The sequence below is a fragment of the Phoenix dactylifera genome, unplaced genomic scaffold, assembly GCF_009389715.1.
Source record: "Phoenix dactylifera cultivar Barhee BC4 unplaced genomic scaffold, palm_55x_up_171113_PBpolish2nd_filt_p 001531F, whole genome shotgun sequence".
NCBI classification, from domain to species: Eukaryota; Viridiplantae; Streptophyta; class Magnoliopsida; order Arecales; family Arecaceae; genus Phoenix; species Phoenix dactylifera.
The window spans coordinates 20,241-91,425 of NW_024068840.1; the positions used below are offsets into that span (position 1 = coordinate 20,241).

At 39.3% G+C, this 71,185-nt stretch overlaps 4 protein-coding genes across 6 annotated transcripts; 3 read left to right on the forward strand and 1 right to left on the reverse strand.

Annotated features, from left to right (window-relative positions):
- The first annotated feature begins 17,674 nt into the window (after positions 1-17,674).
- On the forward strand, positions 17,675-26,978 carry LOC103711178 (ABC transporter G family member 36-like). The gene is made up of 24 exons (XM_008797228.3): positions 17,675-18,187; positions 18,274-18,394; positions 18,499-18,587; positions 19,455-19,539; positions 19,664-19,823; positions 19,929-20,005; positions 20,130-20,183; positions 20,284-20,374; positions 20,475-20,776; positions 20,858-21,139; positions 21,262-21,578; positions 21,670-21,830; positions 21,960-22,063; positions 22,155-22,311; positions 22,429-22,557; positions 22,637-22,788; positions 22,944-23,276; positions 23,363-23,653; positions 23,750-23,833; positions 23,919-24,052; positions 24,137-24,364; positions 24,454-24,625; positions 24,949-25,203; positions 25,286-26,978. The coding sequence occupies exons 1-24, from the start codon at positions 17,871-17,873 to the stop codon at positions 25,541-25,543; spliced, it is 4,353 nt and encodes a 1,450-aa protein (XP_008795450.2). The 5' UTR covers positions 17,675-17,870; the 3' UTR covers positions 25,544-26,978.
- Positions 26,979-28,892: 1,914 nt separating this feature from the next.
- LOC103711228 (LOB domain-containing protein 27-like) lies at positions 28,893-33,203 on the forward strand. Of its 2 annotated transcripts, XM_026806284.2 has the most exons (3): positions 28,893-29,108; positions 29,909-31,082; positions 32,125-33,203. In XM_026806284.2, the coding sequence occupies exons 2-3, from the start codon at positions 30,151-30,153 to the stop codon at positions 32,156-32,158; spliced, it is 966 nt and encodes a 321-aa protein (XP_026662085.2). In that variant the 5' UTR covers positions 28,893-29,108; positions 29,909-30,150; the 3' UTR covers positions 32,159-33,203. The 2 variants fall into 2 exon arrangements, with proteins under 2 accessions (XP_026662085.2, XP_008795517.2); XM_008797295.4 differs by lacking the exon at positions 28,893-29,108 and having other exon boundaries at positions 29,284-31,082.
- A 2,056-nt stretch (positions 33,204-35,259) lies between these two features.
- Positions 35,260-37,243, reverse strand: LOC103699560 (LOB domain-containing protein 11-like). Its single transcript, XM_008781581.3, has 2 exons — positions 36,337-37,243; positions 35,260-35,393 (listed from the first exon to the last, which is right to left on the reverse strand). The coding sequence occupies exons 1-2, from the start codon at positions 37,227-37,229 to the stop codon at positions 35,279-35,281; spliced, it is 1,008 nt and encodes a 335-aa protein (XP_008779803.3). The 5' UTR covers positions 37,230-37,243; the 3' UTR covers positions 35,260-35,278.
- Positions 37,244-40,103: 2,860 nt separating this feature from the next.
- Positions 40,104-52,843, forward strand: LOC103711179 (WD-40 repeat-containing protein MSI4-like). 2 transcript variants are annotated; one of them, XR_604733.4, is made up of 16 exons: positions 40,104-40,362; positions 40,786-40,849; positions 43,529-43,615; positions 44,035-44,097; positions 44,599-44,664; positions 44,781-44,855; positions 45,040-45,115; positions 45,676-45,895; positions 46,059-46,140; positions 48,567-48,640; positions 48,907-49,018; positions 49,131-49,205; positions 50,151-50,230; positions 51,689-51,925; positions 52,135-52,234; positions 52,547-52,843. XR_604733.4 is itself a non-coding variant. In XM_008797230.4 (15 exons), exons 1-15 carry the CDS (start codon positions 40,235-40,237, stop codon positions 52,646-52,648), a joined length of 1,404 nt encoding a protein of 467 aa, XP_008795452.1. In that variant the 5' UTR covers positions 40,109-40,234; the 3' UTR covers positions 52,649-52,843. The 2 variants fall into 2 exon arrangements, 1 of the variants encoding a protein (XP_008795452.1); XM_008797230.4 differs by lacking the exon at positions 51,689-51,925 and having other exon boundaries at positions 40,109-40,362.
- The last annotated feature ends 18,342 nt before the right edge of the window (positions 52,844-71,185 follow it).

The following is a 71,185-nucleotide window of genomic DNA, read 5'->3' on the forward strand; positions in this document are numbered from 1 at the left end:
ATCCGTAGATAACATGCGCATTGATTGTTGAGTGAGCCGGAGATCAGCGGAGGCCATGCGTATTAATTGTTGACAGCAGTAGCAGGGCGTGGTCCTTGGTCGAGCTGCAGAAGGATGTGACCGCTGCAGGTGGATAGCGAGGTCGGACCTCCAAGGTCAAGGAAGCTGAGGTCGGTGCCCAGGTCGGGCATCTCGGAGTCGAGCGCCTGGCCGGGCGCCAGGTCGAGAGCCCTGAGGTCGGGCTTCCAGTTGGGCAACTTGATGTCAGACGCCTCCAGGTCGGGCGCCAGGTCGGACGCCTCCAGGTCGGACGCCCTCAGGTCGGGCGCCTGCAGGTCGGACGCCCTCAGGTCGGGCGCCTTCGTCACGTGTCGGCGATGCGTTCATGCATTTTTGGGGCAATCTGCTTTTCCCCCAACACATAGTAATAGTCGTAAGTGTGGAGTGACTGATTAAAACCCCATTTGATTTTGATGAGCTCAAAGCAATTGAGTATATCTTGTGATTACTAATGAATTCAATTGAGTATTTCAGTGAAAATCCTGTCCAAGTGTTTCTAGACTTGGTTCATAGTATTTTGGATAAGTTAAGAAGTCTGCATGAACCAATGTCTGAGACTCGAGTCGACTCCCGAGTATCACGAGTCGACTCCAAGCGTATCAAGGTCACTGGCACGAGCTCGAGTCGACTCCTGATCAGTACGAGTCGACTCCGACTGAAAACAGACAGAAGGACAGAAGAGCAGTTTTTCAGGTCTGAGATTCGAGTCGACTCCAGTGGAACGCGAGTCGACTCCCAGCGGTACACACAGAAAAAGTCAGAGAGCGTTTTATGGACTCTGAGATTCGAGTCGACTCCAGTGGAACGCGAGTCGACTCCCAGCGGTACACAAAGAAAAAGTCAGAGAGCGTTTTATGGACTCTGAGATTCGAGTCGACTCCCGCAGTACGCGAGTCGACTCCGAGACTGTGCGACCATCGACAGACAGAAGACCATGTTACTACCTCTGAGATTCGAGTCGACTCCCAGACAGCTCGAGTCGACTCCAAGACAAGCTTCACGTCAAAAGGCAGAAGACCAACTTTCGGAAACTGAGAGCCGAGTCGACTCCAAGGAAGTTCGAGTCGACTCCAAGACTGGATGAGCCAAAAGACAGAGAATCGGGAGTTCGGGCTCTGAGATTCGAGTCGACTCCCAGGACAGTCGAGTCGACTCGAGTGGACAAAATTCAAATTTGGATCCACGGACTACAGAGGATGAGCCGACTCCAAAATTGCCAGGTCAGCGCCAGAAGTTGGCGAGTCGACTCCGGGTCAAGACGAGTCGACTCCCAGTCAAGACGGCAACTTTAATTCAAACTGGGAACAGTTGCCGAGTCGACTCCGGAAAAGCTCGAGTCGACTCCTGCTACAGCCGAGTCGACTCCTGATCGCGCGAGTCGACTCCAACCCACCAACGGTCACATTGTCAGGCTGCGCAGAGTGTGCAGAACGGCCAGAAAAAGCAGAGTAACGGCTAGTTTCCGTGGGGGTTGGCTTAAATAGCCACAGAAGACTGTAGCAAGAAAAAGAGAACACACATTCCACTCCTAGCATTCAAGTCTTCAAGCTCTCTAAGTGCTCTTCAACGAGAAAAAGGGAAGATCTGCATTTACTGCTCCACCAACATCTTCCCAGCATTCAAAGCTTCCTCCTCCTGCTTTCAAGTCGATCACTCTTTCAAGAGGAGACCGGAGTTTCAGAAGCCACACCTCTTCACCATCTTAAAAGCGTTTGAGGGCTTCTAACTCCTTTACGATTATATTGTTTTAAATCTGCTTTTTGAGAAGCTATCTTTTGTTTTCTTCTATCTCGTGTATTTACTTGATTCAATCGGAAGATTGAATCAAGGGGATTAAGGTTGGTTGGTGAGCCGGTTTAAAACCAACGAGTGTAAGGGTTTGATTGTGAGCCCGGGAAAACAATCGGGGTTGGTTCTAGTCGGTGAGCCTGGGAAAATCGACCGAGTTCGTTGTGAGCTCGTAAAACAACAAGTTCGGTTGTGAGCTTGCAAAACAACCGGCTGTAATCCAAGGGGGTTATAGTGAAATTCCCAAGTGAGACTTGGGGAGTGGACGTAGGAGCAAGGGTTAGCTCCGAACCACTATAAAACTTTGTGTTTGTAGTGCATTGTCTCTCATCTTCTTCCCCACACATTACTCACAGCACTTAGCTTTAATTAAATAACTGGATATAGTATTTAGTTAATCATCCACAAAGTTTTAATTAGCTAAGTTAATTTAAAAACCCAATTCACCCCCCCCTCTTGGGTTGTCTATCTGGGCAACAAGTGGTATCAGAGCCAAAAACTCTTCCACTCAAGAGTTAAAAGATCAAAATGACAACCCCATTTGGATCTTCTCACATTGAGGGTCAGTCCACCCAAAGACCTCCTTTCTTCAATGGATCCGACTACTCATACTGGAAGGCTAGGATGAGAATATTCATCCAAGCCCAAGACTATGAGATGTGGACCATTGTAGTAAATGGCCCATACATCCCATCCACATATGTAGAGGGTGTTAAGGTACCCAAACTAGAAACGGATTGGGATGAACATGACATGAGGAAGGCACAACTAAACTCTAAAGCAATGAATGTGTTTTATTGTGCCTTAGACCGTAATGAATTCAATAGAGTTTCAACTTGTAATTCTGCAAAAGAAATTTGGGACAGACTTGAAGTGACCCATGAGGGCACGAATCAAGTCAAGGAATCCAAAATAAACATCTTGGTTCATAAATATGAACTATTTAAAATGGATTCAAATGAAACAATCACAAGCATGTTCACTAGGTTTACTGATATTGTCAATGGCCTAAAAAGCCTTGGCAAGAACTATACTAACAGTGAACTTGTCAGGAAAATCCTTCGGTGTCTACCAAGGTTGTGGGAAGCCAAGGTGACGGCGATCCAAGAAGCTAAAGACTTGAACAAGCTTCAACTTGAAGAGCTCCTTGGATCCCTGATGACGCATGAGCTTACCATGAAACAACACAACGAGGAAGAGTCCTCCCATAAGAAAAAGGTAATAGCTTTAAAATCTACTTCTTCTAACAAGGACCTGTCTTGCAGCAGCAGCAGTGAAGAGGAAGAAGATGAGGAAGATGGTGGTGAGGCACTTCTTGTGCGCAAGTTCAAGAAGTTTATCAACCACAAGAAGACGTATCATCAAAGGAGAGGTCCCTCAAATTCCTACCGCAGAGACAAAGGTAAGGAAAGGGAAAATGAGGGGATTGGGTGTTACGAGTGCAAGAAGCCGGGACACATAAGAGCAGAGTGCCCCTTACTGAAGAAGGGGAGTAAGTACAAGAAGAAGAAGGCACTTGTCACCACCCTATCGGACTCCGACGCATCATCTTCATCATCGGATGAAGAACAAGAAGAGAAGGCCAATTTCTGTTTCATGGCCAACGAAAATGAGGTAATCTCCGATACGCATTTTGATTTTACATTTGATGAACTTTATGATGCGTTCAATGAATTAATGATTGAGTATAAGAATATAAATGTTAAAAACAGAGAACTAAAAGTAACTAACCAAAGTTATATTCATAAGCATGATTCATTAATTAAGGATAAAGATAATCTCACCAAAGAAAATCTAGAACTTAAGACAAGCAACCAACTCCTAATTAAGAAGACTAACACCTTAACGAAAGATATTGAGAAACTAACAAAGGAATTTTTAGATCTCAAAAACCATAAACAAGTCTTAAACAAGGATCTAACTAAAGAGCTAAATGATCTAAAAACCGAAAATCAGACATTAACTAAAGAACTAAACAAGTACAAACCCTTAGTTGAAAAATTCACATATAGTTCTGAAAAGTTAAACATGATACTTAATAATCAACGAGCCGTATTTAATAAAGCCGGTTTAGGATATAAACCAAGGAATAAGCAAAAACTTCTTAGTAACTTCTTTGTTAAAGCTGGGGAAACAAAAACTAAGAAAATAACCTGCTTTTGTTGTGGTACAGTAGGCCATAAAGCAAATGTATGTAATTTTAGGAAAAGTAAAACTAAAAGAAAAATTAAAAGGGTATGGGTTCCAAAAGGAACCAACTTGACTAACCATGAAGGACCCAAGAAAACTTGGGTACCTAAGATGACATGATTTGCTTGTGTAGGAGTGTCTTGCAGCCAAGGTCAACAAAAATTGCTGGTATTTGGATAGTGGCTGCTCAAGGCACATGACGGGTGATAAAGACCAATTTTTCACCCTTGAAGCTAAGAAGGGAGGTGCTGTGACGTTTGGAGACAACAACCAAGGTCACATCATTGGTATTGGTAAAGTTCAAATCACCCCTTCTACTTTTATAGATAATGTTAGATATGTTGATGGTCTTAAGCATAACTTGTTAAGCATTAGTCAATTATGTGACAAAGGATATGATGTTATGTTTAAACCATCACTGTGCATTATAACAAATACTAATGATAATAGTTTAGTTTTTAAAGGGATGAGACGTGGAAATGTATATGTGGTAGATCTAGAAGACCTTACAAAACATAACCAATGTTTAGTTGTTAATGAAACTAAAGAAAATGATGCTAGTTGGTTATGGCACCGTAAGTTAGGTCATGCAAGCATGGACACAATAACTAAACTAGTTAAAAGAGACTCCGTGATAGGTTTGCCAAAATTAAAATTTGAAAAGAACAAAATATGTGAAGCATGTCAATTTGGCAAACAATCTAGAAACTCTTTTAAATCCATAAAATGTGTCTCTACTTCTAGGCCTCTAGAATTACTACACATGGACCTATTTGGTCCAACTAGAACAACAAGCCTAGGTGGAAATAAATATGGTCTAGTTATAGTAGATGATTACTCTAGGTACACATGGGTCATGTTTCTAGCGCATAAGGATCAAGCATTTTCTATGTTTAAGAAGTTCCATAAGGAAGTAACAAATGCTAGAGAGTCCTCAGTTATAGCTATTAGAAGTGACCATGGTACCGAATTCGAAAATCAATTATTTGATGAATTTTGTAGTAAAAAGGGGATAACCCATAATTTCTCAGCACCTAGGACACCACAACAAAATGGAGTTGTGGAAAGGAAAAATAGAACCCTAGAGGAAATGGCTAGAACGATGTTATGTGAAAGTAACCTCCCTAAGTACTTTTGGGGAGAAGCCATTAATACTTCTTGCCATGTATTAAATAGAGTTCTATTAAGACCCATCATAAAGAAAACACCATATGAACTGTGGAAAAACAGAAAACCAAAGGTTAACTATTTTCATGTTTTCGGATGTAGGTGTTTTGTACATAATAATGGGAAAGATAATCTAGGAAAATTTGATCCAAAATCTGATGAAGGAATATTCCTAGGTTATTCTACAACTAGTAAAGCCTATAGAATCTTTAATAAAAGAACCCTAGTTATAGAAGAATCTATACATGTTGTTTTTGATGACTCTAGTGACATCTCATCTAGTAAGAAGGTTAATTTTGATGATGATATTGAAATACTTGAAGAAAAGATAGATGAGATGGGATTACAAGATGATAATCAAAAGTTGATTGAAGGAGAATCATCAAACCAAGAGCCTATAGTGGATCATGGGCTAACTAAAGCTTGGAGGTATGCTCATGGGCATCCTAAGGAACTAATTCTAGATGATCCATCCCAACCCGTTAGGACTAGAGCATCCCTTAGAAATTTGAATAACCATCTAGCTTTTGTTTCACACTTTGAGCCCAAACATATAGAAGAAGCCGAAAATGATGTAAATTGGATAAATGCAATGCAAGAAGAACTAAACCAATTTACTAGAAATAAAGTGTGGGATCTAGTAGAGAGACCTTCTGAATATCCAATTATAGGTACAAAATGGATATATAAAAATAAGCTAGATGAAAATGGAATTGTTATAAGGAATAAGGCTAGACTAGTAGCAAAGGGTTATAATCAAGAAGAAGGTATAGACTTTGATGAAACCTTTGCTCCCGTAGCTAGACTTGAGGCTATTAGACTATTATTAGCATATGCATGCTCTAAGGACTTCAAGCTATATCAAATGGATGTAAAAAGTGCTTTTCTAAATGGGTTTATTAATGAGGAGGTATATGTGGAACAACCTCCTGGTTTTGAAAATCATCAATACCCCAATCATGTGTATAAACTGAACAAAGCACTTTATGGACTAAAACAAGCACCTAGAGCATGGTATGAGAGACTTAGTAAATTTCTATTAGAACATAAATTCTCTAGGGGAAATGTAGATACAACATTATTTCTGAAAAAGAAAAATAAGGATATGTTATTAGTACAGATTTATGTTGATGATATCATTTTCGGTGCTACTAACAATCACCTCTGCGAGGAATTTGCTGATTTGATGCAGAGTGAGTTTGAGATGAGCATGATGGGAGAGCTGAACTACTTCCTCGGGCTTCAAATCAAACAATCTGAAGGAGGCATCTTCATCAATCAAGCCAAATATATCAAGGAGATGCTCAAGAAGTTTGATATGGAGGGAAACAAGTCAATCAGCACCCCCATGAGCTCATCATGTAAGTTAGACCATGATGAATCAGGTAAATCTGTAGATCAAAAACTTTATAGAGGTATGATAGGTTCTTTACTGTATCTTACTGCAAGTAGGCCTGATATTATGTTTAGTGTGTGCATGTGTGCTAGATATCAGGCTAATCCTAAAGAATCACACCTAGCTGCAGTTAAGAGAATCTTTAAATACTTAATAGGAACTAAGAACATAGGGCTGTGGTACTCTAAAGAATCTAGCCTAAACTTAATAGGGTACACAGATTCAGACTTCGCTGGATGTAAGCTTGATAGAAAAAGTACCAGCGGGTCTTGTCAATTTCTAGGAGAAAACCTAATCTCATGGTTTAGCAAGAAACAAAACTCGGTTGCATTATCCACTGCAGAAGCTGAATATGTTGCAGCCGGGAGTTGTTGTGCTCAAATCTTGTGGATTAAACAACAATTAGAAGATTATGGCATTAAACAAGATAAAATCCCCATTAATTGTGATAATACAAGTGCCATAAACCTAACTAAAAATCCAATTCAACACTCAAGAACTAAACACATTGAGATAAGACATCACTTCATAAGAGATCATGTATTGAATGGTGATGTGACTCTCCAATTTGTTTGTACTGATGATCAATTAGCAGATATTTTCACAAAACCCCTAAGTGAAGAGAGGTTCAGTGTACTTAGGAGGGGATTAGGAGTGATTGACCCATCCTAGTGGGAGTTTCCACTAGATTAATTGATTTTGATGGTTAAAATGAGGTTAAAATAGAGTTTCTATTCAATGATCATCAAATCAGATCCCAACTAGGTGATTTTCCCTCATTTGGCACGGTTATAGCATGATTTTTAAGTGCGTGCCAAGGTTAGAGACGACTCGAGTAAGTTTCAGAGCCGGCTCCTAAGGGGGAGTCGACTCGCGCATTTGGGGGAGTCGACTCGCAAAGTTGGCAGCTGAGGGGGAGTCGACTCGAGGTCGAGTCGACTCGCGACTCAGGGGAGTCGACTCGCAGTCGGGATCCGACTTTTTAACCCTAGGTTTGTCGTTTCGCAAACACTTTTTCTCAAGCCGCCACTGTTCACAAAGCCCTAGAGCCGACTCCTAGGTCATCCTCGATCGTCTCCAAGCCCTTTTCCCGTCGATTCTTCGCCGGACATTGAGTTTCCGTCCGATCCTAGGTCTTTTCAGGTCAGTCCCGAGCTTCCTCTATCGATCCTTCTTCGTTCTCTAGGTTTTCATCTCGTTTAGGTCAAGATGCCTCGCAAGGGAGTTGTTAGAAAGAGGTCCCGTCCCGTGGCCGGTCCCGAGCGGCGCTCCAAGGCGCGGCACGATCCCGCGAGGCAACCTCCTCCGGATCGTTCCCCGCCTAGGGTGGTTCATGTTAGGCCGTTGGCTGGGAAGGCCGTCACCTCCGGGAGGTATGTCACTTTCGACTATCTCTCCCGGGAAGGATTCACCATAGGCGATAGGCTTAGAGCCCAGGGTCTAGAGTACTTCCTCACCTTGGACCTTCCCACCTATCCTGGCCTAGTTCAAGAGTTCTACAGTACCGTCCATCAGGGAGATGGAGGTATTGAGGGCACGGTATTAGGTGTCCCATTGCGTATCACAGAGGACCTCATTGCCCATATCCTCCACCTTCCATTAGTAGGGGTGGCTCCTGCACATCCTGAGGATAGATTTGAGGCCCTTACGATCGTCTTAGGGCATCCACCTCAGTCTCCCCTAGATGAGGTATCTGCTAGCTCACTTCCTATTGAAGTGAGAATCCTTTTGAGCATTTTGTCCAGGTCCATCTTCCCTAAGACAGGGAGATTTGATTTTGTGAATGAGAGGGACCTAGCTATTATGTCTTACATTCTTCAGGACACCCCGGTCAACTTCCCCAAGCTCATTTATAGGTATATGTGTGAGCCCCTGGATAGACCTAGGCTCTCCCTCCCATACGGAATGATATTCACTCTTCTCTTTAGGCAGTACGAAATTTCCATTCCTGAGAAGGAACCCTCTCGTGCCTTGAGATGGACTGATCGCTTGGGTACGGGGACCATGCACAGGATGGGATTTCGGAAGAGAGAAGGGATCTGGATTAGGAAGTCCACTCTCACCGCTCAGACCACCAGACCATCACCCAGTCCAGAGCCAGATTCTGACTACCCAGAGTCCCCAGACCATCCAGACCTTCCATCCACTCCTCCTGCTCCTACCACCTCTGCCGGACCTTCCTCCTCAGCTCCACCATCTATGGAGGTCCGTATTGATCCAGAGCAGCTCCGGGAGCTGCGGCAGGATATCGTCCAAGATTTGAGGGACGAGCTGCTCCGGGAGCTCCGAGGTTCCGTGCCAGCTCCCACTCCTGCACCCACTCCATCCTCAGCATTGGTCCCATCTTTGACAGCCGTGACAGACATGACGGCTGAGGTGCGGCAGGAGATCTACAACATTAGGACCCTGGTGCAGGCCCAGTTCCACAGCATGAGCGAGGTCACGAGCACCACGAGGAGGATGCGGGATGACATCCGCCGTGACATGCACACCACCACCGAGGGGGCCGAGCGCTTGTCGAATGTGCTCATCGACAAGCTGGATGCACTTCAGACCTCGGTGACTGGGCTTCAGACGTCGGTGACTGAGCTCTCCACTACACATAGCAGAGCCACCACGTCTATTATCACGCAGCTGGGCCATGTTACAGAGGCAGTCGCCCTCCTCATGGAGCAGAGCCGATTGAGAGGAGGAGTCACATCCTCGAGAGGAGGAGCTACATCCTCCAGAGGAGGAGATGTATCCTCGAGAGGGGGAGCTACATCCTCCAGAGGAGGAGATGTATCCTCGAGAGGGGGAGCTACATCCTCCAGAGGAGGAGATGTATCCTCGAGAGGGGGAGCCACATCCTCGAGGAGGTCATAGATGATTTTGAGTTGTGTTTTGTCTTCTTTTGTATTGTTCTTGCTTTACCTATTGTATGCTCAAATGTATTCACCTTCATATCAATACAATGAGTAGACATCTTATCTTCATTTCTGTGCCATTTGATGATTGACTGTGCCATTTGTGTCATTGATTGTGTGTGATTACCTCCTTTTTGGTATGATGACAAAAAGGGGGAGAAATGTGTAAGTATCAAATATGTAAAAGGGGAGAAATATTAAAAAATATGTAAAAGAAATCAATGGAAATAAATAAAACGATAAACTCTTAAAAACACACATAAATTTGTTCTAAGTGGATTCGGTACCTCGAGGCTCATTATCTCTCTTTTGGGGCTCCTAATGGAGTAATCTCCAGAATCTATTCAAGGGATATTCGGAGATTAGCTGAATCCTACTCAAGAACAAATTGACAGATTTTCCCTCTAAAGATAAAATTCAGTTCAAAAAAACTTCAAAGCATGAAGAGGAAATTCAGAAAATCAAAATATAGTTGAATGCATATGTTGAGGGGGAGAATCTGAATTTTAATCAAGCTAAAACATTAATGACATATAAGCCAAACAATTGATTGCATAATATGAAGGCTTATATAATTCCAAATGAAAGGGGGAGCTTTAACTCCGAAATTTAATGTTTCACTCCCTTCAAACTTGGATAAATTAAATTATCAGACATTTGAATTCATTTATGGATTTTACTTCATTGTTTTATGAGCAATTCATTTTACATATACTCAAAGTTTTGTCATCATCAAAAAGGAGGAGATTGTGGAGTGATTGATTAAAACCCCATTTGATTTTGATGAGCTCAAAGCAATTGAGTATATCTTGTGATTACTAATGAATTCAATTGAGTGTTTCAGTGAAAATCCTGTCCAAGTGTTTCTAGACTTGGTTCATAGTATTTTGGATAAGTTAAGAAGTCTGCATGAACCAATATCTGAGACTCGAGTCGACTCCCGAGTATCACGAGTCGACTCCAAGCGTATCAAGGTCACTGGCACGAGCTCGAGTCGACTCCTGATCAGTACGAGTCGACTCCGACTGAAAACAGACAGAAGGACAGAAGAGCAGTTTTTCAGGTCTGAGATTCGAGTCGACTCCAGTGGAACGCGAGTCGACTCCCAGCGGTACACACAGAAAAAGTCAGAGAGCGTTTTATGGACTCTAAGATTCGAGTTGACTCCAGTGGAACGCGAGTCGACTCCCAGCGGTACACAAAGAAAAAGTCAGAGAGCGTTTTATGGACTCTGAGATTCGAGTCGACTCCCGCAGTACGCGAGTCGACTCCGAGACTGTGCGACCATCGACAGACAGAAGACCATGTTACTACCTCTGAGATTCGAGTCGACTCCCAGACAGCTCGAGTCGACTCCAAGACAAGCTTCACGTCAAAAGGCAGAAGACCAACTTTCGGAAACTGAGAGCCGAGTCGACTCCAAGGAAGTTCGAGTCGACTCCAAGACTGGATGAGCCAAAAGACAGAGAATCGGGAGTTCGGGCTCTGAGATTCGAGTCGACTCCCAGGACAGTCGAGTCGACTCGAGTGGACAAAATTCAAATTTGGATCCACGGACTACAGAGGATGAGCCGACTCCAAAATTGCCAGGTCAGCGCCAGAAGTTGGCGAGTCGACTTCGGGTCAAGACGAGTCGACTCCCAGTCAAGACGGCAACTTTAATTCAAACTGGGAACAGTTGCCGAGTCGACTCCGAAAAAGCTCGAGTCGACTCCTGCTACAGCCGAGTCGACTCCTGATCGCGCGAGTCGACTCCAACCCACCAACGGTCACATTGTCAGGCTGCGCAGAGTGTGCAGAACGGCCAGAAAAAGCAGAGTAACGGCTAGTTTCCGTGGGGGTTGGCTTAAATAGCCACAGAAGACTGTAGCAAGAAAAAGAGAACACACATTCCACTCCTAGCATTCAAGTCTTCAAGCTCTCTAAGTGCTCTTCAACGAGAAAAAGGGAAGATCTGCATTTACTGCTCCACCAACATCTTCCCAGCATTCAAAGCTTCCTCCTCCTGCTTTCAAGTCGATCACTCTTTCAAGAGGAGACCGGAGTTCCAGAAGCCACACCTCTTCACCATCTTAAAAGCGTTTGAGGGCTTCTAACTCCTTTACGATTATATTGTTTTAAATTTGCTTTTTGAGAAGCTATCTTTTGTTTTCTTCTATCTCGTGTATTTACTTGATTCAATCGGGGGATTGAATCAAGGGGATTAAGGTTGGTTGGTGAGCCGGTTTAAAACCAACGAGTGTAAGGGTTTGATTGTGAGCCCGGGAAAACAATCGGGGTTGGTTCTAGTCGGTGAGCCTGGGAAAACCGACCGAGTTCGTTGTGAGCTCGTAAAACAACAAGTTCGGTTGTGAGCTTGCAAAACAACCGGCTGTAATCCAAGGGGGTTATAGTGAAATTCCCAAGTGAGACTTGGGGAGTGGACGTAGGAGCAAGGGTTAGCTCCGAACCACTATAAAACTTTGTGTTTGTAGTGCATTGTCTCTCATCTTCTTCCCCACACATTACTCACAGCACTTAGCTTTAATTAAATAACTGGATATAGTATTTAGTTAATCATCCACAAAGTTTTAATTAGCTAAGTTAATTTAAAAACCCAATTCACCCCCCCCTCTTGGGTTGTCTATCTGGGCAACAGTAAGATTTGTACGCCGAAAGTTTCGGTATAAAAATTATTGTGGCAATGAATTCAGACGTCGCGGATTGGGTTATGAGCTAAAAAATGTCCTTCTCTATAAGGTCCAGATGGCCTGTTCCATTGTCCAACATAATGCCCAAACCCCGCAATTCTGGAATATCATGTTATTATTCAAAAACGCAAACCCAAAAGCTTCCACTCTCATCGATAAGTGCACCCAACATGGCTTCTCCTGCATGGAGTTCGGCAAAAATCATATGGGACAAGACACTATGGGCTTGTTTGGTTCGCGGGAAGCATTTTCTCTCCTAAGAATATGATTCCTGGAAAGCAGATTTCTAAGAAGAGAATGCCTAGGAAAGTACTTTTGGCATGTTTGGTTGATCATCGGAAAGTGACAGATTTCGAAAGTGCTTATGTTTGGTTGACTATCCACTTTTCTGAAAAAGTTATGTGTAATTCTTATTATACCCTTAATAAATATTAGGTCTTTAATGCCTCTTTAATGCTGAAGGGTTTTTTTGGAAAAAAATAAAAATGGAGTGATTTCCGACTCATGGGAAAGTAACTTTCCCATGTTTTTTCCTATGTTTCTCATGGGAAAAACTTTTCCATAAAATGTGGGAATCATATTCTCATGGGAATACAACTTTTCCATCTCTCTTTTTTGAAAACTCCAACCAAACAAGAGGCATCTCATTACTTTTCCGTTGACCATACTTTTCCTCCTATTTTTTCCGCGAACCAAACAAGCCTTATAGAATATTTTATGGGATAAAACTCTTATTTTACCATGTTTTCTTCGGTGCCCACCTTAAAAAAAAAAAATCTAAAAATCAAATAAGAATAAAACTCCTGCTATCAACAGAGTCAGTCAATCTCGTAACTTTTCAAAAAAATAAATGAGAGATGATTAATTGCGAGTGTGCATCGTTTAACTATGTAATGTATATTGATAAAAAACATGCTCTGAAAACTGTATATCGATTTATCTGAAACTGTGTATTGGATCACTGCTAGGTACGTATAAGATAATTTTTCAGTATGTATCAGAAAATCAACAAGTGTGCGTCACCGGTCATATAATATGTATTGGTGAATATGATATTGTAGAAACTATATATTAATTTGCTTGAAAGTGTATATTGAGTAGCTAGATGACTAATTTGTTATGTATATATCATCAAACCGCGTATTATGCACTAGTGAATACCATGATCTAGAATGGTGTATCGATCTACCTAAATATGTGTATTAACTTGCTAAATAACTAATTTGCTTGATGTATTTTACTTAATCGTATGATATCTACTGCATTTTTTTATTATTTTTTTATTCATGGAACTGATGACTTTATTAGTAGAAGTAACCCGACTTTTGGATTTTTTTTTTAAGATGTGCACTAAAAAATATGGCAAAATAAAAAGTCAGCCCTATCTTTTTTGTTTTCTCTTAGCACCCATTCTACATGATTTTTTTTCCGTTGAATCACCCAATAGTCAAACCCTGTGTCTAGCTTCTTTTTTTGTTTTTCTGATAGGGTACCTGTGTCCTTCCACGTTCCAAGTCTCAACAACTTATTCGGACCTCAAAAACCCCCTTTTCTGAGGGAGACTTCCTTCCCTGCATTACCCCCAGCGATCGCATTAGAAAAACTACGATGCAAAAAAACAAAGAGCATAATAGCTTGTGCATGGGGTGCCGAAAAAATAACAGAAGGGCATTATGGTCAAAGAGAGGAGGTTGATGCATGAGAAATGGTGGTTAAGAAAATTCTAAAAACCTACTTGGCAAAAGATAAAATAGTTCGGTGATCAAGAACTCGAATCCCTGACCCAACTCTCAAAGAGTTCTTCGCGGTTGAATATTCAAACTTCTGAGAGCCACCCATCTCTCCTCCGAGTTTGCCTTAATCTATATAAACCATTCCCCCTCTCGTCCGTTAAAAGCTCGTATTTTTTATTCTTTCTTTAGGTCCGACTAATCCCCGTAGACCAAGATTGCCAAACAAGGACAGTCTCCATCTCGCATCATCCTAATCGTTTTTGAAAAGTGCACACTGTTAAATAATTTCAGTAGAACTTTCTCTGAAAACAAAGAAAAACTAAGCAGGTGCATCACAAGCCTTCGTAGTTCCATACGAGCTTTTTTAAAATAACTTCTTGTTGGACAAGTAATTACAAACCTCATCCGTGATGCAAGACCACTAGAGCCAACTGGAACATCTGTATATTTTAATAGTTGACGATCAAAATTTGAAACAATAGAATAAACCAGTAAGGTGCATAGAATCGTCCATATCTTTGCTACTCTTTTCGTTAAAAAGTGCACAAAGAAGCTGTTGTTTGTTGTTGACTACAAGGATTAGGCTGCATGATATATAGCATTCTAACGACCACAACCATGGGAAATAAGGCTGCAAATGGGTCGGGTCGACCCGTGATCCGATCTGACCCAACCCGCGTAGATCTGACCCGATTCGAATTTTAGGACCCACGGATCCGGTTCGGGTCCAAAAATTGGATCCGAATTATTTTCTGGGTCGGATCTGGATTTACCGAACGGACCCGACCCGACCCGAATGGACCTGAAAAGAGAGAAAAAGAGAGAGGGAGAGAGAGAAAAAAAAGAGGAAAAGCTCGGATTCTCTCTCGATCTATTACACTGTTGAAACCTCTGGTGTCTCGGTAGCTGGGTTTTTTTTTTCCTTCTATTTTTTGGTTTTTGTTTCTTTTAACTTTTGAAGGGAGAAAGTGAGGGAACGCTGAACTGAATATGGGTCATGTGCCAGTTTCTGCAATGGAATTGGATTTTGGAAGAAGGTCTAGGATTTTCTTTGCCCTCCTGAGAGGGGAGCTGGGAGACACCAAGTTCCGTCCAATCAGTCATATAAACAAAAAATAGTGTGATATGAAATTTGGCTTGTAGACGGACTTACTTAGTTCGTCACGGATCATCTGTTCCAACTGGAGGTCAATTGCAAGTCTTTCAAGTCATGGGTCACCCAGCACCTCATAGTTATGATATGGCTATATTAGATTTGCCCAAAATTCTTTCCCAAAAGCACAATAAATGGATCGAACCTGATTCGGATCCGATCCGAATCCGACTCGAATCTGACCCAACTCAACCCAACTTAATCTTCAATCAGATCGGATCTGGGTTCAAAATTAGAATTCGAATAAAAAATTGGATCGGATTGGAATGATTAGAATCCAATCCGATCCATTTGTATCTCTAATGGGAAAGTAGCCCAGCCTTTGCTCGGCGGTGTCGGTCGTCGAAGCATTGGGAAGATGCAAGACACGATCGATGCTGGTTGCACAAACGGTGACGTTTGAAAGGGCGGTGCATGAATTGGACGCTCGTCGCCCACATTAAGCTATCCGCATGGCTTGCACAAGCAGTGACGTCTGAAAGGGCCGTACAAGAATTGGTGGCTTGTTGCCCACGTTAAGCTATCCGCGAAGCATATTCAATGTCGTACTTGTTTCCCAAACGTTCAAAGCGAAAGAGGGGGCTTAAAAAAAAAGGGTTATTAAGTTCGCTCTAATGAATGTCCACATGGTTTTCTGTGCCTCATTGGTTTCCAGGTGTCTGTGGGAATGACCGAAAAAGTGGGCATGGCGCGGGCGACTCATCCACTACTAGAAGAGTAAAGGACAGCTGGCACGTGGCAAAAAGAAGGAAGGTCGGGCAGGATGGGCCATGCATCGGATCTTTGAAAAGGAAGTGGAGAACCTCCGATGGCATTTTATAGCACTTCTCGGACTACCGGAGAATCGGATCAAAGCCTCCAGGAAGACTTGGAAGACCTGGCGGTGGTTGTCTGAAGCCTTGGCTCTTAGGTTTCGATGGAGTAGGTAGCCCGGAATGTGGCATTAGGGGGAAGACTCAACACGATATGGAGGCCATTCCACTCGCTAAGGATTATCTGATCCTCCAATTCAAGATGGAGGCCGACCGGGACATCGCCCTCATCGGTGACCCCTGGGTGGTGGCGGGGTAGTTGCTAGCCATAGAGCCATAGGCTCCCGACTTCATTCGGGGTCGTGGCTGATTGGAGATGGGTGCAGCGTGGATGTCGTTGACTCTTGGGTGGATACTTTCAAGATGAAGCTTTGGCCGACCATGGTCAATGTTGAGGTTGTAGATGGTTTGTAGGTTTGCGATCTCCTCCGTCCTGATGTAGCAGAGTGGGACTCCAAACGGATCGACCACTTATTTGGAGAGCACGTTGCGAAGAGAATACAGTCGCCGACAGTTTCTTCAGAGTCAGAGTGAGGGACATCTACAGCTTTCTTCAGAGTGAACAGCACTGAGACAAGACTACGCCTGGATCTGAAGATTTGGTCTTTACCTGAGGATGGCTTTGTTTCTTTGGAAGGTGGCTTAGGGTTGGCTATCAACGAGGTCTATCCTAAGTAAGCACAGAATAAGCATCCAACCGCACTGCCCTAGGTGCGAGATGGAGGAGACCATGGACCACGTTCTGTTATAGTGTGACCGAGCCATGAGGTTGTAGAGGCTTGTCGATATCCCGTCGGATGCTCGGTGCCAGTCCGATTCCTTCACCTAAGTGTTTAGAAGGTGGGCCGCCACACCTCAAACCCAATTTGTGGCCATGAGGGCAACATATATTGTTTGCCATATTTGGTTGGCCAGAAATGCCTAGATATTTAGAGAGAGCAATTTTATATCAAGGATCGTTTCATAGGAAGGGCCCGAGTGCAAGTTGCGGATATCACTCATGCAGGTCTATTAGACAAGCTATTAATAGCTCAAGACATATGGGACTTTACTTCTGCTCTTGTAGCACCTTAGAAGGTGTACATTACCTACGAGTCCTCACCCCCCATGTTTCCTTTAAATCAACTTCGATAAACGTATTTTAGATAGTAGCAGGAGGAATGAAATGGGTTTTGTGATCAGAGGCCTGGACTCTAAGGTGATAGCAACCGGTGGATGCCTAATCTTCGACACTTTTCTTTCTGGGATGGAGCTAAGGGCAGCATGGGCTGGTCTATCTCATGCTCGGCATGTGATGCTGGCCAATGCAATCCTGCTTGAAGATGACTCGGCTGCTATGATCGGTTGGATCAGGAGTGCACTAGTAATATAGATGGCCGCCATCTCCTGCTCCAGGACATATGAGGCGGAGATATTGCCTTTTAGGCCAAACACGTTTATAAGAAGACCAACAAAGCTGCGGATTTGCGAATTGAGTGACTTCTTTTGCGGCTAATTATTTCAGAATTTTTTTTGATTGATGTGAGAAAATTGTCTAAAACGCTCCATAGCTTATTATATTTTATTATTATTATTATTTTAATATCTTCATGTTAGAGCTGTAACCCTCTTTTGTAGAAAAAAAAATAGAGACATGATGGAGATACTTACGTCAGCAGATACGGCATCCTTTACGGTATTCGAGCACGCGGACTTAGCCTCTAATTTCTCCGTTCCTTCTTATTTTGTATTATTATTTGGTGCTTGTTTTAAGCTATATAAACCATTCCCCCCTCTCGTCCACTTAAAACCTCGCATCTTTTGTTCTTTCTTTAGGTCCGTACTGGCCCTCATGATCCCTGTAGGTCATCGCTTCCCTTCGAGGTTTCGAGGATTGCTGGCTTAAAAGAAAAGCAGAAGGAAGCCATCGCAGTCCCTTGGTTTTGCTTTTCTTCTGGCTGCTGGAAGGAATCAGCGAGTGCTGGTTAATTTTTCGATGGAGGTTGGTGATGTATATGGAGTCGGGAGCATGCGGCGGAGCAGTTCGGTTTGGAGGCGTGGAGATGAGATCTTTTCGCGGTCTTCGTGGGATGAAGATGATGAGGAGGCTCTGAAGTGGGCTGCTCTCGAGAAATTGCCGACCTATGATCGAGTGAGGAAGGGTATATTGACTCTAGCTGAGGGAGAGCGTATAGAAGTCGACATCCAGAGCCTCGGGTTGCGAGAGAGGAAGGCATTGCTCGACAGACTGGTTAGAGTTGCAGAAGAGGACAATGAAAGGTTCTTGTTGAAGCTCAGGGATCGCATCGATCGGTGAGAATCTGTTCGCCTTCTTGTTTCGCATCAGCTGTAAGCTGACAAGAGGTTTCTAATACTGTTTTCGGCTTTTCGGTTTCCAGAGTTGGAATAGATCTCCCTACGATTGAAGTGCGTTATGAGCATCTCAACATCCACGCGGAAACTTATGTGGGAAACAGAGGACTGCCGACTATCCTGAATTCCACCATTAATGTACTCGAGGTACTTCACAAATTTTAAATATCCTCTCAAAAGAGCAGTTCTGTGTGTCAACTAATGCCTCCATGCTCATAACATCCTTCTGATTTTCGTATCCTCTGAACCAGTCACTTGCCAATTACTTCCATATATTACCAAGTAGGAAGAGATCATTGTCAATCCTTCATGATGTAAGTGGAGTCATCAAGCCTCAGAGGTAAGAGGTGTTTTTTTTTAGATTTTTTTTTTTGCATGAATACTTTTCTAAATATACAAAATTATATAAATTTTTTCTTAAAATTTATATTCATTTCTGCACCTTTATAAAATACTATTTTTGCACAAATACTTCTAATATAGCCGTTCTTCTAACACGGTTAATAAAAACCATATTTATTTTAATTTAAAAATAAAAAAAAATTAAAATTACTTTTTTAGTCCTTTATCACGATCGTCTTATAAATGTTTCTTTTTTGCACATCTACCCATCAAGAATATTTTAATTATTTTAATTTAAAATTGTTAATTTTTTAATGGCATTAGAGGATGTTGGTATATATGTAAAAATAAAGAGAAAAAAAAGGTAGAATAGCAAAATAAATGTTTTGTGGGGTATACATATAAATATCAATTTTGAAAGGGCATTAATGCAAAATTTAATATTTAAGAGGATATTCATGGAAAAGAAAATTATATGAAGGTGAGATGAATGAAGATTTCAATTGGTGATGAGAGGTGGCCGGGACCATCTACTAATACCTTTCGGTCTTTGAGACAACTTATGAATGGGAAAATTCGTTTTTTTTTTGCTAACACAGGAAAAATCTTTTGATAGCCAAAGGTTGCACTCAAACCTTCGGTATCCCTCCTTTCTTTTTCTTATGTAATTAGTAACCCATAAATAATTTCCTTTCAATAATAAAGTGTCGGGAAGCATCTCACTTCCTCCATTACCCCTCTAAAAAAAATAAAGTTGAGATGAATCGCTCTCGAGTTTTTTTGTTTCTTCTACTTCTTCTTCTCTTAATGATCAATTACTGCAACTCTATCTGATGCATGTCATTCCTATTCTTCTTAATTTCAGGATGACTTTGCTATTAGGTCCCCCGGGCTCAGGAAAGACCACATTGTTGTTGGCCTTGGCTGGAAAGCTTGACTCGGACCTGAAGGTCAAGATTATCCATTTTGTATCCATCTTAGTTTGAAAACAAATAAAACCTTCGTCCTCCTCTCTAGTAAGTCAAAACTAACCTAAAAGAGTAATTTTGCTTTTACATATATAAAAATAAACAGGTCTCAGGGAGAGTGACTTACAACGGTCATGGAATGGATGAGTTCGTTCCTCAAAGAACAGCTGCCTACATCAGTCAACATGATCTTCACATAGGGGAGATGACAGTTCGTGAAACATTAGCTTTCTCTGCAAGGTGTCAAGGAGTAGGATCTCGTTACGGTGAGTTCGCATCGGAGAGATCAAAACTAAAGTACAGTATGAGTTGGTAGATCTTTGCTAGTTTTCAGTGAATGCTAATGAATCATCTACATCGAAACTACACAGAAATGTTGACCGAGTTATCGAGAAGGGAGAAGGCAGCTAATATCAAGCCCGATCCTGATATCGATGTCTTCATGAAGGTGAGATTCAAACTTTGAATTAGAATCCTATTTTAAAACATCCACTGCAGCGAGCTCCAATATAATCTTTCTACCTGAATTTGAAATAAATGGAACGAAATCTCCTTGATTTTCACTCATGCAGGCAGTTGCAATGGATGGACAGGAAACCAGTGTAATCACAGACTATATATTAAAGGTAACGTACCTGCTGTAAATTGCATTGTAGAATGAAATGAATCTTTTAGAGGCGCAAGACTCGTTATTTAATCTTCATTCGCTTCTTTAAATTATGGCAGGTCTTAGGATTGGAAATCTGTGCGGACACCATGGTAGGAGATGAAATGCTGAGAGGTATCTCCGGTGGCCAAAGGAAGCGTGTCACGACAGGTAGAGCAACTGATAAGATGAACTCCTAAGATTAAAATTCTTCTGAGTGATGCTTTATATTTGTTCCTATCTTGTATCCACATATATTTGCATGCTGTAGGTGAGATGCTCGTCGGACCTGCAAGAGCTCTGTTCATGGATGAGATATCAACTGGTCTTGACAGCTCCACAACATTCCAGATAGTTAATTCACTCAGGCAGTCCATTCATATTCTTGGGGGGACAGCAGTGATTTCCCTGCTCCAACCTGCTCCTGAGACATATGACCTCTTTGACGACATCATTCTTCTTTCCGACGGGCAAGTTGTGTATCAAGGTCCTCGTGGACATGTGCTCGAGTTCTTCGAGTCGATGGGCTTCAAATGCCCGGAGAGGAAGGGTGTTGCAGACTTCTTACAAGAGGTAGGTTAACTACAAAAATGTTGCTCTTATAATTCACCATCACAAAGATAGTATACCGATCTCTTCTTTGAAAATTCGAAGGTGACCTCAAGGAAAGATCAACAGCAGTATTGGATGCGGCACGATGAAACTTATCGGTATGTGCCTGTCAAGGAATTTGCAGAGGCTTTTCAGTCTTTCCATGTTGGGCAGGATATAGGGAATGAACTTTCCATCCCCTATGACAAGAGCAAGAGCCACCCTGCTGCCCTGACAACCTCAAAATATGGTGTCAGCAAAAAGGAGCTTTTTAGAGCTAACCTTGCAAGAGAACTATTACTGATGAAGCGACATTCGTTTGTATATATCTTCAGGGCAACTCAGGTGAGTCATATCCACAACTAATGAAGTAAAAAAGAGCTGCCTAAAGCACTCCGCGATGTGTTGTTTTTCTAACCTTTTTTTTTGATGTATTCATATTAGAAGTGTAATTTTTTGAATTTCAGCTCACAATCGTTGCTTTCATCGCAATGACAATCTTCCTACGCACGGAGATGCACCGTGACTCCGTAACTGATGGGGGAATCTATATGGGCGCACTTTTCTTCGGAATAATCTCAGTCATGTTCAATGGATTCTCGGAGCTTGCAATGACCGTTCTGAAGCTTCCTGTCTTCTTCAAACAAAGAGATTTGCTCTTTTATCCCGCATGGTCATATGCACTTCCGAAGTGGATTTTAAAGATTCCAGTTTCATTTGTAGAAGTTGGAGTTTGGGTGTTCACAACATACTATGTTATTGGATTTGATCCAAATGTAGGAAGGTAAGATGGTTGACTTTGATTCTGGTCATTATGGTTGAATCCTTCCATTCCAGGATCTTCAAAATATTTGGGTACTTTTTCTCCTTGGCAGGCTATTTAAGCAGTATCTGCTCCTCTTAGCGATCAATCAGATGGCAACGGCGCTCTTCCGGTTCATTGCTGCACTGGGTAGGAACATGATCGTCGCGAATACCTTTGGATCCTTTGCACTTCTCATTCTTTTGGTTCTTGGTGGGTTCATCCTGTCGAGAGGTATGCTTCTATCACTTGCTTTGTTCTTTATATTAGATGCCTTATTACAAGCTTTTAGAGATATCATTCCTGTCTCAGCTACCTGCTATAATAGTTTGTTAACTATATGTATCTCTATGCTTGTGACAGAGGATGTGAAGAAATGGTGGATATGGGGTTACTGGATCTCGCCCCTTATGTACTCACAGAATGCAATTTCAACAAATGAATTTCTGGGAAGAAGTTGGAGCCATGTAAGGGAATCTCCTTCATATGACAAGAAAATGCATTTTAATTCCAAGGAAAGAATAGCTGATATCCATGCTCAATATTATTGTGTTGCAGAGTCTTCCTGGATCAACAGAGCCACTAGGAGTGCTTGTCTTGAAGTCTCGTGGTGTCTTTCCAGAGGCAAAATGGTACTGGATTGGTTTTGGTGCCTTGATTGGATACATGTTGCTATTCAATGCTCTTTTCACCGTGGCTCTCGCCTATCTCAATCGTGAGTATAAATCCTACGATAACATCTTCGTGGAAAAAAAAATGCAAAATCTTACAAATTATGGGTTAAAGTTCTAAGATTGAGAACTCTACTCTGAGCATTGCCTAATGTTTGCAGCATTTGGGAAAGCTCGCCCGGCTATTTCTGAAGAGACGTTAAAGGAAAAACATGCAAATTTAACTGGGGAAGTATTAGGATCATCATCATCAAGAGGGAGGAACTCTGTAAATGATTTCACATCTGGAAGTAAGTATAGTCAGTATGTTCAACATAAGCTAAATTCCTCTTGACCGATTTCATCTCATTGTCATTTTCATGTATGCAGATAGTGCTGATGAGATAAGGAGGAGCAATTCCTCATCAAAGTCCACAAATGAAGTGGTTCATCCGAATCAGAACAAAAAGGGAATGGTCCTTCCATTTGTACCACTTTCCATGACCTTTGACAATATAAGATACTCCGTGGACATGCCACAGGTAATATGACAAGCAATGTATCCTCCTTTTCCTTTCATTCTCTTCTTTCTTTCCCCTCCCCTTTCTGGGCGAGTCTCTCTCACCTACTAGCATTTCTTATTTTCATTAGCTTAGTGGAATTTGTTGTGGATTGAAAATCTTTGGTAAACTTGTAGGAAATGAAAGCACAAGGTGTAATAGAAGATCGATTGGAACTCCTTAAGGGAGTGAGTGGGTCTTTCAGGCCGGGAGTTCTAACGGCTCTGATGGGTGTTAGTGGAGCCGGTAAGACAACATTGATGGATGTATTGGCTGGAAGAAAAACAGGGGGATACATAGAGGGAAACATCACCATATCCGGCTATCCAAAGAAGCAAGAAACTTTTGCTCGAGTATCAGGGTATTGTGAACAAAATGATATCCACTCTCCACATGTGACCGTCTACGAGTCTCTTGTATACTCTGCATGGCTTCGATTGTCCTCTGAGGTTAATTCTGCAACAAGAAAGGTTGGTTAAATAAACAACAGCCTGATCCTTGCATTCCTTTTCAGTCCATTGATGCATAGAATGACTACTGAAACTATGGATCGCAGATGTTCATTGAAGAGGTCATGGAGCTTGTAGAGTTGACATCATTGAGGGGTGCACTGGTTGGATTACCTGGAGTGAATGGACTGTCGACCGAGCAACGAAAGAGGCTGACGATTGCTGTGGAGCTTGTTGCTAACCCTTCTATAATATTCATGGATGAGCCAACCTCCGGACTCGATGCACGGGCTGCAGCAATCGTCATGAGGACCGTAAGGAGCACCGTGGACACTGGGAGGACGGTTGTGTGCACCATTCACCAGCCTAGCATCGACATATTTGAAGCTTTTGATGAGGTAAGGGAATGACAGGATTAATTGGCTTATTTGTACTTATAAACTGAAGTTCAATGAGGCGCAACTTTAATATATTTAATTTATATTTGATTGCAGCTCTTCCTGATGAAGCGAGGAGGAGAAGAGATATATATTGGTCCACTGGGGCGCCATTCTTGCCATCTTATTAATTATTTTGAGGTGAGACACAAGAAAAAGGTTTACTTCCTTACTAGATTCAGCTGAACAGAACAACCAACTACATCCTTTGGTTTATTTTATCAAGGGAATTGAAGGTGTCAGCAAGATAAAAGATGGTTATAATCCTGCGACATGGATGCTGGAAGTGACGACATTGGCCCAAGAACGGATACTAGGGGTTAATTTCAGCGAAGTATACAAAACATCTGAACTCTATCAGTGAGTAACTTTTACTTCATCTTCTTTCGTAGTCGATATAGCTAGCATGTCTCTACTTGTATCTGCAATCTTCCATATTTTCAGGAGGAACAAGAATTTGATAAAAGAATTAAGTACACCACCTCCTGGTTCAAGCGATCTACACTTCCCAACTCAGTACCCGCAATCCTTCTTCACACAATGTATGGCTAACCTTTGGAAACAGAACTTATCATACTGGAGGAATCCTCCATACACTGCAGTGAGGTTCTTCTTCACAACAATCATAGCCTTGTTGTTTGGGACTATTTTCTGGGACCTCGGCACTAAAAGGTAGATCTCGACTTCACTTCCCCGAAGCTTTTTAACTCTATTTTCGATCCAGAATGATCTCAGTGTGCCTATACTATTTTATATTGCAGGGATAAGCAGCAGGATTTGTTTAATGCAATGGGTTCCATGTATGCTGCCGTTCTCTTCATTGGGGTACAGAATGCTTCATCTGTTCAACCAGTTGTAGCTATCGAACGAACCGTATTTTATAGAGAAAGAGCAGCTGGAATGTATTCAGCCTTGCCATATGCATTTGGACAGGTGCTTACTTTTACATCACCCTACCTTACCCATCCTCCTCCTTTTCATGAAGTAAAAAACCTTCTCTTTGAATTAAGAACTTCCTGTCTTCTTTTCTATTAAATTAAGTGATTCTGATTACATGATATGAGTTACATATATATAATGATACACTAATTGAATAACCAAATCATTAACTAACTAACAGTGAAGAACTGAATTCACTGAAATCAGGAAGTCAGTTTATCTTCAGTTGAAGTTCAGCTCAGCAGAATCTTGAACTTAGCTGAACCTTGAGGTTTGAGTCACAACTACACTAACCACCATGCATTTCTGAATTGCAGGTTGCGATCGAAATTCCATACATCTTGATCCAGTCGTTGATTTATGGTGTACTAGTGTATGCAATGATTGGGTTTGAATGGACGGCAGCTAAATTCTTCTGGTACATGTTCTTCATGTACTTCACATTGCTGTACTTCACATTCTATGGAATGATGGCAGTAGGCCTGACCCCCAACCACAACATTGCTGCAATAGTTTCCTCTGCCTTCTATTTGATATGGAATCTTTTCTCTGGATTTATCATTCCACGACCTGTAAGTTCCTATTCCAAGAACTCGATTGTTTCTTGGTCTTTTATAGAAGTATATCCACTAAATTTGCTGCTTCATTTTACAGAGAATTCCTGTTTGGTGGAGATGGTATTATTGGATTTGCCCTGTTTCATGGACCCTGTACGGCTTGGTTGCTTCCCAGTTTGGAGATGTACAGAATAAGCTTGACACCGGCGTGGCCGTGGCTGATTTCGTCAGGAGTTACTTTGGGTTCAGACACGACTTCTTGGGAGTGGTTGCAGCGGTTGTCGTCGCATTCCCTGTGCTATTTGCCTTCCTATTTGGGTTCTCAATAAAAATGCTCAACTTCCAAAGAAGATGAACAAGGCTTCCAATGATCGACCCTGATGTTTTGGAGAAAAGGATTAGATGAGTACTTACATGACTTGGTCGGCAAAGATCGAACAAACTTGAAGAGAAAAGAAGAAAGAAACTTGAACAGGACAGCTCACAATATTTTTTTTTTTTTGCGCCATACTTTTTTTTTCAACTATTATTGTAGGAGTTAAATGAAGTCGAGACTTTCTCTAATTGTGTTCGTAGATACGTGCTTTGATCTTTCGGAATTCCAAAAACTACGTGCTTTGGATGTGTTTATATAGTGAAAGATGAGACAACTTCCAGAGGAATTCAAAGCGGGGACACCTCAACAATACTTTAAATTCCTCCCATATTATGAATGTAAAATTAAAGAAAATCAAATCACAACAACCTATTTGAACGTGTGAGATGACACTGACTATGCAAAAAAGACTATGCGAAATGGAAATGTGAACAGGAGAGGACCCCAAACAAGCTCCAAAGATGGTGGTGGAGAGAGTTAAATCTTGAGGACTGGTATCTTGAAATGATGAAGGATGTAGGGAAAAGGAACAGGACAGAAGTTAACGCCTATGTCGCAAAAGCAGTGGGTCTTGATATTGTGAAAACCTCAAGCCCACAGAGATGAATTAATGTTCTGGTTGCAATCATACTGCCATGCCATGGAAATTTTGGTGAAGTTAGCTCATGGAGTCATGAAGAACCATCATGCATGAATACTGGGGCGCAATCCATGAATAGGAGATGAAGAGTGAACCAAAAGGAACATATTGTTGGAAATTCAAACAAAAAGTCAACACAAATTTAGAATTGATATTTTGAATTTCGGATAGCATAAATTTAGAATTGATCTTAGAAATCCATTTATTGTTTTTTTCTATTTCTGTATCATCCTAGTTGTAATCTTTTGTACATTCTCAACTATAAATAAACATGATGACTATCTCACCAGATAGGTAGAAAATATTTTTCAGAATATTTTTTTCCCACATCGAAAGGCATTCATATTGTTAAAATAAACATATGCCTGATTGGAAACTAGCCGTTTATAATAATATATATAAACTTTTCAGTTTGCGTAGAAATTGTATTTAGGAGTAGATAACTAACATATACATTCAACACAGTACTCATTATACTATTGCTCCATCGATCGTTCCTGTAACCCCAATAATTATGAGTGCTTCCATCCAAGCCAGCTAATTAGGTTCTATGATCAGTAATAGATAAACGATCGCCTCCCATTGAGGATAAGGTCCGTCAAGTGGCAAGGTTGGAGGTGGAGGCAAGCACTCTACGGAAATGGGACAGCAAATCTGGTCCGAGATCTCTTATCCTGAGTGAGTATTACTCGTAACTCGTTATCGTCTTCTCCTTCCTGCTTCCTCGAAAACTGCAGATATGGGAAAAGAGTTCAGATGGTGAGCTCATCATGTACTTTGAGGTGATGATACAAAATACTACAGATCAGCATGAATTTTTGTTTCCTTCCCTGATGAAATGTCATATTATGGTTTCTGATAGCAATTGTTTATTTGAAAGAAATTAAGTTCTAACCATTGTATTTTACAGAAAATCTTATTCACCTCTTTCTTCTGGAAGCATCTGTGTCCAGAGAAACTGCTTGATTCTTATCTCAAATTTTAGAATAACCTTGCAACATTGGCGCCGCACATTGAGAGACGTCGATCTATCTTTTTAGAAAAAGCCGTCTCACATTGGGATACAGGGCTTATATAATTGCACATTGAAGATACAGAATGCTTCAAATCACTTATGAGATTGTTCAACTTATTGAATAGTTTAACAAGTCTACTTACAGGCTACTATCTTTTGTAGAAGTTTTTTATTGCTCTTTTATATTTTTCTTGATTGCAAATTCTTTATAACTAGTTTACATAAACTCTCTTCTAATAAAGATCAGGTGGCTATGCATCCCTCTTCATCAAAAAGAAAAAAAAGCTAGCAGTTGTTTATTTTTAAGAGAATTGGTGGAGTCGCTTGTCACACCCTGGATCCAGACATAATTTATTGCGCCCTAGATCCGAGCGGTAACACGGTCGTGCTACTATAGGGTGTTGCCCACAATAACACGAAGCCCGTAATAACTATAATTTTTTTATGTAACAGGATAAAATTTCATCAATTTCATTTTCAATTCAATAGAAAGCAGGTACAGAGCATCTAAATCAAGTATTTGAGTTTGCAAGATTGCAACCCAAACTTATTAATATGGCTACATCTATGAAATCTTGTATCTATGCTTCAAGTCCCGTTTCCTTTTTGTTCTTTCCCGCTCCTAGCAACCTTACTTATCTGAAATAAATAAAAAAAGGGATATAAGCTTGCGGCTCAGTAAGTAACCAAGCACAATTTTACCGGATCAAGCATAATATTTTACATGCTAGTGCATTAATTTAAGAAATTTGTGGCTATAGCAAAGTAATCATTTCATATAACATATATTTAAACCATTAATAAAGCAATGGATCCCCAATTATACAAGTTCATAAAGATGAATATGCATCATAAAAATATTGCCATTATTCCATACTTTGAAATTTATACTCTCAGATGTAGTACAACTATGGTCACTATTATTATCCATGACAGAGCCATAATCTTTACCAACTACTATTACTCGTTTGGCAGGGCCATATGCCGAGCTATTATAATTCATTGGCGAGGGCCGTACGTCAAGCTAGTAAGCAATATGAGAATTCATAATTCATTATTCTTTTTCATAAACCATACTTTCATAATAGGTTGAAAAATGACAAATGACATCGTAATTTATAAAATTCATGATAATGCCATAAATTTTATTTGCATGCAATCTATCATAATCATAATTCATACCTAATGATATATTCACGAACGAATGCTATTAATCAAATTCATGAATTATATGCAATCATATGCTTGATCTTAATTTTGAGCAAATACATCGTATCAAATACAATTTCGTAATTTTATACTTGTAATTAAATAGTGATTAGAAATCAATAAGATTTGTGCAGAATTACTTACCGTTGTCCGTCAAAAAAACTCTAGGTTCAATTGGACAACTCCACTGTACCTATCAATATTATCTAAAATTAATTATTTACTATTCACTATTTTTCTATTTATTTTATTATAATTTTTTTTTATTTTTTTATTATTTTTTTGTTCTTTTATTCTCCTTCCTTTTTTTTTTTTATTCTTTCCTTTTCCAGAACCTTCTTCCCTCCTTCCCGGTTCTTCTCTTCCAGAACCTTTTTCCTCTCCCCTTTCCCGCTTCTTCGTTTCTCCTTTTATTTTCTTTTCTTTTCTTTTTTCTTCTCTCCTTATTCCTTTCCCGATTCACCTTCTCTTCCCTCAGCTCTCCCCTTCTTCTTCTCATCTTCTTCTTCTCAACCCTCCCCCTCCCTCTTATCTCTTCCCTTGAAGGAAGGAAAGGGGAGATCCCCCGCACAGGAGGGGTCGGGTCGCCGAGGCCGACACCCGCGGCTTCCGCGGTCGCGCGTGCAGCCGACGTCCGCGGCCACGCCGCTCGCGGCGGCGGCGGTGGGGATCGTCCACCGGTAAGTCCTCCCCCCCCCCCCCCCCCCCCCCCCCCCCATCTTCTTCTTTCTTTCTTTCTTTCTTTCTTTCTCTTTTCTATTTGATCTATTCTCCCGAGTGGATCGGGAGGAGGAAAGGCAGTAAAGAAAGAGGGAATGGCTAATGAGAGCGCGCGCCGGGGGGGGGGGGGGGTGAAGTCCGGCGAGGAGAGGCGCCGGCGGAGGATACCGGAGGTAGAACCCAGCATGAGCGAGGACCGCGGCGACCATCAGGCCGCCGCAGTGCCCAGATCTGGCAACAAACCGGTCCGAGGGCAAGGAGAAAACGGGGAGGAGGGGGTTCTCGGAACGGGTGAGCCATCGGGGGCTTTTATAGCCCTCTCCGGGAAAGGAAGGGAGAAAATGGCCGTGGCTCGTTCCCCGCCGCGATGCTCGCGGCGGTTGTGTGGGATCGGCGGTTTGCCTTCTCGAACAGCCGCCGGAAGCGCAGGCCCAGGAGCGACCCTCCGTCGCCCAATCTCCATTCCCATCCTTATTCTGATCATGATCGCTGGCTCCTGCTCCTCTGTTCTTTTTTTTCTTTCTTTGCTTTTTTTTTGGGCTCTGGGCTGAAGTCGGTTGGGTCTGCCGGCTTCAGCCCTTTTGGGGGCCTGTTCTTACATCGCTAAGATGAAAGATGGTTATAATCAAGAGACGTGGATGTTGGAAGTCGCTACAATGGCAGAAGAAGAAATTCTAGGAGTTAATTTTGCCAAGCATACAAGAACTCAGATTTATATCCCCACCTGTTGTATTGAGAAATTTTCTGGTGATTCTTGCAGGAGACACAAAGCTTTGATTCAGGAACTCAGCACACCTCCTCCATCTCCATCGCTTGATCACACCATCCATCCAAATCCCGAAAACGGAAGCTTAAAGTCCAAGAATCCCTTCTCCTTCTCTCTCTCCTCCGTAACGACACGATCTTCTGAGGCGATCTATTTCCTCGATCCTCACCCTACCCCGGTCCCCTCTCGTTCTCTCCTTCGCCCATTCCTTGGCCCGCTTTTCTTTGACCGCCCCCATGTACCAGCCGAGCGAAGCGATCGACGTGCCTTCTCGAATGGCCGCCGGAAGCGCAGGCCCAGGAGCGACCCTCCGTCGCCCAATCTCCATTCCCATCCTTATTCTGATCATGATCGCTGGCTCCTGCTCCTACAAAACCAGCGCCACCAGCAGCCACCACTGTCCCTCCTCCTTGCCCTCCTCCTCCTCCGCCGCCGCGTCGTCGTCCCACGCCTGCGCCGCCTGCAAATATCAGCGCCGCAAGTGCAACCCGGACTGCATCCTCGCCCCCTACTTCCCCGCCGACCGGCGGCGCGAGTTCTTGAACGCCCACCGCCTTTTCGGCGTCGCCAACATGCTTAAGATCATCCGGCATGTCGATCCTGATCAGCGTTACGACGCGATGCGCTCCATCATCTACCAGTCCAATGCCCGCGCCCGCGACCCCATCGGCGGCTGCCACCGCATCGTCGTCGAACTCGAGCGCCAGCTCCAACGCGACTCTGCCGAATTATTCCTCGTCCACCGCCAGCTTGCCATCTACCACGCCCAAGCTGTTCTATCACCCGCCACGGCCGCTCTCGCCGATCCTAATCTTCTTCTTAACCCACTGGACGATGGCGGCGGCGGCGGCGACCACGTTCATTCTGGCCATGCCGATAATATCATCATTAACAATAGCAATAACCCTAACAACAATCAAAATTATAGTTATAGTGGGATTATAGGATTGGAGCTGCCGGTGCCGCCGCCGCTGCCGGTACCGCCGCTGCCGCTGCCGCTGCCGCCGCCGAGCCTCATGCAGCACCAGGAGCAGCCGCAGTGCGTGGTGGATGAGCGGGAAGTGATACCGCTCGTAGATATGTGTGACATCGGACCGGATATTGCCACTGGAGACGATGACGAAAGCTCGAAGAGTAGCACTGCGAGCAACACCGGTTCTTTCCACAGGTACGTATGTGCTAGGCTTAGGGTTAGGGTTTATTTATTTATTTGTTTGTTTGTTTGTTTATTTATCTTTTCCCCTCTCTTTCTTAGTCGTAAGTTTGGAGGGTTTCAATTTTCAATTTACAGATCGAAACGGATCGGTCATAGCAGACTCCTATTAGGTGGTTCAAATTTGAAAAACCTAAGTTTGAGCGGGTCATGGATTCCATATACCTTCCAACTACGTCCTTGCATGGATAGCGATATGCTCATATTTCGCCATGCATATTTGTTAGGTATCCCAATTAAAGAATAATCATTCATTAATTAGAAAACTTGCCCTACGTAAAAGAATTCGTTACGCATTCTCATATTCCATATCCTGCTTGGTACGATGTCAGATCAAACGGGGAAATTTTAAAATTAAGACACGAAATCATGCCGGCTTTCTTTGCTGGGCTCCCTTTCCAAACAAAGATCACGACGTATCTTTCTCCATTTCTGGGCTGAAAACAACCAATCCTTGTTTGAAACAATTCCCTTTCTTTTCCGGACCATCAGGAGGTGTTTGGTAGATAGTGATGACGGGATCAAAAGCGTTTCTGGTGCCTTTGCGCCGATGCTTTTGACCTTTTAGAGTTTGTACCAATGTTCATAATTATTGGTAATTTTTGCGCTGATGCTTTTGACCTTTTAGAGTTTGTATCAATGTATTGGTAATTTTTGTGGCTTTTTACCGATGTTTTTATTTTTTTGAAAGCGTCGGTAAGAACGGACTTTTTTTTATTTATTGAAAAGCATCGGCAAAAACGGACGCTTATTAGCGTCTGCGGAAAAGACATCTCTATTCAGATTAGCCAATTAGCATAAGCACGACTCTATTTAATGTTGCTGAATTCCATTACAGATTCTTTGCGAGTTACAATAAGCTATAATTTTCTAACATTGGTCATACCCGAGCCGTCTAGGTTGTCTTCTCAGTGACCAATTTTTTTTTTGTTTAATGTCTATAAGAGAATATTGTTGTTCCCTATCTCACACCATGTCGATGTATTTGATATCGCAGCCCCGAAATGAGCCAAAGGGAGACGCAAACATGATCCGAACGGCGCCGCCTCCTTGTTCACCCTCACTAACAGCGATACCTCAGCTGTGTAATTTTTTGCCAAATAGCGTTGCTTCACGAGTATTGAATATAGGCACCATACAATGCACACCATGTGAATAGTGGGGCACTCTGCAATGAATCACACTCCACGGGAGTGTGATTCATGATGACACTGGAACAGCTTTATAGTTCAATTGCTGTGCATCTTAATACATTTGCACATCTTTCCTAATGTTCTTTTCCCTGTTGAATTATATCACCTTTCCACGTTAGAAACAAAATGAAAACTTCGAAATATATGTTGGATATCCTGCCGTAGTGTTCTTGTGGCGATCCTAAATGATTGTAAGACTAGGGTGCAGAAGAAAGTGGAGGTTGAACATTGCAAGCATCTCAGCAAACAAGAAGAGGATGAATAAAGGAAGATATCATGATTGCTGAGCCTGGTAATATGATCTTTAGATCCTATCTGGAGGCTTGAGTTCTTACATTCATGTGCAAATGCTTGGTAATTCTAGATATATAGAATATTGTGGTTCATAGATACCTGACAAATACCTCAGCAGACTCTTGAAAGAATACGTACTCGGATCAAATCGATGTCTTGAGTTTACTATAGGACGACTATATAGAAGAGCAGCGATCTCATGTCCGTCACTTTTTTTTTCCCAAAGGTCTTCTTGCATTGTTTTAAGCAAGATATAAGCAAAGCTTATTACATCTTGTCTCTCGATATAAGGAACATTTACAAGGAAAATCCATAGTTTAATATGGATATCATGTGGTCAATTGAAACTGATGCTAAGTGTGTGTTTGTTTGTCTACGGTTCAAACATACACTACGAATGGAATTGCGGTTATAAACAAATATTTTTGTGTAATTATCTGTATTTTTTTTGGTAAACCAGATTTATTAAACCAATTAAGAGTAAATACATCCGTATCTAGAAGCTCAGACAAAATGTTTATAACAGTTGTCCATAATAATTATTTATTTATTATCTGAGTTTAAAATTGCAAATGCAATTGTAGTTGTTACGCCTAGAAATTTATGTTTTCTATGAAAATACAATAATTATTATATTATTTTTATAATATGATAATAATGATGTTATTAAATTGTTATGGGGTGCATTACTATAAAATAAGTACTTAGTGATTATATCACTAAAAAATAATTAGATGCTACAACTTAGCCTAAAGAACTCAAATAATAACTAATGGTAGAACGTGCCTTTAGAAAAATGCTGATGATGGCTGGATGGTTCAATCTCATCAATTCTTAAATGGTTACTCCAAGGTTGGTTGGTTTATTTCCTCCTTGATTTTTTGGCCAAATTTGGATGCACTAGTTATCATTACAAGGGAATCATCCTCAAAATTGCTTTCTCAATGCTTAAGCCACAGTACATTTAAATGCAATCAAATAGATTCAATGGAGTAAGACCCTGAACATTTAAGTTAGGAGGCAATATTTCTTCAATTAGACAGCATGAAGAAAATATTCATTCAATTCGCTTGCTCTTTAAAAAAAAATAGTTAGTACCATCCTAACTATATCCATTACCAGATAGGGAACAATTTTTTTTTGTCAAAGCTCTATTTCAAAAAGTTCTACCTCTCAAAAGGCTCTCCTACCAATGACTCTTTAGGAGTTAATTTTAGAAAAAAGAAATTGTAACTTAGAGCGGCCAAGCTTTTAATTTTTGGTGTCCAATATCCAATTATTTTATTAATTAATATTCTAGTCCATCCCATTTAAATTTTCTTTTGCACAGGGAAGAGGGTTTGGATTAAAAGAGGGCATGGATAATGCACTACATAATGATGGTAGTTTTAATCTCTCAAATATCCCCTGACCTCTCAGACTACAATAGTGGTAGGATTCAATCCCAAGTTACTTGGTGCAACAACCAAAATATTTTTCCAACTTGGTAAACTAGGACTCTTTGCAGGTTTGCAAGAACTTGCAAATGTATGGCAGTTAGGGCATACAATTACTCCCTTACATCTGGTCCGTGCTAACTTGATTGATACCAAAAACATGAGCAGCAGAAGAAAGAAATGAGCACATATTGGATTTGATCCACAGCCCTATTATGAACTGCTTCGGGACATTGTCGATATTGCATGAACAAGACATATAAAATAGCCTTCTATATGGATATATATGATATGAGGAAGAAATTCTATGTTGCCATTGCTTGCAAATTTGCAATCAGGGAGATGTGGTTGTCCCATCAAAATGAAAATATGTATTATTTGTTGACCATTCTGTTCCAGCAAACTTTCAGAATTATTTAGATAGTAATAGATAAATGTGCAGGTTCAAGAGTGTGACAGAGGAAGCCCTATTTTCTGGCGACAATTTCTAAAACCTAGCTTTTCTTTAAAAAAAGACAAGTTTTCTTAATGTAAAGTGAATCTCATTTACTTCAGGAATGACTCTGGGGCCTGTAGCTACAGCTAGTAGGTTGGTTGATTTATTTTTTGATACGTTCCTGATCTCTTGTGTCACGACATGAATATCTTGGGTGTCTTCTTTCTTTTTAAATAGTTCTATGTCAAGCACCATTTGTCACTATTCCTCTCTCTCTCTCTCTCTCTCTCTCTCCCCCCTCTACCATTTCTTTTTAAATAGTTCTATGCCAAGCACCATTTGTCACTATTCCTCTCTCTCTCTCTCCTCTACCATTTCATTCTCTTTGCAAATATGGATGAATATTCATTACTCGCTTATGAGGAAGTGAAAAGAAAGAAATGAAAAGCTTGATATAACCATGTTGCTTAGAAGCATCTTGATCATATGCCTAATACAAATCTTATTTATGGCAAGGCTTTAATAGGATGAGGATATATAAAGAGGTCCTAGGGATCAGCCCATCTACATCCTTCTCTTTTTTATCAATTAGCATCGGTTGAACTGAAAATATATTTGTGAATACACCTATAGGAATGTTGATATCTCCAAACTCCTTCATAGCTCATAAGGAAATTTCCATGCATACTCCATCAAAAAGAAACTAAGCAATGCAATTTTCTCGGAAAAAAGATTTTCTAAAAAAATGTGATGGAAAGAAAAGATAAAAGAGGATCTTAAAAAAAACAAAAATCATATGGAAGAGCTTGTACAATTTGTGAGCGTAAATAAGGAGGCGGCGCCTTTCAGATCATGCTCTGGAACATCCTCAATAGGGTTTAATTCTTCTTTCAACTCTATCTTACCACTGCAAGTTAAAACCAAATAATGTAACATTTAGAATCAAGGCAACCAAAAGAAAAATTAAAATAAAATACTCAAATTGTTTTGACATGATTATTGAGAGGTTCTGATCGCTTAGTTAACAAATTTCTATCTACAAGGAAGATCTAAGCACCCAAATATAAATTCTTATACGGATCTTCATCTATTTGTCCTACTTTTATTTAGACAAAAAATAATTACAACGTGTCTTGGTTTTTTTCCCTTTAATATATTTAACTGATTATTATTATCATAATGAAACATACGGCTCTATTCATCTTTTATTGTATTTAGATGTCCCCTCTTCTGAAAACCTAATAAAAAATAAAGGAGTTTGCGATTGTATCTGAGGAAGCTAAGACCTGAACACCATTTACTTTCCAAATGCAGTACTTAAACATTTGTATGGCTGCTGCTTATCATTTTAAAAATTTTAATCATTCTATAACGGTCGAATGGGAAAGATCTTGTTCGGATACAAGTGAAACTACCCCTTGTTACAGCAGGATAGAACCATATGATGAAGTTGGATCTTTGAAACGGAAAAGAACTGGAAAGCGGAAATTGAAGATCTTAAAGAAAATCTATATCCTAAATAGATTTTTTTTTTTTTTTTGATGGAAAAGGAGGGCAAAAACCACGTCATCCAATACAGAAACTGAATAGATATGGAAGTACATGAATATGCAAGCAAGGACGTAGCTGGACGAAACCATCAAGCAAAAAAATATATGATTTCGAAATTTAACGGCTCTTTTTTTTTTGAAACAATTAGCAAATTAAGGTCCTTCGTCCATCTTCATCCCTCTTAGTTCAAAATTTCAAAAAAACATTGCTAGTCTTCTATTCTTCCGTCTAAATCAACCAAATCTGAAACACAAAGAATTTTTAAAAATGATCAGAAATGGGAGAACCCTAACTCTAACCTGCACTGGAATGGTTCGGCAACCGTAGCAGCAAAATTCTTGGCGGATTCCTCGTCGTCATCCCCTATCGGGAACGCTTGCCTGACCTCGAACATGTCGACGAGCGGCTTCACAGCCTCCTCGTCAACCCTGCACTGCTGCGGGTGCAGGCTCAGCACCGACGAAGTCGCCACCTCCATCTCGACCCCAGCGTTATTGTAACTACCGTTAATGCCATTGCTATTGCTAATGCTATGGTTGTTATTGTTATGATGGTCGCCGTTGGGGTTGTCACCACCACCTTCATAATAGAAATAATCGTAGTACTGCTGCTGCTGCTGCTGTGGCTGCTGCTGCTGCTGCTGCATCGGAAGAACGAGGCCGCTTTGATGGCTACCGTAGATGGCATCACTGCCGGTGTCATCGCCGGTGCTTAGAATGAGATTGGGATTGATGCCGAGGTCGGCTGTGCCGGGGGATAGAGCAGCTTGGGCCTGAGCGCGGCAGATGGCGAGCTGGCGGAGGACGAGGGCGAGCTCGGCGGAGTCACGCTCGAGCTGGCGCTCGAGCTCGAGGATGATGCGGTAGCATCCGCCGACAGGGTCATGGGCGCGGGCGTTGGACTGGAAGATGATGGAGCGCATGGCTTCGGCACGCTGGACGGGATCCAGATGGCGGATGATCTTGAGGATGTTGCTGACGCCGAAGAGGCGGTGGGCGTTGAGGAATTGGCGCTGCTGGTCGGCGGGGAAGTAGGGGGCGAGGGTGCAGTCGGGGTTGCACTTGCGGCGCTGGTACTTGCAGGCGGCGCAGGCCTGGGTGGCGGGCTGGGCGTTGGAGGTGGTGGAGGACGAGGAGGGGTGGTGAGTGCGGGCGTTGGTGGCGGTGGTATTGGAGGAGGTCGCAGTGGACATGGTTAGAATTAGACGGAGTTTGGGCGATGGGGCGAGGTTGGGGGGGGGTCTCCTGGGCCTGCGGTTCCGGCGGGCCTTCGGTGGGGTTGGGGGGGGGGATCGATCGCTGCGCGCTCGGCTGGCAAGTAGCGGGGAAGAAGGAACGGACGAGCCAAAGAAGGGGAGGGGGAGAAGGGGAAAAGGCCGAAGGAGTGGGGATGGACATTGGAATCGGTCGTCGGAGAGATCTTGACGTTGCGAAGATTGCGGCAGCAGGCAGGGAGAGAGAGAATGTTCCCTTTTTTGTGTTTTTTTTTTTTTTTTTCCTGATGCGAGGTCGCTCTGATATTCGCGTTTGTGATGGAAAATGGATCATGGGATGGTGATTGGAGGGCTTCGGATGGAAATATTTCGTAATTTTTGACCGTTGGTAGGACCTGCCCAAGTCAAATGACAAGAGGCACGTGCGAGTGCATGCACATCCGCTATACTTATCGTTTGTAACAAGTTTATATCCTTATTTTTCCCGCTTTGGCTATTGGGATTCTTAAGTTTACTACTAGCTCGTAAATGCAAATTACATTATAAAATTTGTATCTTAACCAATATATATATATATATAATTAAATTTTATAAAATAATTTTTGGATCTTCTTGCTGACACCAATATTAATGAATTTTAATAGTATGGCGTATTTTATAACATGTTGAGCATTTACCTTATAATTATTTTTTTCGCAATCAAATGAGTCAAAAGAAATAATCTTGGATTTGCAATCAGCTTAGCTTACCCACAGTTGGTACCATCTTCTATTAATAATATAATTAAATATAAGAAGTCATATTTAAACAATTGTTTTGTTACTATCTTCTATTTCCAGTTATAATGTGGCTGACCGATTGTTTGAAGATTATTGAACAAGACGCATTTATAGTAAATAGGGATTTAACGAATATTATTTTGGCTCGAAAAATTGCATACTTTAGAATATAATCAGGGACATCTGCTGATGATGTTGAAGATTGACATGGAAAAAACTTATGATGGCTTAAGTTGGGAGGCAATTCTTCGCATACTTAGTACTTACTCGCATGGGCTTGCAATAGGCAAGTTAAGTTAATGTATGTATATTGCTTCCTCCACCAATTCGATTTTGATTAATGGGCAGCCTACTTACTGGTTCAAAGTTAAGCGCGGTATTAGACAAAATGATTCCTTATCACCTTACTTGTTTATTTTTCATGTTCTCTACTGACTCCGGAGATGCGTGCTAATAGAATTGTGGGGGTGACCATTATTGATCAGGGTAAGAAAATATGTCGTATATTGTGTGCTGATGATGTCTTGTATTTTATTTATGCATCTTTGGATGGTTGTGGGGCATGAACCATGTGTAACATAATTATTATTTTCTCACTAATGAGAAGGATAGTATTGATAAATCTTCTTTGTACGTACCAAATTGGTTATTAATGCCATACGTAATTTTTTGGCTTTCTTCTGCTTGAGTGCCTGACTCTATTCTAACTTGTGTTGGAGGTTGGGCCTGCAATTTTATTTGGGCCAAGTGGAATGATGCAAAAGATGACATGCTATGCTTGTGAAGCATATTGCGGCTAGGCCAGGCCAATGACATACCCGAGTTACATTTAAGCTCGTATCCAGTTGGAACTCTTTCGAAGCTAGCCCGAAGTCGGCCTGGCCTAATAGGCCTTGGGCCTGCTCAAGCCCAATTGTAGCCCTGATGGGTTCTTAGCCTTTTTATCCGATTTGCTTTCTCATCCATCTTTCGTATTCATTTAGTTTGGCATATCATTAAAAAAAAAAAAGATGGCTATTTTGTTGTTTATTTTATACTTTCACCATGTTCCTAAGCTTCGATTAAGAAATATCCAAATTTCAAGATCTCTCTCTTTGGAAGCGGGAGTCAGAACCTAGAAATCCAGATGACTTCCTTGAATCCTTCTAGATGGATTAAGAGATGTGGAGTGCTTGACATTGTGGATCTCGTTGTTGGGGTAGAGAACCACACTCGGTCGTGTCAGAGAACTTTGTTGCAAGGGACAAGACAATAACATTGTGGTGACCCATGGCATCTTCAAGGTTTTGGAGGAGAAGGGCCTTCTTGATGAGCTTGTGATCTTGATGCAATGAAGTTGAGGAGGGCGACAAGATCCAATTTGATCAGCTCAATCTTTTAGCCTAAATAGGCTAATTCGGGTCTGCCAAATTAGATTATGGGCCAGGATCATGCCTAAGCTTAGGTCAGGCTTAGGATTGAGATTTCAAAAAGATCTTCAACCCTAAACCTGGCCCCAAAACCTAGAGCAAGGCTTCGGTCTAATTTGAGCCCTACTAATCTTTGACCCTAGTTTGTATTTTAGGTACAAGGGAGAGAATTTTTTTTGGATGATCAGACCTTTGATATGGGACGTTACACAGTTTTACAACAACATCAACACTCGGAAGTTCAACACATCTATTGGGAGGGCAATGCTATGGTGGTGGAGAGACTAGCTAACCGTGTAAGGCAATATGGCCCGAACTTTTTTTCTTTTTTTGGCTACATCGGCGACTCACACCCAACTAGTATGAGTGTTGTCCATAAGGTCAGAAAGCAAAAGAGACTGTAAGGAAGACGGGGCAGAGACCGAGTCTTACCAAATAAAATCATCAGAATGATGAGCTGCATAGATTACCACCCAATCCGCTGTACTATTAGTTTTTCTATAAATATGAGTAGCTTGGTGGGAGACATCACCCCGGATCACAGGCTATTTTTGTCTAATTCGTTTTTGGTAATATAGAAAATCGTCTAGTGTTTGGACTCCTAGGACCGACAATGCGTTGGTGGTAAGCACTAAACCCACCCTGGCCCACCGACTCAGCGCTTGCCAATTTATTCGGCCGCGCGGCGCGGGTGCTTTCCCCGTCCGTCTATCACTTGCTGGCCAGCGACCGGAGCAGCGCCAGCCCGAGGGTTTCGTTTCCGCGGCGGTCGGGTAAAGGTAAAAGAGAGAGAAGGATGAGGGAGAGAGGCAAGGCGGTCCAGCCGTCGGTGGACGACCGGTACACCCAGTGGAAGTCCCTCGTCCCCGTCCTCTACGACTGGCTCGCCAACCACAACCTCGTCTGGCCCTCCCTCTCCTGCCGGTTCGTCTTTTGATCGTTATTTATATTTCTTTGTTTTCCCCCCAAAACTCTTATCGCGTTTCCTCCTCGCTTCTCGTCTCCTATTGCTGGTTCTTGGCTAGGGTTTCTGCGAGAGAGAACTCCGGAGGAGGGTTTCGCAATTCGCATTCTAGGGTTTTAGTCCTTCTCTTGCATTCGGGGTTTTTAGTGCATGTTCTGCATTCTAGGGTTGTAAGGCGTACTAGGCGATGTGAGGAACGAAGTTGCCTGTCTGTAGGGAAAGATTAGTAACGAAGAGGAGCCATCGTTTGATTTTTCTCAAGGTTTTGGAGTTTGATTCAACGAGGGAGAGGTTTTGGATGTTGTCGCTTTTGATTTTTGAAGTGTAAGCCTTCCCACGCCTTAATTCTTGATTTCCTGACATTTTTCTTTCTGGTGGAAAAGGTGGGGTCCGCAGCTCGAGCAGGCAACGTACAAGAATCGTCAACGGCTATATCTTTCTGAGCAGGTAAGTGGCCGTAGATTTGCTGCGACGGTAAAACTGTAGAATTTTCCTTGCCTTGTGCTCTGCAATGGTGTAGATCGCTCCCGTGATTCTTCTTGAGTGCTAGATGTATTTCCTTTTTTTTTCCTTTTTTTTTCTCTTTAAAGTGTTTCAATAGGCCTGCTTATGTGTGTTCTTTAACCGAATTTTTCATGGACTAAATTACAGTACATGTAGCACGAGGGTATGATCGGTTAAGCCCGATCATGTTGAAAATTAATGTGTATGCGATGCAGGAATAATTGATCATTTATCTGAAGTAGAATGGTGCTCTAACTAATTTACTGGCCATAACTGTTCAATTTTATACTAATTAGCTGAATCATCTAATTTTGTGTTAAAACAAAACTCTTTATTCAATTGCAAGTATTGCACTCAGCAGCTTCCATATTCAAATTTGTTTTTGTACTCGCCTTGTTACTCTATTGGTTACCAAGTTGTCAAGTGTAAATAACCATAAGCCGATACTGTAACTTACTAGGTTTATCAAACTCTTTGGGTTAAGTTCTGTTCAATCTTTCCTTCTCCATCTTGTCTATTTATAGTTGGTCCTTGATTGGTGCTAGCATTTGAAAATTGAATGGAATGGGGAATGGGGATCCCGACTTTGGCGCCATTTCACTTTTGGTATGGCAATAAAGGACGGAATCACATTTCCTTTGGAATCATGATCCCATCATCTGATGGAATGGTGATTCCGCTAAGACATGGAAGGACCGGTTATTTCATGAAAATGGGAGTGAATGATATTATCGGTAATGAACTAATTAGTAATATTTAAGGTATAAAATAGCAATAAAATATAAAATAAATTAAACAAAAAATAATGGATTACAAATTATGTCATAATAATCAAAGAAAAGTTCCCCAAAAAAGAATGCCCTCCAAAAAAGAAATATGGCGATCATTATTATAAAATTACTTCTATTACTTAGTTAATGGTATGCTTAAAAAATAATGTAAAATTGATTATTCTGATTTATAACTAGTTAAAATTGAATAGTGGAACTGATTTACTTTCCTTTTTTCCACATCGACTAATAAAAGGGTGCCACATGGGGTATATTAGCTTGGGCCGATCCTCCACTGAGCAGCTTAAGCATTTTGGGTTGACTGCATGATAGGTGGTATCGAATGTAGGCTTGATTTGCTCCATAGCCCTATTAGTCATGTCGACCCCCCACTAGGGGATGCTAGGGCCAAGCAGGATCTGGGAGATGGGCGGCCTCCCCCCTCGAGTAGGAGCCAATCCATGATGACAGTGTCATGATGTTAGATGGGGGGGATTGTCATAGTCCCATATCGATTAGTAAAAGGGGTGCAACATGGGTTTACTAGCCTGGGCCGGTCCTTCACCTAAATAGCTTTTGCGTTGTGAGTCCTTAAGATTCCTTGTCCTCCATTCCCACTCTATAGTGATTCCCATTCTGATTCTTTTCATTTCTAGAAACCAAATATAGCGTAAACTTTGGAAGTATATTTCTGGTATAATTTGTCTATCATCCTTACGACGACTATTTTCTTCACACATTAGTTTAAACACTAAAATTCTTATTTTCCTAGATATTTTACTTAGGTTTCTTCCTTGTCTTCCATTCCCACTCCATATCGATTCCCATTCCATTCATTTTTTAGAAACCAAATATAGCATACACTATGGAAGTATATTTCTGGTATAATTCGTCTATCATCCTTATGAGGATTAGGTGTATTTTTTTTTTCACACATTGGTTTAAATACTAAAATTCTTATTTCCTATGTATTTCACATAGATTTCTTCTTGGGTTGACTCCATGATAGGTGGTATCAAATCTAGGTCTGATTTGCATCATAGCCCTACAGTCAAGGATCCCTCGCTAGGGGATACCAAGGTCAAGTAGGACTTGGGCGATGGGTGGCCTTCCCTCTCGAGGAGGAGCCAATCCATGATGAGGGTGGCATGATGTTAGATGGGTGAGATTGTCATAGTCCCATATTGATTAATAAAAGGGGTACGATATAGGTTGATTAGCCTAGGCTGGTCCTTCACTCAAACGACTTTTGGGTTGTGAGTCAATAAGATTCGTTGTCTTCCATTCCCACTCCATATCGATTCCCATTCCGGTTCTTTTCATTTCTAGAAATCAAATATAGCGTAAGCTTTGGAAGTATATTTCTGGTATATTTATCATCCTTAAGAGGACTAGGCGCATTTTTTTTACACATTAGCTTAAATACTGAAATTCTTATTGTCCTAGATATTTCACTTAGGTTTCTTTTGTATTTCCCCCGATTGTACCGTATGCCGTTACTGCTGAAAAAGGGTGTCAGTTCACGAGACTCTAGCCACAACGGGGTCTGCGGAGGGTTAGATATACACAGCCTTACCCTCGCGTGCGGAGATTTTGTTTTTGTGTTTCACTTTTACTATTATTACATAATATCAAATGTGTTTTAGAGATGCAAATTATCATCTTGATTGATAATAAATGATTGTGTAAGATTTTTCTGAACAAGTGATAGCTTATTGCTCATTCATACTTTTATGCTTGTGTTTTGCTCATCGCTGCGCAAAAACATTGTTTCTGTTGAGCTAATATTTTTTAGTAACAATTTGTTAATGCAGATTTGTCCTCTGATCTCTTGTTTACATTTTTCCCCCAGACTGATGGCAGCGTTCCTAATACTCTTGTCATAGCAAATTGTGAAGTTGTCAAACCAAGGGTTGCGGCTGCAGAGCATATCTCCCAGGTTAAGTGGTCATGAACTGATGGTTCTAGTGCTTTTTTACATTGCTTGAATCAGTCAGTATGGTGCCTGAGTTATTCCATAGTTGATGAACATCTTTAAATAATCTTTACTAGAATAATTTCTTTTTTTGGCAATGCACTGGTATGTCTTTACTGCTCAAATCACATCCGACTAGACAGATTGAAGCTTTTTGGTTGCACAGAAATCTTGTAGAATTTATATGCTTTTGTTCTCTAGTTAATGAGAAAATAATTTCTCTCTCTAATTCTGAAGTTGTCATGATGATCATAAATTTCATTAGGCTTCTCCTCCTGTTTTTTTATGTTATACTAGGACTACTTGCAGGATAAAATGGACTTAAATTTTGCATTTGGAATTATTAGATTTTCTGTGATAATAAAGTGCTTTTCTGGTTGCAGTTTAACGAAGAAGCACGCTCTCCCTTTGTTAAAAAGTTCAAAACTATCATCCATCCTGGGGAGGTATGAAGTCATCATTTTAACGCAACTTGTATTTTGTTTCAGCCTTCATGTATCTCTTCAAAATTAGTGCATACTCAATATCATCTGAAGATTATTGGCGTGATTATTAATCAAACGATGATCATGATGTCAGAAAAAAATTTGATGATGTTAATTTGTCTAGGCTGGTGCCTAGGTCTTCCAAAGCATTTTCAAGTTATGATAGTGAATTTGCAAATTAGCCCTAACTGCTCCTTGGCCAGTCAATTCTAAGCAAAATGTTTCCATTGCTGAAAGTTTGCCTTCTCTTGTAAACCTTTAAGGGAGGCAGGTTAGCTTTTGATTAATAGAAGTTGTTGAGGGGTCATTATCTGTAACTCTACATATAACTTGGATCCAGATTCTTTGATGTGTTTTACTGAGGGATCTGATGAATTCTCTAAGCAAGATTCTATAGCGACGTCAATGACATTTATGAGTTCAAAACTTTTCATATGCTACCAATGTCTGAACATCATGCAGGTTAACAGAATCAGAGAGCTTCCTCAGAACGCCAAGATAGTGGCAACACATACTGACAGTCCTGATGTATGTCTTCGATTATCTTTCTGCTAGTTGTATATATCAAGTTTACACTCCATTTTTATTTTTAAAGATACAAAAGCTGAGTCTACTATTACTTGAAGTGTTAAAGTTTACTGCAGGTACTTATTTGGGATGTTGAGGCGCAGCCTAATCGTCATGCTGTTTTAGGAGCTGCTGACTCTCATCCGGATTTGGTCTGTTGTCAATCAGCTACTTGATGTGCTTTCTTAATGCTAAATTACAGCACCAGAGAAGAATAAAGTTTGCATGAAGATTTAACTAGGAAACATTAGATACTAAGATTTTGTGGTTGGAATATTTATCCTTTTTAACTATCAAAACATAACTGCAACTTGCTATCAAGTTTTTGCCATGCAGATATTGACTGGACATCAAGAAAATGCGGAATTTGCACTTGCCATGTGTCCTTCAGATCCTTTTGTACTCTCTGGAGGTCTGATTTTTTTTCTTTTTTTTAATGACATATGCCTACTTACTTCTTGCTGTAGCTCATCTCTCTTTGTAGGTATAAAGCCTTCTTGTATCTGTTGTTTTTGATAGTCATGGTAATTTGTCATGGGAAGTTAACCTTGTTGCACCAATCCTTCCATCCTATATTTAATCGTGGAGTGAAACTGTTGGCTTTTTGTGAAAGTATGCCATTGTCCTGCTTAGTTAACAATACTCCAGGATTGATGTATTGTTTATGTTTGCTTTACTAATACTGTATAACTGATCTTTGAACAAATTTTCCTTGGTGAAACAACATTATTACTTAATTGATGCATTGAATTCATTGACATGATCCCTTCTTTATGTGCATCATAATGACTTCCAATACTTTGACCTTGTATAGAATTTATTTTGCAGCCCAAGTTGGAAGCATCACTTAGTTGATATTGTTCAGATTCTTATGGTTAATGCATCGATTCTTTTGCATATTTTAGCATTGAACTGAAAATTTCCCAAAATTTTCTCTTGCATCTTACTGTAACCATGATCAACGAATTGCAGGGAAGGACAAATCGGTTGTTCTGTGGAGCATAAAAGATCATATCTCCACTTTAGCAGAGTCATCAGCTGCTAAATCTCCTGCAACACCTGCAAGCTCGAGTGGTAAGCAGCCTGCAAAAGCTGGTAATGAAAAAAGCTCAGACAGTCCTACAGTTGGGCCAAGAGGTGTGTATCAGGGGCATGAGGATACTGTTGAAGATGTGCAATTCTGTCCTTCCAGGTATGCTATTTGTTAAGATTTTATAACTGATACATATCATATAATGCTGTGATTTACAGGTTATTGTACTGTCAGATGCACCACAAGCATGGAATTTTGTGATTTGCTGTGGTGCTTGGATTTGTTCTTTCGATACTGACGTTTTTCCCCAACTGTGATGAAGTGCACAGGAATTTTGTAGTGTAGGTGATGATGCTTGCCTCATTCTTTGGGATGCCCGAGCTGGTACTAGCCCAGTCATCAAGGTAGTTTTCTTATTTTCCGTTAGTAATTATCTTGAAAGTTCACATGTTTATAGAGAAGCTTATTTTGTTTCTGATAGATTTGCAAATTTTAAAGTAAATACATTAATAATTTACACTGTTGTTGAAGCTTTGAGAGTTATATTGATCCATGTTGTTCGCTGGTTGATAGCAACTTATTTATTCGCTAATTCATCTATCGTAAATCCAACTTTTTAATTTGGGTTACTTATGTCAAAAGGAATCCTAATTGTTGGGTGCCGAGAATTTTGCTACCTTAACTATGGGGAAGGTCCGCGATTTCATTAATCTTTAGAGAGCATCTTGTTTGACATGAATCTTCAAAAATTCTGTATCATTATGCCATAGCTCATTCTTTGTCCATTCTCAATAATTTCCATCTTTAAGTTTGTAAGAGTTGTCAGTAGTGGCTCTAACTTCTAAGGCTGGCTGACTGGATGAACAAACTTTTTGTTGCCCATTTTGAGTGCATTGAATGAGGGTTGTTTATTACTTTTCTCAAATTTTGCCACCTTTATATAATTTTGATGTTCAAAAGTCTTTCATATGGTGAGCTATTTTACCCAGATTCTTTGATTAAGCCTAAGTGCCTGCTCCGGCACTTTAGCATGGAAATTAGTAAGACACTTGGACACGTCTATTTAGGAATAAATTTATAGATATCGAAAAGAAGCGAAGCTTACCCATGCATCCGTATCCAACACATGAACTCGAATCTGTGTAACATAGATGATGAGTTATAGCTGCAGGGTGCAGCCTCTTGAGTTAACAAAAGTTTGCTGGGACAAGGTGGTGTATAGGTGTTCAAATTCTGAGAAAGTGGACAGTTCAATATTTGATGAAAAGTAAGGGATGCTGTGGTGTTAGGCAAGCTTGTCTAGGATAAGGTAACTCAAGCCTAGTGCAACTTATTCTTTATGATGGCTCCCTTTGTTCGTGGATGAAACGAAAAACTAAAATTGGGCTTGTCTGACTCTGACTAAATGAACTAATGCAACCAGACCTTACTAATCATGCATATTTATTCAGCTTTTCACAGAAAAGCTCAAAAGCTCAGTTTAAGCTAGTGAAATGAATCTCAGCTTTGATGATTTTGGTTGCCAACTTCCCAGTTTTGAGGGTTTTGGTGGATGTGCATGGATGATGTGTCATTTGCATCTGTGCCCCTGTGCCCAAGGGCGCATGTGTTTTTTGGGGCACACACTTATGTTGTGTGCCCATGCCTTTAGGTATTTGTGTGTTTGTGTGTGGATGGATTTGTGTCTGAGACCACGCATGTTTATTTTTTCCCTTTTTGTTCTTTTGTGGAGTGGGGACGTAGATGCATTTGTGTCTGTGACAGTGCATGCATATTTTTCCTCTTTTTGTTCTTTTGTGTAGTGGGGATGTGCATAATCGGTGTGTGCTTGTGCTCGTCCTAGGCACTAGGACAGCTTACATAACTTCCATTTTATGTATGCCCTGTTACTATCGTATCCAACAATACCAGACTTGGCTTGAATTTTGATATCCTCCAGCATGAATGGGTATGAAGATGTCCAATTGGAATGGGGTATTGAGTGCTTAGGTTAAGCTTTGATTATTCCATGCAAGTATAACTACTATATGCCCTAATTGTTTTACAAGGTACATGAGTAGCTATATGATATATTATGGGGTTATTGAGTTCATAATGGATATATCCTGCAATAATGATGGTCTAACCTCTTTGTTGTGATAGGCTATCCTCTTTGTTGGGATGCATTCTACAACATAAATTAGATATCTAGTTTGAGAACTATTTGAGGCACTGGCATTTACAGATGTATTACCATGTTGCATTCTGAAACATTTTGTATTAGAGTCCTTTATATATCTGCACTATTTATATAGAGAGTTTCAATTATATCCTATAGGATTCTTCTTTTTGCCAAAAATGTCCGCACTTTATTCTAAAAACCTTCACTTCTGCTCTGGGAAAAATGAGAGGAAAAAAATCGCGTGAGAATTCTCTTACTCCATTTTCTCATGCATCTTCTTTTCCTCTCTATATGTGTGCTATCTTTTCAACTTTCTTAACTTTCCTTTTTTTTCATGTTCTTTCAACTAACCCCTTTTCTTTGATCCAAAGTCCTTACTTTCCTCTCTCTGTCTCTCTACCTATCTATATATTTGTTATTCACCAAACCTTTTTGTTAAGTATGTTTACTCTTTCGTTGATCACATTCCCTCCAAATCTTATAATCCACCAATTACTCTGCTTTTGTATATTTTAGTTAAATAAGTCTTCCATGATCCTGTCTTGTAGTTTTGTAGAAATCATGCTCAATTTATTTTCCAGTTTATCCATACATATATTGCTTTCCTTGACATACTTTTCTGGGCTTTGATGCTTCAGCTTATATGTCAAGCTCATCTTTTTGGGACAGGTTGAAAAGGCTCACAATGCTGATCTTCACTGCGTCGATTGGAATCCACATGATGAAAATCTTATTTTAACTGGGTATGTGTTTGGATGCATCCTTTTTTTTTTTTCTGTTTAAATAAAACTCATTCCAGTGTCATTTAGACTCTGTTAATGGGCACGCATGCTCATGATAATGCATCATGTTGGAGTTCACCACACCTTTTTCTTTTTAAAAACACACTAATGCTATTATTAAATAGGCTTTGATATTTTGTGCAAAGTTCTTAGCAAAGTTTGGCCAATCCTTATCATTTCTGTGATGTTAATTTGCTATTATTGTTATTGCAATTGCATTTGCTCAGATCTGCCGATAATTCTGTTCGTATGTTTGATCGCCGGAACCTAACTTCTGGAGGAGTTGGAACACCAGTATATAAGTTTGAAGGCCACAAAGCTGCTGTTCTTTGTGTGCAGGCATGTTTTTATCCACTTCTATAAATACTTCTTTTATATGTTTACTGCAATATAATTTGCATTGAGTGTTATCTTGTTACTCATTTGTCATGTCTTTTTATTGTTGTTTCAGTGGTCTCCCGACAGGGCATCAGTTTTTGGAAGTGCCGCAGAGGATGGCTTCCTCAATGTTTGGGATCATGAGAAGGTATTGAGTTCATGTTAATCACAAATTAAGGCGGTCTCATGTTTCTAATTTTTTACCAAGTTTCTGGCTCAGATATTCTGTGCTTATTCACTTTTCTTTATAAGATAGTACCATTGTTATCTAGCCGTGACGAGAAAAGTGTGATGACAATAATTCATGCGCCCTTCCATTCCATTCCCTCAAATGTAAATTTGAATAATTTCTCTTTTGAAACATCAAGTTCAACACTGTGAGCGGGTGAAGCTTTGGATTGTCCGCTGATGGGAGTGAGATTGGTTTGGATCCCCATGGAGATGGGTGTAATATACTACATTTCCTGAGTGCTCCAAATTTTGGGGTTTCTTATGTGCCAGACACTTGGACACTTGGAATACTGCATAAAATTTTGTATCACTAATGCATATTCATGCAGACATCTAAGATATAGATGTGTTGCCATGCCAGATTTTGTAAAAGATTCCCATGTCAGTTTCTTCTAAACACTTGGACACTTGACAACCATGTCATGTGTCCAAGTAACAGTGCACATACCATAAAGTGTTGCGACTTGGATAGCTTGAATCTATTTAAAATGTCACTTAAAGGGGCTTAGGGGCATTATTTATCATTCCTTATTTGCCTTTCTCCTATTCTAGATGGGCATCTAGTATAATATTATGATCGCATATTATTATTATATGCCTTCACCCTTTTGCTGTACCTTTTTTCCTTCCATTTCTAAAATATGTGCTGTTTCCAGCTTACCATTCTAAATAATATGTGCGTGTGTATTTCAGTAGGTATTGAAGAGAGAGCTTAGGAGTAATTCAGTATATGAATGTATGCTGACCGCTGACCTGGAGAATAGTGTTTGAGTGGGGTCAAATATGGTGTATTGGAAATATCCATATTCTATTGCTATTAAAATGCATCACTAGTGCAGTCTCATTAGCTCTTATATTTTAGGTTGGCAAGAAGAAGGAACGTGCTGGAACAAGGATGCCCAATTCGCCTCCTGGATTATTCTTTCAACATGCAGGGCATAGGTATGTGTTGTCAATTTTGTATGGCATGAATTTATGAAGCTTGTGTCTGGCAGTTGAGAACTGTATGCATTCGAACTCTGAAGCCAACCTGTTCTGTTACATATGCTTGTCACTGTGAGCAACTTGCTAAATATAAGTTCCCATATATGGTTGAGTTTCCTAGACAAAAGGTAAATTGCTAGAAGTAAGATAAGGTATTTGATTGGTATGTGATCAGAACTCTAGGATTGGTGCATCAGTGAGCACCTCTCTCTCTCTCTCTCTACGTATTTGCATGCATGCATGCATGATGTGTCTACAAAAAAAACCTCATGTTAATCATTATTTACATCTATTATTTATTGAAGGCTTCTTTGTGTCTAAAGGGAAAAAGAAGTAGAATCACTGAGAGGGCTTAGATGCTGAACTGCATGAAGGGTCCTTATAAATCAAGGAACTGCAATCCAGTGAATTTTGTGGGTTTTATCATTTCAAAATCAAAAGATTGAAGAATAAAAATGTTCTTTTTTAAAAGTGCTTAATGCATATATGAGAAATCATCAGAAATTCTGACATGCTTTTGAGGCAATTTAAATTGTAGAGTATAATGAGTGTGTGCACATATTGATGTCCTTTTGTATATTTGCTGTAATAAATTTTGTGCAAAGCCCACAGAAACATGCACTGTTACAAATTCATCCATAGGTACATATATTTGTCTGTCTATATGCATGCATCTGTTCATTGAAATAAGAGTCGCAAGATGTTTATTTATCATAATGGTTATCCATACTAGCGTATTTGACCCTTCTTTTTAAAGTTGCCAGTTTGGTTTGTCTTCTCTTTTTCCCTCTTGGAAATGGTTTATTTAGCCTGCTTTTTGAAATAGTGCTAAAGTTATAGCGGGAATTGTATAAGCTCTCCTCCCTCCTCTCTCTCAAAAGCCGCAGTTTTGTTTACCTTTGTTCTTTGCTTTCTTTTGCAATGGTTTACTAGTTAGCTTGCCTTTTGGACTAATGCTCAATTATGGTGTAAGCAGGATGAGAACTTTTTTTTCTTCTCAAATCTTTGATGTACTTTTTTGTGTACCACATTCCTTGACTTTAAACAAATATATCACATTCCTAGACATTGTTTTTTTTTTTTTTTGCCCATAGTTCTACAAGCAAACAATCTTGCTTTTGTGCTTTAGTTCCTCACCTCCTCATGGTTCTTCCACGATTTTCATCACCATAATCTTGCCATCACAATACCTACCACATCACCATTCTCATTGCCATCTTATTGCCTTGGCTATTGCCAACTAGTACCATTCCCTCCATTATCCAGTCATCAGCAGCTATTATTGCTAAGTAGAATGTTCAATTAGTTAACACTTGTTAAATTTGGTTTTGTTTAGGGATGTGGCATAATGATCATTTAAAATAAACCTTATGAACTGCTCAGGGATTTCTGAGTATTTCTTGTTTTTGATGCTAGAGCTGAAGCAATATGGAGCTGATAATATCGAAAACTAGGGATATGTAACGAGGTGGTAAAATTCTACTTCCATGAATTCTCAAAAAGGAATACAAAGTTTGGCTTTGAATTCTAGACTTGGACTATAATATGGAGGCTTTGAAGGAGGGGAAACCATTTAACCTCTACTCAGTATAGTGGATAACATAAGATGGTTCAGTCTGATCATGTTTTACAAAAGTCCGTGCTTGCCCCGAGGTAAATGGTGAATAGGGTGCTTAAAAGTTTTCTTATAGGGCACGAAAGAGCATCCAAAGACTTAAAAAGGTTTCTGTTGGAATTTATGAAGAAATGTTACGAGAGCTCCTTATGATGCTAGATATTCCTACGAGTGAACATAAAAAATGAACTTATAATTTGGTTCATTAAGAGCTGCATATTATTGTGTTTGCTTTTTGTGTATGCAGAGATAAAGTCGTAGATTTCCACTGGAATGCCTGTGACCCGTGGACCATTGTTAGTGTCTCGGATGATGGTGAGAGTACTGGTGGTGGTGGTACATTACAGGTAATTTATTTTGATTTTCTTTTTCCCTCCTTCCAGATAACCTAATCTTGAAATTAATTTGCCTCTGATTGGTGATACGTTTTCTTAACTAATAAAGTAAATGATTCATCTGTAAAGATGTAATCAAGTTAAGGTTTCATGCTATAGACATTGAATTATAATGAAATTAAAGATCCTGGTTGAGGATCTAGTCCTTGACCCTCAATTTCATTCAAAACTGCAGAATTTTAATGTGATAAAGTATTTTTATTTAGAATATCTTTCTCTCGTTTGTTGTGGCAATAGTCTCATGGTATGTCTTGGTCAATGCAGATATGGCGCATGAGTGACTTGTTATACAGGCCCGAAGAGGAGGTTCTGGCTGAGATGGAAAATTTCAAATCCCACATTTTGCAATGCACACCGGCGTCTTAAATCTTCGAAGTTATAAACGCTATGACATGCCTGACTCTTACTTACATTTGTGAGAGCGCTAGTTTCTTTTTGGACATTAATTATCTTTGTTGTGGAAATTTTCGAAAATGATTGGGATCGTTAGCGAGTGAATTTGCCACATCTGTAACTTAAATACGAATTTTATGGTAGCTCAAATTGCTGGATTTATCTCTCTCTCTGGTTGGTTGCAGGAATGCATTTTTTATCCTATCCAGTGCCCATTGTGACATGCCTTGAGTCCTTTACGTTCCCGGACGTTAGTGCTCCCTTTTGTGAACTCAGAACATCAGCTCTAGGACAATAAAGTAGAGCCAAGGGGAAGTCTTCCCACCAAAACAAAACGTATTACATTCTTACCTGATTAACCAAGTTTCTTTTACGTTGCCATAATTTATACGTGGGACTAACTCTACGTGTTCTGTTATGGCAGCTCTCACGCAATTAAGTAGAGTCTGTTGGAAGTCTCCTTCCTTTAATAGTTTGTAATGTTGAGAGGAGTTTTTAGTCCCACATTGCTTGTGTAGAGTTTTTTTAGATAGCTTAATAAGCATTCATATCCTACACATGCTAAAGTAACTTTTTGATAGGAAGTTGTGGAGGGAAAGCCAATATTATATTATCAAAGATTGGCACTTGGCACTTAGAAGCTAATGCTTATTATAGGAGGATAAGTATGGATATTGTTTTTAATGAAGTTTGTTTGTTCGGTTTAAACATGGGAGCCATGTACTAAGGCTCAAAGAAACTTCACCTATATGAACATAGAAGTGGTGCCGCTTCTAACAAAAAATTGGATCTTAATTTTTTGTACATGTATGAATCCAGGATGTAGCACAAGGCCATATACGGTACTAAATCTTACGGTATACTTCGGAATGAAAAGGGTAGAGTTTGTGTGTGTGGTACTTCCAGCTTTGATAATAAGGAATTATGGCTTAAAACTTAAGTTACTGTTGATTTCATCGAAGTTTTGAAGTACTTACATTAAGAGGAGGTTTAATTCGAAAGAAACTTTCTCGATGCATTCACTCGAATAATTAGCATTACAAACTAAGTGGGGGATTGTTGGAAGTCTCCTTCCTTTAATAGTTTGTAATGTTGAGAGGGGTTTTTAGTCCCACATTGCTTGTGTAGAGTTTTTTTAGATAGCTTAATAAACATTCATATCCTACACATGCTAAAGTAACTTTTTGGCGGGAAGTTGTGGAGGGAAAGCCAATATTATATTATCAAAGATTGGCACTTGGCACTTAGAAGCTAATGCTTATTATAGGAGGATAGGTATGGATATTGCCTTTAATGAAGTTTGTTTGTTCGGTTTGAACATGGGAGCCATGTACTAAGGCTCAAAGAAACTTCACCTATATGAACATAGAAGTGGTGCCGCTTCTAACAAAAAATTGGATATTAATTTTTTGTACATGTTCATGAATCCAGGATGTAGCACAAGGCCATATACGGTGCTAAATCTTACGGTATACTTTGGAATGAAAAGGGTAGAGTTTGTGTGTGTGGTACTTCCAGCTTTGATAATAAGGAATTATGGTTTAAAACTTAAGTTACTGTTGATTTCATCGAAGTTTTGAAGTACTTACACTAAGAGGAGGTTTAATTCGAAAGAAACTTTCTCGATGCATTCACTCGAATAATTAGCATTACAAACTAAGTGGGGGATTGTTGGAAGTCTCCTTCCTTTAATAGTTGGTAATGTTGAGAGGGGTTTTTAGTCCCACATTGCTCGTGTAGAGTTTTTTTAGATAGCTTAATAAGCATTCATATCCTACACATGCTAAAGTAACTTTTTGGTGGGAAGTTGTGGAGGAAAAGCCAATATTATATTATCAAAGATCGGCACTTGGCACTTAGAAGCTAATGCTTATTATAGGAGGATAGGTATGGATATTGCCTTTAATGAAGTTTGTTTGTTCGGTTTGAACATGGGAGCCATGTACTAAGGCTCAAAGAAACTTCACCTATATGAACATAGAAGTGGTGCCGCTTCTAACAAAAAATTGGATCTTAATTTTTTGTACATGTTCATGAATCCAGGATGTAGCACAAGGCCATATACGGTGCCAAATCTTACGGTATACTTTGGAATGAAAAGGGTAGAGTTTGTGTGTGTGGTACTTCCAACTTTGATAATAAGGAATTATGGTTTAAAACTTAAGTTACTGTTGATTTCATCGAAGTTTTGAAGTACTTACACTAAGAGGAGGTTTAATTCGAAAGAAACTTTCTCGATGCATTCACTCGAATAATTAGCATTACAAACTAAGTGGGGGATTGTTGGAAGTCTCCTTCCTTTAATAGTTTGTAATGTTGAGAGGGGATTTTAGTCCCACATTGCTTGTGTAGAGTTTTTTTAGATAGCTTAATAAGCATTCATATCCTACACATGCTAAAGTAACTTTTTGGTGGGAAGTTGTGGAGGGAAAGCCAATATTATATTATCAAAGATCGGCACTTGGCACTTAGAAGCTAATACTTATTATTAGGAGGATAGGTATGGATATTGCCTTTAATGAAGTTTGTTTGTTCGGTTTGAACATGGGAGCCATGTACTAAGGCTCAAAGAAACTTCACCCATATGAACATAGAAGTGGTGCCGCTTCTAACAAAAAATTGGATCTTAATTTTTTGTACATGTTCATGAATCCAGGATGTAGCACAAGGCCATATACGGTGCTAAATCTTACGGTATACTTCGGAATGAAAAGGGTAGAGTTTGTGTGTGTGGTACTTCCAGCTTTGATAATAAGGAATTATGGTTTAAAACTTAAGTTACTGTTGATTTCATCGAAGTTTTGAAGTACTTACACTAAGAGGAGGTTTAATTCGAAAGAAACTTTCTCGATGCATTCACTCGAATAATTAGCATTACAAACTAAGTGGGGGATTGTTGGAAGTCTCTTTCCTTTAATAGTTTGTAATGTTGAGAGGGGTTTTTAGTCCCACATTGCTTGTGTAGAGTTTTTTTAGATAGCTTAATAAGCATTCATATTCTACACATGCTAAAGTAACTTTTTGGTGGGAAGTTGTGGAGGGAAAGCCAATATTATATTATCAAAGATTGGCACTTGGCACTTAGAAGCTAATACTTATTATAGAAGGATAGGTATGGATATTGCCTTTAATGAAGTTTGTTTGTTCGGTTTGAACATGGGAGCCATGTACTAAGGCTCAAAGAAACTTCACCTATATGAACATAGAAGTGGTGCCGCTTCTAACAAAAAATTGGATCTTAATTTTTTGTACATGTTCATGAATCCAGGATGTAGCACAAGGCCATATACGGTGCTAAATCTTACGGTATACTTCGGAATGAAAAGGGTAGAGTTTGTGTGTGTGGCACTTCCAGCTTTGATAATAAAGAATTATGGTTTAAAACTTAAGTTACTGTTGATTTCATCGAAGTTTTGAAGTACTTACACTAAGAGGAGGTTTAATTCGAAAGAAACTTTCTCGATGCATTCACTCGAATAATTAGCATTACAAACTAAGTGGGGGATTGTTGGAAGTCTCCTTCCTTTAATAGTTTGTAATGTTGAGAGGGGTTTTTAGTCCCACATTGCTTGTGTAGAGTTTTTTTAGATAGCTTAATAAGCATCCATATCCTACACATGCTAAAGTAACTTTTTGGTGGGAAGTTGTGGAGGGAAAGCCAATTTTATATTATCAAAGATTGGCACTTGGCACTTAGAAGCTAATACTTATTATAGGAGGATAGGTATGGATATTGCCTTTAATGAAGTTTGTTTGTTCGGTTTGAACATGGGAGCCATGTACTAAGGCTCAAAGAAACTTCACCTATATGAACATAGAAGTGGTGCCGCTTCTAACAAAAAATTGGATCTTAATTTTTTGTACATGTTCATGAATTCAGGATGTAGCACAAGGCCATATACGGTGCTAAATCTTACGGTATACTTCGGAATGAAAAGGGTAGAGTTTGTGTGTGTGGTACTTCCAGCTTTGATAATAAGGAATTATGGTTTAAAACTTAAGTTACTGTTGATTTCATCGAAGTTTTGAAGTACTTACACTAAGAGGAGGTTTAATTCGAAAGAAACTTTCTCGATGCATTCACTCGAATAATTAGCATTACAAACTAAGTGGGGAATTGTTGGAAGTCTCCTTCCTTTAATAGTTTGTAATATTGAGAGGGGTTTTTAGTCCCACATTGCTTGTGTAGAGTTTTTTTAGATAGCTTAATAAGCATTCATATCCTACACATGCTAAAGCAACTTTTTGGTGGGAAGTTGTGGAGGGAAAGCCAATATTATATTATCAAAGATTGGTACTTGGCATTTAGAAGCTAATACTTATTATAGGAGGATAGGTATGGATATTGCCTTTAATGAAGTTTGTTTGTTCGGTTTGAACATGGGAGCCATATACTAAGGCTCAAAGAAACTTCACCTATATGAACATAGAAGTGGTGCCGCTTTTAACAAAAAATTGGATCTTAATTTTTTGTACATGTTCATGAATCCAGGATGTAGCACAAGGCCATATACGGTGCTAAATCTTACGGTATACTTCGGAATGAAAAGGGTAGAGTGTGTGTGTGTGGTACTTCCAGCTTTGATAATAAGGAATTATGGTTTAAAACTTAAGTTACTGTTGATTTCATCGAAGTTTTGAAGTACTTACACTAAGAGGAGGTTTAATTCGAAAGAAACTTTCTCGATGCATTCACTCGAATAATTAGCATTACAAACTAAGTGGGGGATTGTTGGAAGTTTCCTTCCTTTAATAGTTTGTAATGTTGAGAGGGGTTTTTAGTCCCACATTGCTTGTGTAGAGTTTTTTTAGATAGCTTAATAAGCATTCATATCCTACTCATGCTCAAGTAACTTTTTGGTGGGAAGTTGTGGAGGGAAAGCCAATATTATATTATCAAAGATTGGCATTTGGCACTTAGAAGCTAATACTTATTATAGGAGGATAGGTATGGATATTGCCTTTAATGAAGTTTGTTTGTTCGGTTTGAACATGGGAGCCATGTACTAAGGCTCAAAGAAACTTCACCTATATGAACATAGAAGTGGTGCCGCTTCTAACAAAAAATTGGATCTTAATTTTTTGTACATGTTCATGAATCCAGGATGTAGCACAAGGCCATATACGGTGCTAAATCTTACGGTATACTTCGGAATGAAAAGGGTAGAGTTTGTGTGTGTGGTACTTCCAGCTTTGATAATAAGGGATTATGGTTTAAAACTTAAGTTACTGTTAATTTCATCGAAGTTTTGAAGTACTTACACTAAGAGGAGGTTTAATTCGAAAGAAACTTTCTCGATGCATTCACTCGAATAATTAGCATTACAAACTAAGTGGGGGATTGTTGGAAGTCTCCTTCCTTTAATAGTTTGTAATGTTGAGAGGGGTTTTTAGTCCCACATTGCTTGTGTAGAGTTTTTTTAGATAGCTTAATAAGCATTCATATCCTACACATGCTAAAGTAACTTTTTGGTGGGAAGTTGTGGAGGGAAAGCCAATATTATATTATCAAAGATTGGCACTTGGCACTTAGAAGCTAATACTTATTATAGAAGGATAGGTATGGATATTGCCTTTAATGAAGTTTGTTTGTTCGGTTTGAACATGGGAGCCATGTACTAAGGCTCAAAGAAACTTCACCTATATGAACATAGAAGTGGTGCCGCTTCTAACAAAAAATTGGATCTTAATTTTTTGTACATGTTCATGAATTCAGGATGTAGCACAAGGCCATATACGGTGTTAAATCTTACGGTATACTTCGGAATGAAAAGGGTAGAGTTTGTGTGTGTGGTACTTCCAGCTTTGATAATAAGGAATTATGGTTTAAAACTTAAGTTACTGTTGATTTCATCGAAGTTTTGAAGTACTTACACTAAGAGGAGGTTTAATTCGAAAGAAACTTTCTCGATGCATTCACTCGAATAATTAGCATTACAAACTAAGTGGGGAATTGTTGGAAGTCTCCTTCCTTTAATAGTTTGTAATATTGAGAGGGGTTTTTAGTCCCACATTGCTTGTGTAGAGTTTTTTTAGATAGCTTAATAAGCATTCATATCCTACATATGCTAAAGCAACTTTTTGGTGGGAAGTTGTGGAGGGAAAGCCAATATTATATTATCAAAGATTGGCACTTGGCATTTAGAAGCTAATACTTATTATAGGAGGATAGGTATGGATATTGCCTTTAATGAAGTTTGTTTGTTCGGTTTGAACATGGGAGCCATATACTAAGGCTCAAAGAAACTTCACCTATATGAACATAGAAGTGGTGCCGCTTTTAACAAAAAATTGGATCTTAATTTTTTGTACATGTTCATGAATCCAGGATGTAGCACAAGGCCATATACGGTGCTAAATCTTACGGTATACTTCGGAATGAAAAGGGTAGAGTGTGTGTGTGTGGTACTTCCAGCTTTGATAATAAGGAATTATGGTTTAAAACTTAAGTTACTGTTGATTTCATCGAAGTTTTGAAGTACTTACACTAAGAGGAGGTTTAATTCGAAAGAAACTTTCTCGATGCATTCACTCGAATAATTAGCATTACAAACTAAGTGGGGGATTGTTGGAAGTTTCCTTCCTTTAATAGTTTGTAATGTTGAGAGGGGTTTTTAGTCCCACATTGCTTGTGTAGAGTTTTTTTAGATAGCTTAATAAGCATTCATATCCTACTCATGCTCAAGTAACTTTTTGGTGGGAAGTTGTGGAGGGAAAGCCAATATTATATTATCAAAGATTGGCATTTGGCACTTAGAAGCTAATACTTATTATAGGAGGATAGGTATGGATATTGCCTTTAATGAAGTTTGTTTGTTCGGTTTGAACATGGGAGCCATGTACTAAGGCTCAAAGAAACTTCGCCTATATGAACATAGAAGTGGTGCCGCTTCTAACAAAAAATTGGATCTTAATTTTTTGTACATGTTCATGAATCCAGGATGTAGCACAAGGCCATATACGGTGCTAAATCTTACGGTATACTTCGGAATGAAAAGGGTAGAGTTTGTGTGTGTGGTACTTCCAGCTTTGATAATAAGGAATTATGGTTTAAAACTTAAGTTACTGTTAATTTCATCGAAGTTTTGAAGTACTTACACTAAGAGGAGGTTTAATTCGAAAGAAACTTTCTCGATGCATTCACTCGAATAATTAGCATTACAAACTAAGTGGGGGATTGTTGGAAGTCTCCTTCCTTTAATAGTTTGTAATGTTGAGAGGGGTTTTTAGTCCCACATTGCTTGTGTAGAGTTTTTTTAGATAGCTTAATAAGCATTCATATCCTACACATGCTAAAGTAACTTTTTGGTGGGAAGTTGTGGAGGGAAAGCCAATATTATATTATCAAAGATTGGCACTTGGCACTTAGAAGCTAATACTTATTATAGAAGGATAGGTATGGATATTGCCTTTAATGAAGTTTGTTTGTTCGGTTTGAACATGGGAGCCATGTACTAAGGCTCAAAGAAACTTCACCTATATGAACATAGAAGTGGTGCCGCTTCTAACAAAAAATTGGATCTTAATTTTTTGTACATGTTCATGAATCCAGGATGTAGCACAAGGCCATATACGGTGCTAAATCTTACGGTATACTTCGGAATGAAAAGGGTAGAGTTTGTGTGTGTGGTACTTCCAGCTTTGATAATAAGGAATTATGGGTTAAAACTTAAGTTACTGTTGATTTCATCGAAGTTTTGAAGTACTTACACTAAGAGGAGGTTTAATTCGAAAGAAACTTTCTCGATGCATTCACTCGAATAATTAGCATTACAAACTTAGTGGGGGATTGTTGGAAGTCTCCTTCCGTTAATAGTTTGTAATGTTGAGAGGGGTTTTTAGTCCCACATTGCTTGTGTAGAGTTTTTTTAGATAGCTTAATAAGCATCCATATCCTACACATGCTAAAGTAACTTTTTGGTGGGATGTTGTGGAGGGAAGCCAATATTATATTATCAAAGATTGGCACTTGGCACTTAGAAGCTAATACTTATTATAGGAGGATAGGTATGGATATTGCCTTTAATGAAGTTTGTTTGTTCGGTTTGAACATGGGAGCATTGTACTAAGGCTCAAAGAAACTTCACCTATATGAACATAGAAGTGGTGCCGCTTCTAACAAAAAATTGGATCTTAATTTTTTGTACATGTTCATGAATCCAGGATGTAGCACAAGGCCATATACGGTGCTAAATCTTAAGGTATACCTCGGAATGAAAAGGGTAGAGTTTGTGTGTGTGGTACTTCCAGCTTTGATAATAAGGAATTATGGTTTAAAACTTAAGTTACTGTTGATTTCATCGAAGTTTTGAAGTACTTACACTAAGAGGAGGTTTAATTCGAAAGAAACTTTCTCGATGCATTCACTCGAATAATTAGCATTACAAACTAAGTGGGGAATTGTTGGAAGTCTCCTTCCTTTAATAGTTTGTAATATTGAGAGGGGTTTTTAGTCCCACATTGCTTGTGTAAAGTTTTTTTAGATAGCTTAATAAGCATTCAGATTCTACACATGCTAAAGCAACTTTTTGGTGGGAAGTTGTGGAGGGAAAGCCAATATTGTATTATCAAAGATTGGCACTTGGCATTTAGAAGCTAATACTTATTATAGGAGGATAGGTATGGATATTGCCTTTAATGAAGTTTGTTTGTTCGGTTTGAACATGGGAGCCATGTACTAAGGCTCAAAGAAACTTCACCTATATGAACATAGAAGTGGTGCCGCTTTTAACAAAAAATTGGATCTTAATTTTTTGTACATGTTCATGAATCCAGGATGTAGCACAAGGCCATATACGGTGCTAAATCTTACGGTATACTTCGGAATGAAAAGGGTAGAGTTTGTGTGTGTGGTACTTCCAGATTTGATAATAAGGAATTATGGTTTAAAACTTAAGATACTGTTGATTTCATCGAAGTTTTGAAGTACTTACACTAAGAGGAGGTTTAATTCGAAAGAAACTTTCTCGATGCATTCACTCGAATAATTAGCATTACAAACTAAGTGGGGGATTGTTGGAAGTCTCCTTCCTTTTATAGTTTGTAATGTTGAGAGGGGTTTTTAGTCCCACATTGCTTGTGTAGAGTTTTTTTAGATAGCTTAATAAGCATTCATATCCTACACATGCTCAAGTAACTTTTTGGTGGGAAAGTTGTGGAGGGAAAGCCAATATTATATTATCAAAGATTGGCACTTGGCACTTAGAAGCTAATACTTATTATAGAAGGATAGGTATGGATATTGCCTTTAATGAAGTTTGTTTGTTCGGTTTGAACATGGGAGCCATGTACTAAGGCTCAAAGAAACTTCACCTATATGAACATAGAAGTGGTGCCGCTTCTAACAAAAAATTGGATCTTAATTTTTTGTACATGTTCATGAATCCAGGATGTAGCACAAGGCCATATACGGTGCTAAATCTTACGGTATACTTCGGAATAAAAAGGGTAGAGTTTGTGTGTGTGGTACTTCCAGCTTTGATAATAAGGAATTATGGTTTAAAACTTAAGTTACTGTTGATTTTATCGAAGTTTTGAAGTACTTACACTAAGAGGAGGTTTAATTCGAAAGAAACTTTCTCCATGCATTCACTCGAATAATTAACAATTACAAACTAAGTGGTGGATTGTTGGAAGTCTCCTTCCTTTAATAGTTTGTAATGTTGAGAGGGGTTTTTAGCCCCACATTGCTTGTGTAGAGTTTTTTTAGATAGCTTAATAAGCATCCATATCCTACACATGCTAAAGTAACTTTTTGGTGGGATGTTGTGGAGGGAAAGCCAATATTATATTATCAAAGATTGGTACTTGGCACTTTGAAGCTAATACTTATTATAGGAGGATAGGTATGGATATTGCCTTTAATGAAGTTTGTTTGTTCGGTTTGAACATGGGAGCCATGTACTAAGGCTCAAAGAAACTTCACCTATATGAACATAGAAGTGGTGCCGCTTCTAACAAAAAATTGGATCTTAATTTTTTGTACATGTTCATGAATCCAGGATGTAGCACAAGGCCATATATGGTGCTAAATCTTAAGGTATACTTCGGAATGAAAAGGGTAGAGTTTGTGTGTGTGGTACTTCCAGCTTTGATAATAAGGAATTATGGTTTAAAACTTAAGTTACTGTTGATTTCATCGAAGTTTTGAAGTACTTACACTAAGAGGTGTTTAATTCCAAAGAAACTTTCTCGATGCATTCACTCGAATAATTAGCATTACAAACTAAGTGGGGAATTGTTGGAAGTCTCCTTCCTTTAATAGTTTGTAATGTTGAGAGGGGTTTTTAGTCCCACATTCCTTGTGTAAAGTTTTTTTAGATAGCTTAATAAGCATTCATATCCTACACATGCTAAAGCAACTTTTTGGTGGGAAGTTGTGGAGGGAAAGCCAATATTGTATTATCAAAGATTGGCACTTGGCATTTAGAAGCTAATACTTATTATAGGAGGATAGGTATGGATATTGCCTTTAATGAAGTTTGTTTGTTCGGTTTGAACATGGGAGCCATGTACTAAGGCTCAAAGAAACTTCACCTATATGAACATAGATGTGGTGCCGCTTTTAACAAAAAATTGGATCTTAATTTTTTGTACATGTTCATGAATCCAGGATGTAGCACAAGGCCATATACGGTGCTAAATCTTACGGTATACTTCGGAATGAAAAGGGTAGAGTTTGTGTGTGTGGTACCTCCAGCTTTGATAATAAGGAATTATGGTTTAAAACTTAAGTTACTGTTGATTTCATCGAAGTTTTGAAGTACTTACACTAAGAGGAGGTTTAATTCGAAAGAAACTTTCTCGATGCATTCACTCGAATAATTAGCATTACAAACTAAGTGGGGGATTGATGGAAGTCTCCTTCCTTTAATAGTTTGTAATGTTGAGAGGGGTTTTTAGTCCCACATTACTTGTGTAGAGTTTTTTTAGATAGCTTAATAAGCATTCATATCCTACACATGCTCAAGTAACTTTTTGGTGGGAAGTTGGGGAGGGAAAGCCAATATTATATTATCAAAGATTGGCACTTGGCACTTAGAAGCTAATACTTATTATAGGAGGATAGGTATGGATATTGCCTTTAATGAAGTTTGTTTGTTCGGTTTGAACATGGGAGCCATGTACTAAGGCTCAGAGAAACTTCACCTATATGAACATAGAAGTGGTGCCGCTTCTAACAAAAAATTGGATCTTAATTTTTTGTACATGTTCATGAATCCAGGATGTAGCACAAGGCCATATACGGTGCTGAATCTTACGGTATACTTCGGAATGAAAAGGGTAGAGTTTGTGTGTGTGGTACTTCCAGCTTTGATAATAAGGAATTATGGTTTAAAACTTAAGTTACTGTTGATTTCATCGAAGTTTTGAAGTACTTACACTAAGAGGAGGTTTAATTCGAAAGAAACTTTCTCGATGCATTCACTCGAATAATTAGCATTACAAACTAAGTGGGGGATTGTTGGAAGTCTCCTTCCTTTAATAGTTTGTAATGTTGAGAGGGATTTTTAGTCCCACATTGCTTGTGTAGAGTTTTTTTAGATAGCTTAATAAGCATTCATATCCTACATATGCTAAAGTAACTTTTTGGTGGGAAGTTGTGGAGGGAATGCCAATATTATATTATCGAAGATTGGCACTTGGCACTTAGAAGCTAATACTTATTATAGGAGGATAGGTATGGATATTGCCTTTAATGAAGTTTGTTTGTTCGGTTTGAACATGGGAGCCATGTACTAAGGCTCAAAGAAACTTCACCTATATGAACATAGAAGTGGTGCCGCTTCTAACAAACAATTGGGATCTTAATTTTTTGTACATGTTCATGAATCCAGGATGTAGCACAAGGCCATATACGGTGCTAAATCTTACGGTATACTTCGGAATGAAAAGGGTAGAGTTTGTGTGTGTGGTACTTCCAGCTTTGATAATAAGGAATTATGGTTTAAAACTTAAGTTACTGTTGATTTCATCGAAGTTTTGAAGTACTTACACTAAGAGGAGGTTTAATTCGAAAGAAACTTTCTCGATGCATTCACTCGAATAATTAGCATTACAAACTAAGTGGAGGATTGTTGGAAGTCTCCTTCCTCTAATAGTTTGTAATGTTGAGAGAGATTTTTAGTCCCACATTGCTTGTGTAGAGCTTTTTTAGATAGCTTAATAAGCATTCATATCCTACACATGCTAAAGTAACTTTTTGGTGGGAAGTTGTGGAGGGAAAGCCAATATTATATTATCAAAGATTGGCACTTGGCACTTAGAAGCTAATACTTTTTATAGGAGGATAGGTATGGATATTGCCTTTAATGAAGTTTGTTTGTTCGGTTTGAACATGGGAGCCATGTACTAAGGCTCAAAGAAACTTCACCTATATGAACATAGAAGTGGTGCCGCTTCTAACAAAAAATTGGATCTTAATTTTTTGTACATGTTCATGAATCCAGGATGTAGCACAAGGCCATATACGGTGCTAAATCTTACGGTATACTTCGGAATGAAAAGGGTAGAGTTTGTGTGTGTGGTACTTCCAGCTTTGATAATAAGGAATTATGGTTTAAAACTTAAGTTACTGTTGATTTCATCGAAGTTTTGAAGTACTTACACTAAGAGGAGGTTTAATTCGAAAGAAACTTTCTCGATGCATTCACTCGAATAATTAGCATTACAAACTAAGTGGGGGATTGTTGGAAGTCTCCTTCCTTTAATAGTTTGTAATGTTGAGAGGGGTTTTTAGTCCCACATTGCTTGTGTAGAGTTTTTTTAGATAGCTTAATAAGCATTCATATCCTACACATGCTAAAGTAACTTTTTGGTGGGAAGTTGTGGAGGGAAAGCCAATATTATATTATCAAAGATTGGCACTTGGCACTTAGAAGCTAATACTTATTATAGGAGGATAGGTATGGATATTGCCTTTAATGAAGTTTGTTTGTTCGGTTTGAACATGGGAGCCATGTACTAAGGCTCAAAGAAACTTCACCTATATGAACATAGAAGTGGTGCCGCTTCTAACAAAAAATTGGATCTTAATTTTTTGTACATGTTCATCAATCCAGGATGTAGCACAAGGCCATATACGGTGCTAAATCTTACGGTATACTTCGGAATAAAAAGGGTAGAGTTTGTGTGTGTGGTACTTCTAGCTTTGATAATAAGGAATTATGGTTTAAAACATAAGTTACTGTTGATTTCATCGAAGTTATGAAGTACTTACACTAAGAGGAGGTTTAATTCGAAAGAAACTTTCTCGATGCATTCACTCGAATAATTAGCATTACAAACTAAGTGGGAGATTGTTGGAAGTCTCCTTTCTTTAATAGTTTGTAATGTTGAGAGGGGTTTTTAGTCCCACATTGCTTGTGTTGAGTTTTTTTAGATAGCTTAATAAGCATTCATATCCTACACATGGTAAAGTAACTTTTTGGTGGGAAGTTGTGGTGGGAAAGCCAATATTATATTATCAAAGATTGGCACTTGGCACTTAGAAGCTAATACTTATTATAGGAGGATAGGTATGGATATTGCCTTTAATGAAGTTTGTTTGTTCGGTTTGAACATGGGAGCCATGTACTAAGGCTCAAAGAAACTTCACCTATATGAACATAGAAGTGGTGCCGCTTCTAACAAAAAATTGGATCTTAATTTTTTGTACATGTTCATGAATCCAGGATGTAGCACAACGCCAAATATGGTGCTAAATCTTACGGTATACTTCGGAATGAAAAGGGCAGAGTTTGTGTGTGTGGTACTTCCGGCTTTGATAATAAGGAATTATGGTTTAAAACATAAGTTACTGTTGATTTCATCGAAGTTTTGAAGTACTTACACTAAGAAGAGGTTTAATTCGAAAGAAACTTTCTCGATGCATTCACTCGAATAATTAGCATAATAAACTAAGTGGGGGATTGTTAGAAGTCTCCTTCCTTTAATAGTTTGTAATGTTGAGAGGGGTTTTTAGTCCCACATTGCTTGTGTAGAGTTTTTTTAGATAGCTTAATAAGCATTCATATCCTACACATGCTAAATTAACTTTTTAGTGGGAAGTTGTGGAGGGAAAGCCAATATTATATTATCAACGATTGGCACTTGGCACTTAGAAGCTAATACTTATTATAGGCGGATAGGTATGGATATTGCCTTTAATGAAGTTTGTTTGTTCGGTTTGTACATGGGAGCCATGTACTAAGGCTCAAAGAAACTTCACCTATATGAACATAGAAGTGGTGCCGCTTCTAACAAAAAATTGGATCTTAATTTTTTGTACATGTTCATGAATCCAGGATGTAGCACAAGGCCATATACGGTGCCAAATCTTACGGTATACTTCGGAATGAAACGGGTAGAGTTTGTGTGTGTGGTACTTCCAGCTTTGATAATAAGGAATTATGGTTTAAAACTTAAGTTACTGTTGATTTCATCGAAGTTTTGAAGTACTTAAACTAAGAGGAGGTTTAATTCGAAAGAAACTTTCTCGATGCATTCACTCGAATAATTAGCATTACAAACTAAGTGAGGGATTGTTGGAAGTCTCCTTCCTTTCATAGTTTGTAATGTTGAGAGGGGTTTTTAGTCCCACATTGCTTGTGTAGAGTTTTTTTAGATAGCTTAATAAGCATTCATATCCTACACATGCTAAAGTAACTTTTTGGTGGGAAGTTGTGGAGGGAAAGCCAATATTATATTATCAAAGATTGGCACTTGGCACTTAGAATCTAATACTTATTATAGGAGGATAGGTATGGATATTGCTTTTAATGAAGTTTGTTTGTTCGGTTTGAACATGGGAGCCATGTACTAAGGCTCAAAGAAACTTCACCTATATGAACATAGAAGTGGTGCCGCTTCTAACAAAAAATTGGATCTTAATTTTTTGTACATGTTCATGAATCCAGGATGTAGCACAAGGCCATATACGGTGCTAAATCTTACGGTATACTTCGAAATGAAAAGGGTAGAGTTTGTGTGTGTGGTACTTCCAGCTTTGATAATAAGGAATTATGGTTTAAAACTTAAGTTACTGTTGAATTCATCGAAGTTTTGAAGTACTTACACTAAGAGGAGGTTTAATTCGAAAGAATCTTTCTCGATGCATTCACTCGAATAATTAGCATTACAAACTAAGTGGGGGATTGTTGGAAGTCTCCTTCCTTTAATAGTTTGTAATGTTGAGAGGGGTTTTTAGTCCCACATTGCTTGTGTAGAGTTTTTTTAGATAGCTTAATAAGCATTCATATCCTACACATGCTAAAGTAACTTTTTGGTGGGAAGTTGTGGAGGGAAAGCCAATATTATATTATCAAAGATTGTCACTCGGCACTTAGAAGCTAATACTTATTATAGGAGGATAGGTATGGATATTGCCTTTAATGAAGTTTGTTTGTTCGGTTTGAACATGAGAGCCATGTACTAAAGCTCAAAGAAACTTCACCTATATGAACATAGAAGTGGTGCCGCTTCTAACAAAAAATTGGATCTTAATTTTTTGTACATGTTCATGAATCCAGGATGTAGCACAAGGCCATATACGGTGCTAAATCTTACGGTATACTTCGGAATGAAAAGGGTAGAGTTTGTGTGTGTGGTACTTTCAGCTTTGATAATAAGGAATTATGGTTTAAAACTTAAGTTACTGTTGATTTCATCGAAGTTTTGAAGTACTTACACTAAGAGGAGGTTTAATTCGAAAGAAACTTTCTCGATGCATTCACTCGAATAATTAGCATTACAAACTAAGTGGGGGATTGTTGGAAGTCTCCTTCCTTTAATAGTTTGTAATATTGAGAGGGGTTTTTAGTCCCACATTGCTTGTGTAGGGTTTTTTTAGATAGCTTAATAAGCATTCATATCCTACACATGCTAAAGTAACTTTTTGGTGGGAAGTTGTGGAGGGAAAGCCAATATTATATTATCAAAGATTGGCACTTGGCACTTAGAAGCTAATACTTATTATAGGAGGATAGGTATGGATATTGCCTTTAATGAAGTTTGTTTGTTCGGTTTGAACATGGGAGCCATGTACTAAGGCTCAAAGAAACTTCACCTATATGAACATAGAAGTGGTGCCGCTTCTAACAAAAAATTGGATCTTAATTTTTTGTACATGTTCATGAATCCAGGATGTAGCACAAGGCCATATACGGTGCTAAATCTTACGGTATACTTCGGAATGAAAAGGGTAGAGTTTGTGTGTGTGGTTACTTCCAGCTTTATAATAAGGAATTATGGTTTAAAACTTAAGTTACTGTTGATTTCATCGAAAGTTTTGAAGTACTTACACTAAGAGGAGGTTTAATTCGAAAGAAACTTTTTCGATGCATTCACTCGAATAATTAGCATTACAAACTAAGTGGGGGATTGTTGGAAGTCTCCTTCCTTTAATAGTTTGTAATGTTGAGAGGGGTTTTTAGTCCCACATTGCTTGTGTAGAGTTTTTTTAGATAGCTTAATAAGTATTCATATCCTACACATGCTAAAGTAACTTTTGGTGGGAAGTTGTGGAGGGAAAGCCAATATTATATTATCAAAGATTGGCACTTGGCACTTAGAAGCTAATACTTATTATAGGAGGATAGGTATGGATATTGCTTTTAATGAAGTTTGTTTGTTCCGGTTTGAACATGGGAGCCATGTACTAAGGCTCAAAGAAACTTCACCTATATGAACATAGAAGTGGTGCCGCTTCTAACAAAAAATTGGATCTTAATTTTTTGTACATGTTCATGAATCCAGGATGTAGCACAAGGCCATATACGGTGCTAAATCTTACGGTATACTTCGGAATGAAAATGGTAGAGTTTGTGTGTGTGGTACTTCCAGCTTTGATTATAAGGAATTATGGTTTAAAACTTAAGTTACTGTTGATTTCATCGAAGTTTTGAAGTACTTACACTAAGAGGAGGTTTAATTCGAAAGAAACTTTCTCGATGCATTCACTCGAATAATTAGCATTACAAACTAAGTGAGGGATTGTTGGAAGTCTCCTTCCTTTAATAGTTTGTAATGTTGACAGGGGTTTTTAGTCCCACATTGCTTGTGTAGTGTTTTTTTAGATAGCTTAATAAGCATTCATATCCTACACATGCTAAAGTAACTTTTTGATGGAAAGTTGTGGAGGGAAGCCAATATATATTATCAAATATTGGCACTTGGCACATTAGAATCTAATACTTATTATAGGAGGATAGGTATGGATATTGCTTTTAATGAAGTTTGTTTGTTCGGTTTGAACATGGGAGCCATGTACTAAGGCTCAAAGAACTTCACCTATATGAACATAGAAGTGGTGCCGCTTCTAACAAAAAAATTGGATCTTAATTTTTGTACATGTTCATGAATCCAGGATGTAGCACAAGGCCATATACGGTGCTAAATCTTACGGTATACTTCGAAATGAAAAGGGTAGAGTTTGTGTGTGTGGTACTTCCAGCTTTGATAATAAGGAATTATGGTTTTAAAACTTAAGTCACTCTTGATTTCATCGAAGTTTTGAAGTACTTACACTAAGAGGAGGTTTAATTCGAAGAATCTTTCTCGATGCATTCACTCGAATAATTAGGCATTACAAACTAAGTGGGGGAATTGTTGGAAGTCTCCTTCCTTTAATAGTTTGTAATGTTGCGAGGGATTTTTAGTCCCACATTGCTTGTGTAGAGTTTTTTTAGATAGCTTAATAAGCATTCATATCCTACACATGCTAAAGTAACTTTTTGGTGGGAAGTTGTGGAGGGAAAGCCAATATTATATTATCAAAGATTGGCACTTGGCACTTAGAAGCTAATACTTATTATAGGAGGATAGGTATGGATATTGCCTTTAATGAATTTGTTTGTTCGGTTTGAACATGGAGCCATGTACTAAGGCTCAAAGAAACTTCACCTATATGAACATAGAAGTGGTGCCGCTTCTAACAAAAAATTGGATCTTAATTTTTTGTACATGTTCATGAATCCAGGATGTAGCACAAGGCCATATACGGTGCTAAATCTTACGGTATACTTCGGAATGAAAAGGGTAGAGTTTGTGGTGTGTACTTCCAGCTTTGATAATAAGGAATTATGGTTTAAAACTTAAGTTACTGTTGATTTCATCGAAGTTTTGAAGTACTACACTAAGAGGAGGTTAATTCGAAAAGAAACTTTCTCGATGCATTCACCTCGAATAATTAGCATTACAAAACTAAGTGGGGGATTGTTGGAAGTCTCCTTCCTTTAATAGTTTGTAATGTTGAGCAGGGGTTTTTAGTCCCACATTGCTTGTGTAGAGTTTTTTTAGATAGCTTAATAAGCATTCATATCCTACCACATGCTAAAGTAACTTTTTGGTGGAAGTTGTGGAGGGAAAGCCGAATATTATATTATCAAAGATTGGCACTTGGCACTTAGAAGCTAATACTTATTATAGGAGGATAGGTTATGGATATTGCCTTTAATGAAGTTGTTTGGTTCGGTTTGAACATGGGAGCCATGTACTAAGGCTCAAAAGAAACTTCACCTATATGACATAGAA

Coding starts and splice junctions, on each gene's coding strand:
- LOC103699560 (XM_008781581.3), bottom strand. CDS start 37,229: ATGTCCACTGCGACCTCCTCCAATACCACCGCCACCAACGCCCGCACT. Junction 35,394..36,336: donor GCCGAACCATTCCAGTGCAG/GTTAGAGTTAGG, acceptor TTTAACTTGCAG/TGGTAAGATAGAGTTGAAAG.
- LOC103711178 (XM_008797228.3), top strand. CDS start 17,871: ATGGAGGTTGGTGATGTATATGGAGTCGGGAGCATGCGGCGGAGCAGT. Junction 21,579..21,669: donor TTTGATCCAAATGTAGGAAG/GTAAGATGGTTG, acceptor TCTCCTTGGCAG/GCTATTTAAGCAGTATCTGC. Junction 22,312..22,428: donor GGCTCTCGCCTATCTCAATC/GTGAGTATAAAT, acceptor TAATGTTTGCAG/CATTTGGGAAAGCTCGCCCG.
- LOC103711179 (XM_008797230.4), top strand. CDS start 40,235: ATGAGGGAGAGAGGCAAGGCGGTCCAGCCGTCGGTGGACGACCGGTAC. Junction 43,616..44,034: donor CTGCAGAGCATATCTCCCAG/GTTAAGTGGTCA, acceptor TTCTGGTTGCAG/TTTAACGAAGAAGCACGCTC. Junction 48,641..48,906: donor GAAAATCTTATTTTAACTGG/GTATGTGTTTGG, acceptor GCATTTGCTCAG/ATCTGCCGATAATTCTGTTC.
- LOC103711228 (XM_026806284.2), top strand. CDS start 30,151: ATGTACCAGCCGAGCGAAGCGATCGACGTGCCTTCTCGAATGGCCGCC. Junction 31,083..32,124: donor AACACCGGTTCTTTCCACAG/GTACGTATGTGC, acceptor TTGATATCGCAG/CCCCGAAATGAGCCAAAGGG.